The following is a 70,920-nucleotide window of genomic DNA, read 5'->3' as shown; positions in this document are numbered from 1 at the left end:
TGCCTTCCTGATCACCCTTACCACTCGCTTGCCTGCCTGATCCCCCCTAACCACTCTGCCTGCCTGCCTGATCACCCCAACACTTCTGCCTGTCTGCCTGATTGCCCCTAACTGCCTTTGCCTCAGCCCCTGCCTTGGAGGCTTAGTCTGGAAGGATGTCTGGAATGACGTCTGGAAGGTTGTTCAGCTGTCCAGTCTAATTAGCATATTATGCTTTTATTATTATAGATAAGCAATGTTGGGAAATAATGAAAAAAACAACAACAGTCAAATCAAACACACTAATGTTAGGTGGCAACGTTGATCAGCATTCTTCAAAAGTATTTTACATGCATGGGCTAAGTCTGCCCTCTCAGTAATGGAAGGGCCAGGTGCACCCCTCCCTTCCCCCTCCTCCCATGTGTCTAGTCCAGGGGTGGGCAAACTTTTTGACTCGAGGGCCACAATGGGTTCTTAAACTGGACCGGAGGGCCGGAACAAAAGCATGGATGGAGTGTTTGTGTGAACTAATATAAATTGAAAGTAAACATCATTACATAAAAGGGTACGGTCTTTTTTTTTTTAGTTTTATTCATTTCAAACGGGCCGGATCCGGCCCGCGGGCCGTAGTTTGCCCACGGCTGGTCTAGTCATTAAGATCAAGCCACTGGTAGATAGTGTGGCTGGAGTCTCAGGATGAGGCCTCATTCCAAGGGATGGTGTTCTACTCAGGGAGCCTGTCCAAGAAGCACAGGCAGCACTGGGTGGGGGCAGAGGTTATTCAAACAGAAATAGGCACATGAGTTGCAGAGAGGCGAGCTTTGCCACCAGTAAATTCAGTGATGCAGCTGAGAGAATTCATACAAGCCAAAGACGCCTTGGCCACGAAGCCCTCTCCGGTTTCCATAGTTTTCTTCTTCAATCTATTCAAGTGCCAAAGTCAGGGCACGCTGAAACTCATGTTGTTACCCCATGAATGTGGCTTGTTATTGGGCTTCTGAATGGTGTGAGGCAGATTATTAATGATAATAAGAAGACATCACCTGTGTTCATAGATGTGACAGGGACTTAGATTTTTGGTGTTGAATCAGGTGAAGCAGACGCTCCAGACACAACAAATCTGCAGGGTATAAAGAATTATGATTCTAGCCCTGGCCAGGTGTCTCAGTTGGTTGGAGGGTCAGCAAAAGGTTGTGGGTTCGATTGGTGTCAGGGCACATACTTATAGGCTGCGGATGTGATCCTCAGTTTGGACGTGTATGGGAGGCAACTGAGGAATGTTTCTCTGTCTCTCCCTCCCTCTCTTCTTCTCTGTCTAAAAATCAATAAAAACATATGCTAGGGCAGTGCTTGGCAAACTGCAGCTCTTGAGCCAAATGCGGCTCTTTGGCCCCTTGAGTGTGGCTCTTCTACAAAATACCGACTTCTGCGCATGGGCCACGAAGTTTCAATCGCACTGAATGTGCGCGCCCACACCTGGTATTTTGTGGAAGAGCCACACTCGATGGACCAAAGAGCCACATGTGGCTCACGAGCCGCAGTTTGCCAACCACTGCCTAGGTTAAGGATGAAAAGAAATTATAATCACAAATCAGGCTGCTTTCTCGTCTGGCAAGCTTCTCTGTCTCTTGGAACTCCAATGCCCACAAGAAATAAATGTCTCTGGGTAAATAATGTTACAGGACCTTACAACTGTCACAGACAAGCACCAGGCCATCTGGATCTGGACACCCCTGGTGCTTAGCAGGGGGCTCTGGATGCGCAGGCGCTTTGTTGGGGTGGGCTGGCTTGAACAGAAACGTCGCCAGAATCACTGCAGAACTCATGATGCCTAAGAGCTGTGAGGAGAACAATGCCTGCTTCATTTTTTAGTGGCATCCTGTGTTTTCCCATTTACCTATCAAGACAAGAAGTATTTTGATTGCACTCTCCATGGCTCTGCATACAATTGGTGTTCTCTAGAAGAAAAATATACAGGGAAATGGAAATATTGCACAAAGGATGGTAAGCATGCTGATTTTCCTCATGTGAGGAGCATGTGGGGGATTTCCATAATTGACTCTCAGGTGGGAGCCTCAATCAGCTCCTCACCCAGCCCCTGGTGTTCCATTCACATCCCCTTTCTCTTGCTAAGACTAATATAACCTCACCACAGCTAATTTTCACACTTTTGTTCTGCTTTTCAGACTTTGCCCCATGTTTCTTCCCCTTTACCTATGACCACAAATTGTATGACAGCTGCACAACTGCTGGGAGTTTCATTAAAAAGTCATGGTGCTCAGTCACTGCAAACTACGACAAGGATGGAGCTTGGAAGCACTGCTTTGACTAGTAACACAGGGTAAGTGCGTCTGTGGAGGAGGACAAAAGACAGGGATGAGTAGGGAAGGACGGAGCTGGATAGAGAGATGGAGTCAGGTGATGTGGAGAGGACAGAGGAGACATGAAGGGGTGTGGGGAGGAGAGAGGGGACAGGAGGAAGGGCGAGGAGCCTAGGTTTGGACAAGAAAGAAAAGGGAGCAAAAATGAAAAGAGTAAAAGACAAAGACAGAATGCAAACAATGGAGAGAGGAGATTTAGAAAAGGAAGAAGAAACAGAGTTTGCAGATAAGACATGGAAGGAAGGATTGGGGAGGATTAGGGGTAAGAGAAGGTAGAGGGAGAGGAGGCAGGAGAGGAAGAGAGTGCAATGCACAGTCTTTTGAGGGAGTGTGAGAGAGCCAGGGTAGCGCTGGGGGAGAGCAGGGAGAAATGGAGAAGAGAAATACTCCAGGGGGCTGATTGGAGGAAATCAATAGAACTCATTCATGTTGACAGCAAGACCATGTTTCATGTCTGTAGAGTGACCCTACCCACAGCCATGGATTCAGTCAAGCCTTTGAACCCAAAGCACAGCAAACCAAGACATCGCAAGCATGGAGCGCATACTCTGAGTGACAGAGGTGACATCCTTTCCCTGCAAGTCGAGTCCCCCTCACCTGGCAATAAACCGCTTTCTCTGCAGGTGTGACTTTGTTGTCCTTTCCCGAGAGAACCATCTTTCAGGTGGGAGGCAGACTGCTTGACCACCTGGATCACACAGGATCTTCACATACAGCCCTCTCCTCCTACAAACCCTGTAGCAACAGCACACATCATAGCTGTCTTTTCTGTGGGCTTGATTGAATGACAAAGGTGTGGGGAGGCCGCTAGGGCAGGAGGGGTCCTGAGGCCAGAGAGGGCTGGTGCCTGCCATAGACAGTTTGTCTTTCCTGACTTCACTAAAATGTTATTTCTTTCTGGAGATATTCTCTGACTCCTCAAGTAGAAGGATCTCTGGTCAATGTCTCCCAGCCTTTCACTCTCTACTTGCAACTCAGCTGCCCATTTCCCTGGGGGACTCTAATCTTTGGGAAGACAAGCTGGACTGTGTTGTTTGTCCTGGCATTGGTCCAAAGTGCAGAACCTGACACATACTTGGCCCCCAGACACTTTTCAAAAGGCATATGTTGTAGAAAAAGTCTTTCAGTGAATAGTTGGGTGTGAATGAGTCACAAATTCACAGGTGCCAGAAATAAAGGGCCTGGAAGCCAGAGCCTAACCTGTGTTCTGGGGCCTGAGCAGCCCAGGGAGAGATGTAACAGTGGCTGTGGGAGATTTTAGTCAGCTGTGAGGTCACCACTCATGTCCTATATAATGTTGGGGTCAGTAACTGAGACTATAACTTAAAACAGAGTCATCGTAAGGGCTATCCAGTTAAGGAACTTAGAAAATCTCTTGTGTTCCCAGAGAAGCAAGCAAGAAGTTTGTCACTGTAAATGGATTATAACAGCCGTGGGCAAACTACGGCCCGCGGGCTGGATCCGTCCAGTTTGAAATGAATAAAACTAAAAAAAAAAAAAAGACCGTACCCTTTTATGTAATGATGTTTACTTTGAATTTATATTAGTTCACACAAACACTCCATCCATGCTTTTGTTCCAGCCCTCCGGTCCGGTCCAGTTTAAGAACCCATTGTGGCCCTCTAGTCAAAAAGTTTGCCCACCCCTGGATTATAAGGAAACATTCATTCAAGAACATATACTAAGTATCAGTAAGAACAGCAGATCTGTGCCATCTGACCTACGCCCCCCACCCCCCATGCCCATCACCCACCCCAGCTCTGTATGAGGAAAGTAACTATGCGTGGGCGGAGCCAAAAAGATAGGTTTCCCTTCTTCCATCTCCCAGTCAAGGACTACAGGTAGCATCACTTCCAGGGGGAAAGGCTGCCATTCTTACTGCACCCCGCAGGTCCAGGTGTCAGAGGGTAATTTCAGGGAGGTGTGATTGACAGGTTAGGGACTTTCCCTCCACTCAGATGTCACTCATTGTTTCCAGGCTCCACCCAGTGATAACAGGCTCAGAATACTGGGCTCTCTGTCACTTTGGCCCCAGCTTGTTTGTAGTGAAGATTTTCCATGTTGGAAGAAGCAAGCCATGAAGGCCAGGGTCTACTAACCCCTGCCCAGTGCCCTGTGTGTACAGCAGAGGGGGCCTTCTGAGAAAAGCCCTCCACTGTCCTTGCCTCCAGTTCTCAAGCTGTGGCTCTGAGACACAGGTAAGAGCAGAGCTTTGCCTGGCTGGTATGGCTCAGAGGTTGAGTGTTGACTCATGCACCAGGAGGTCACCGGGTCCATTCCCAGTCAGGGCACATGCCTGGGTTTGAGGCTCTATCCCCAGCAGAGGGCGTGGAGGAGGCAGCTGATCGATGTTGATGTTTCTCATCAATGTTCTATCTCTCTCCTTCTCCCTTCCTCTCTCTCTAAAAATATATCAATAGAAACACATTAAGAAGTTTGGTGGGGGGAGAGGGGGAGAAGGGGTCCTAGTATAAGGTGACGAGATTTAACTTTGGATGATGGGCTCATGGTGCAATACACAGATCTTGTAACATAGGAACCCACACCTAAAACCTATATGTCATGTTGACCAATGTCACCCAAATCAATTTAATAAATTAATATAAAAATATTTAAAAAAAGGACAGAGAGCTTCAACATTCTTCTCTAGAAAGTGACTTTATTTGGAACAGAATGTATGGAGGGAGTTCATGGAAAAGGGCAGTGTTGTTAACAACGGAGTTGGTGGTGGTCACCAATGCAGAGGAGCCGGGTGGCTCCATGACAAGCTAACCCCCAGGCTGGCTGTTGAACTTGGGAGAACTAGGGAAAGCGACAGCTAATAGGAGTCCTCCTGGGGTCAGAACTAACCTCCAAGCCAGCCTCAGAAACAACCCCTGAGTGAATTAAAAGTAAGTATATCTTTATTGTTTAAGGTATTACAGATGTCTCTTTTCCGCCCCCCGCCCCCATTATCACCCCCTCCTCCAAGCTCCTGTCCCCCGGTCTTCACCCCCCTATTGTCTGTGTCCATGGGTTATACATATGTAGTTATAAGTTCTTTGGTTGATCTTTTTCCTCCTTCCTTTCCCTCTGAGGATCGTCCATTACTCTGGATCTATTTTTTCAGTTTATTTTGTTTATTAGATTCCACATATGAGTGAGCTTATGTGATACTTGTTGTTCTTTGACTGACTTATTTCATTTAGTATACTACTCTCCAGGTTCCTCTATGCTGTTCCAAAGGGTAAGAGATTTTTCTTTTTTGTAGTTGCATAGTATTCCATGGTATAAATATACCACGGCTTTTTTATCCACTCATCTACTGATGGGCACTTGGGCTGTTTTCTCATCTTAACTATTATAAATTGTGCTGCTATGAACATAGGGGTGGTGCATACATTCTTTCTGATTGGTGTTTTGGGTTTCCTTGGATATATTCCTTGAAGTGGGATCACTGGGCCAAGTGGGAGTTCCATTTTTAATTTTTTTGGGAAAATCCATACTGCTTTCCACAGTGGCTGCACCAGTCTGTATTCCCACCAGCAGTGTACTAGGGTTCTCTTCTCTCCACATCCTCGCCAGCACTTATCATTTATTGATATGTTGTTGGTAGCCATTCTGATAGGTGTGAGATGATACCTCATTGTCATTTTACTTTGTTGTTTTGAGAAGAAATAGAAACATAGTCATACAGAATTAAAATGGCAATAAATGAGTACTTATCAATGGTAACCTTAAATGTAAATGGATTAAATACTGCAATCAAAAGACAGAGAGTAGCTGAATGGATACAAAATCATGACCCAACTATATGTAGTTTACAAGAGACCCACATAAAATGAGAGGGAGAGAGAGAGAAACATTGATGTGAGAAACATTTATTCCCTCCTATACACACCCCTATTGGGCATCAAACCCACCACCTGCGTAGGTGCCCTGTGACCTTTTAGTGTATGGGATGATGCTCCACCAACTGAGCCACACTAAGCAAAGCAAGAATTTTCTGTTTTTTTTTCAATCCTCACCTGTGGAGTGATGATATTTTTACAATTGATTTTTAGAGAGAGTGGATGATAGTGGCTGAGGGGAAAAGAGAGAGAAAGAAACATTGATGTGAGAGCGACACAATTGGTTGCCTCCTATGTGTGCCTCAACTGGGATCAAAACTGCCTGGTTATGTACCCTTGACTGGGAATCAAACCCTTGACTCTCTTGTGTGCAAAACAATGCTCTAACCACTGAACTACTGGCCAGGACAGAAATTTCTGTTTTTAAAAATATATATTTTTATTTCAGAGAGGAAGGGAGAGGGAGGTTAACATCAATGATGAGAATCATTCATTTGCTGCCTCTTTGCCTCCCCAACTGGGGATGGAGCCCACAGCCCTGGCATGTGCCCTGACTGGGAATGGAACCTGGTTCATAGGTCGACACTCAACCACTGAGCCACACAATTTGGGCTGGTTTTAACAAGAGAACCATTCTCCTGAATAATGACATTGATCAGGAAGTGAGCATACACAGACCTCATCCTACATAATAAAGAGGTGCTATGCTGATTGACCTTCATGCCCTCAAACATGGCTGCCAATGACCAGGCCACCAGGGGGGTTAATGAGGGACGACCAAATGACTGAACAAGCAGACTGTGTGGGGCAACCAGGTTGGCAGGGAGGCCATGAGGGGCGACCAGGCTGGTGGGGAGGGGGCAGTTAGGGGTGACTAGGCTGGTGGGGGGGCAGTTGGGGGTAACCAGGCTGGCAGAGGGGGACAGTTCAGGGCAACCATGCCAGCAGGGCAGGCAGTGAGGGGTGACCAGGCCGGCATGGAGGGGGCAGGTGGAGGTGACCTGGCCAGCAGCTGGAGGCAGTTAGGTATAACCAGGCTGGCAGGCGTGCCAGTTAGGGGTGATTAGGCCGGCACACAGAGGCAGTGAGGGGCAACCAGGCTGTTGGGGAGAGAAGTTAGGGGCAACTAGGCAGGCAGGCAGGTGAATGATTAGGAGCCAGTGGTCCAGGATTGTGAGAGGGATGTCCAACTGCTGGTTTATGCCGATCCCTGGGATTGGGCCTAAACCGGCACTCAGACATCCCCCAAGGGGTCCCAGATTGGAGAGGGTGTAGGCTTGACTGAGGGGACCCCCGTGCACGAATTTCATGCACTGGGCCTCTAGTCTTGTAATGCAAGCACAGTGTAAGACCCTTGATCATGTTCTGTACATGATGCAAATAGTATAAATGGTGGCAAATTCCTATATCCCCACCCTTTGTCAACCCAGAACCTCTTTTCTTTCCAGGGAGACTGAGTTCTACATTGATGTGCTTGAAGTCCATCTGCAGGGTGCGTCTGCACCCCTTTGGAGTGCTGTCAATATTTTCTGGATTTGCGATAGCCGGATTGCTGAGAATGATCTTATTCTTGCAGAAAATGCAGTAAAGAGCTCAAAGTCTTTTACAACAAGGTAGTTTATGTATTCTTGAGTAATCCTATATAATAAAATGGTAATATGTGGGGTGGGGCAGTTATGGGTGACCAGGTCAGCAAGGAGGGCAATTAGTGGCAATCAGGCCAGCACGCAGAAGAAGTGAGGGGTGATCAGGCCAGCAGTATAGGGGGGCAGTTATTGACCTAACCATGGAACGACTGGCCGCTATGACATTCACTGAGCAGGCAGGCAGGCTAGTGGTTGGGGCAATCAGGCAGCCAGGCAATGTGATTAGGGGTGATCAGGCAGGCAGGCAGGCAGGTGAGCAGTTAGGGGTGATCAGGCAGGCAGGCAAAGGGGTTAGTGGCGATCGGGCAGGCAGAGGGGTTAGGGGCAATCAGAGAGGCAGGCAGGCAGAGTGGTTAGTGGCAATCAGGCAGGCAGGCAGAGTGGTTAGGGGCAACCAGGCAGGCAAGAAGAGTGGTTAGGAGCAATCAAGCAGGCAGGCAGAGCGTTTATGGGCAATCAGACAGACAGGCAGGCAGGCAAGTGGTTAGGGACAATCAAGCAGGCAGGCAGGCAGGCAGAGTTTTATGGGCGAACAGCCAGGCAGGCAGAGTGGTTAGGGGGAATCAGGCAGGCAGTCAGAGTGATTAGGGGTGATCAGGCAGGCAGGTAGTCAGGCAGGCAAGTGGTTAAGAGCCAGCAGGCAGATGAGCGGTTAGGAGCCAGCAGTCCTGGATTGTGAGAGGGATGTCTGACTGCAGGCTTAGGATGACAGTTGGAAATCCCCTGAGGGATCCCAGATTGTGAGAGTGCACAGTCTGGGCCAAGAGCCCTCGACCCCCATGCATGAATTTTGTGCACCAGGCCTCTAGTAAGTAAATAAATTAATAAGCATGAGAATCTAAAAATATCATCCCCTCCCCAGAGCTTCAGGCCCAGCCGCCTCCTAAATTTCCTCTGTCCACTGAAGAGGTATGAAGTAGGTGGCAGATAAAGGATGGAATCATGTAAAGTGGCAAGGAACAGATAGGAAATAGGGAAATGGGGCCCATGATAATTGAAGAATTTGGAGTCTGGTTTTTCCTATTCTTCCATACCTCCCAGAAAAATACTAGAACCCCAAACAGCCTATTTTGGCATTAAGATTGGGCTGGCAGTGCTCCGGAGGAGATCAATGTTAGTCTTTTGTTCCGCTCCCAAGAGAAGGTACCCTATTAAGTGAAAGGAAAACCAGACTTAGGTAAAAATATCAAAGCTCTGGTCTTAGCTCTGCCCATAGCTATGTAATGTGAGAAACTCACTCAAGTTTTCCAGATCTGTGATTCCCTTTCTTCCAAAGTTGTGGGTTAGAGGAAACACATTTAAAAGGCCCTCTCAGCACTAAAATTCACTTTGAGTCTGGGGGCACATACAAAGCAGAGCAGAAACTTTATTAGAAATGTCAAACACATCCATAGGAACTCCCTGTTCTTCAAGTCTCCACCTGCTCATCATCTCATGACCAGCAGTAGGAGGCTTCCAGTCCAAGGAGGTGTTCTGTGACTTGAGACAGATGTCTCCACAGGAACACTGTCAAGTGATTATAGCAATAGCAGCAGCAACAGTCCAAACCTCCCAACTGAAATGGAAATCGAAGTGGTGGCCCCATTTCCAACCTTTCGGGATTGAATGAGAGATTGGTATGGACACATTTCCTTTACCCACATGGGTCCAATTGTGAATATCCCAGACATCAGCCCACAATGAGGTACAGATGTGCAGCCTTTGACCTCCAAAGTTGAGTCGATGTCTCCTATGGAACAAGGAAGGATGGGGAGACACACAGATGTTTTAGAAAACCAGAGAGGAATCCAGTCCCTCCTCATTCCTGGATCCCTGAATGTCAGAACCTCTTGGGATCCACTCAGATGTCTAGTTTTCCAGTCTCTGAAACCATCAGATGTTCAGTTTACCTCCAGCAACCCGAAGTTTTCCTTGATAGCATCGAGTTGTATCAATGGGACAGGGAAGAAAAGGCGCACTCGAACAGGCCCCAAGAGCTAAACAGGTTGGGCAGTGGAAGGCTGTTGACATATTGGGAGCTGGAGGGGGAAAGAGAGGAACAATTTAAGAGTATGTCCTGCTTTTGGAGTTCTCTCCTTGCTGCCTCGTCTTCCCCAAGTCTTTCGTGCTGATACCACTCTAACCAAGGCCTATTACTGCCACCTCCCCACTCTATCCCAACTGATTTTCTTGGCTGTTAGAACCCCATCCAACATGACTTTCAAACTCTGTGCTTAGTTCCATCTAGGATCATTGTCTAGAAGGAGAAAGACATGTAAATAATTCAATACAACTCAGTAGGCACTGTGTCTTAGGTATAAGAGCATTAAATTAAAGGAAGACTCAACTACCTAAAAGAATTTGGTGTTTTCAGGGAGCAGATATCTGAGTTGAGATGATGAATAGAGGTTAGCTTTGTGAAAATGGGGGTTTATGGGGTAGCAAAGGAAACAGTAAGGACAAAGTCCTGGATCTGTGAGCCAACTTGGTGAATATGGGGAATTGTAAGCAATTGCAGTGTTGATATTCAACTGTGAGGCACTGGTAGGGCTGGACTGGCTGTTATAACCGTGTCCATTCTGATTGGCCAGTACCACCTCCATTGTCAACTATTGTGAATACCAGCCTCTGGCAGAACACAATAGATAAGAGAGGAAGAGAAGGAAGTGAGCTGAAAAGATAGGCTGAAGGGGGGTAGCAGGCTATGATCAAGTGGCAGCCAGGAAAGGATAGTTTTTAGTTAACCCTTTGCGGTCGTTTGTCTACTCTCAGCCACCAAAGCTTTTTTTACCGTTCTGGTCGTCTGTCTGCTGTCAGCCACCATAGCAAGGAACCGTACGAATCTTAACTCTATTCATTCATGTATCAGTTCATAATTTCTCTGAAAGCTCTTAAGTGTCTAAGCGACCTTGCCCCGAACCAAAACACTGCCCTGACAAATCAGAGATATCGAAACTCAATATAAACAAACACGGTCGTTCCACACTCGCCATGCAAAACACCGTAGCGAGTCAGTCGCCCTTTGAGAGTGAAGAAATCGACAAGCTTCGAAGACACTTTGCAGAATTTCAAATAAAGCTTTACAAACTACGTTTAACTATAATTAGGCATTCTCGCTTGTTAAGATATTTCAAAATAACACTCCAAAATGGCAAAAAGAAAGTTACCGAAAGAAGTGTACTGCGAATCTGAAAGTAACTATGAAGAGTTTTATTTTGGCACCTTGAATACTGACTCTGACGTAGAAAGTGATAACGTTTGTAGTGATTCTACTAGTAGTGACGTAGTTCCAAAAAAGAATTAATAAATCTTGTTTATCCTTCATAATCTTGCATGTTATGTATCACTGCTCTTTCAATGGAAATTAATTCCGACCAGTATGACACCCATGTCCAAATTTAATATGACCGCAAAGGGTTAAAGCCGTCACCTTGTTCAGAGATCTTCATGGACATCTTGTTTAATGACACAAAACCCAAATGTATATCCCAGCCTTCACTGATATCCCTCTCTTCTGAGCAGCGTTGAGACCCCAAGGTAACAATTTAGAAAAAGAAAGACAAGCAGAAGGTCTGAGGCCCTTTTGTGTGTGGCCTGATTGGGCCTAAGCCACGTAGGAACACAAAAAGAGGTGTTGGGTGGGTGGGTGGGTACGTGAGATGCCAGGGGCACACTGTGGAGAGCATACAATCGTATAACCACTGCGCTTGACCCCGGAAACGAATACAAAACAACGCTGAATGCAAACCGCATTGGAAAATAATTGAAAGTTAACAAGCTGGAGGGAGAAGAGGACAAGAAGGAGCAAGACCTACACTGCCTTCCGGGTTGACCACCCCTCTCTCTCCCCTCCCGAGGTACCTGGGATCACCGCTGGATTCCATATCTCAGGGATGTTCTCTCTGCTGTTGCAGAAGGAGTGCTCACAGTAGCTGCTGTAGGAGACCACCATTATGCCGGGCGGTGGGGAGTGCTGGACCAACGTTATGGCGGGTATCCCATCGGAGTTGCAGCCCTTCGTGGCCAGAAGTGCCGTCTTGGCCCCTGTTAAGAGCGCAAAGAGAAGGAAGGGGTATGGCGGGCCTCACCTTTGGCCCCGGGGAGAGGGGAACAGCACTGACACGGATGCCATCACCTTCCTCCCACTCCACGGGGCCGCCCCTTCTCGTTTTACCGGATTTGACCATCATCAGGGATTCCTGGCACAGCGCCCCATTGTCACAAGTCTCAACTCTCTCCGTGGTCCAGTTGAATGCGCTTGGGTCCTCCTCCAGGCTCATGGACATGCCCTTGTGACAGTACAGATGCTGCGCCACTGGCGTGGGAACAGGGTACAGGTCAGCACCTGCCCTCCTCCGTGGGGCCCCCATCACACCTTTCCCGCCCAAACTCCCGCCCGTGACCCGGATGCGCTTTCCCCCTTGACCCCCACACGTACGAGTGGAGGAGGCTCTGAGGAGAACGAGCAGCAGCAAACCCTGGGCGTGACGGGCCCCCATGGCTCCGTGAAGAGAGGGTTGGAAGAAACGACCCGGTTCTGTGATTCGATGGAGGAGAGGAGACCTTTCAACCACCTTCGAATGAATGAAGCTAAATCTAGGTCCCACGAGCGTGGACATCAGGGCGGGGGTCACCGGTACGTAAAGTGCTGGCCCCCAAAGCCAGGCCGCCCCTGTCCATCCAGCTTGTGGGTTGGCGCCAGTTACCACGGTTCCTGGGCCTCAGTGTCCACCGCTGTGATGCTGAGGCCCAGCCACCGACTTCCTCAAGGCAAGGCGTGCAGCCACCAAAGCCTCTCCCCCCGCAGGCCCCAGGCGTCGGGCCCGAAGGCCCCTCCTCCCTCAGGCCCAGCAGCCCAGTCCCCACCTACGGTCGGCCCCTCAAGGCCCAGGTATCCCAGCCTCCAGCTCCTAGACCCATCAGAACCCGGGGTCTGGGATCCCCGCCCTGGCCTCGGAGGAGCTGGGGTTCAGCCTCCTGTTCCCGGAAGGCCCATCATGCCAGGCCCAGACCTCTCTCTCAGACCCGGGAGCCCAGGGCCCAGGCCCGCCCCCCTCAGACCCGGGAGTCCGCGGCCCCCTCCCGTCATCTCTTTCCTCAGGCCCCAGGAATCTCCGTCCCCAGTCTCCTCTGAGTCTTTAATGGGCCAAATTCCACCTGCTTCCAGAGAATTTCCACAGAAATCGAACGGTTCTAAAGGTGCAGCTCCGAACGGCCTCTGGCCCAGCCCGGCCGTCTCTGCTCCTCTCTCCGCGAGGCTCTGAAGGCGGGGCCAGCCTCGCCCCCCAGGTCACTCGAAGCCCCATTGGTCAACATGAAAGCATCTGATGCGCTCATTGGATGAGCCTGGAGGAACCGCCCGGGAGAAGCCTATTCCTGGCCATCTTGGAAGGCAGGCGCATGCGCCAAATGGCGAGTGGCGGTTAAGCGGCTGCGCGAAGCAGGTGGGTGGGGACGCAGGTGCCGTGAACGGTTTTCGCAGCTCCTGGCGTGCAGCGCAGGACGAGGTGGCGCGCCTCGGAGGACATGGCTGATTCTTTTCGCTCTCTGGGCAATGGCGGCTCAGCTGCTCCCGCCATGCTGTATAGAAGCTTTCTGGATGTATCATGAAGTGAAGATGCCTTTTGTGTACGTTCAGACTTGGAACTGTTTCTGTGAGTTGTACGGTATAAATGACTATTTTTTTAATACAGAAAATGCTCTAAGATGATAGTAAAGCTCTTAATTTTAGGTGAAAATATACAAAGAACTCGGAAATGGTTAATAACACTCTAAAGACAGTGAATACAAATATTAAGAGATAGCAATTTAGCTAGGTTAGGAAGAATATCATATTCTTTTAGAATACCCAACCAACTGAGCCAGGGCTTCTCTGCCAATTTTTAAATTGGATTGTTTGTATTTTGGGTGTTGAGCTGTATAAGTTCTTTATAAATTTTGGATTTTAACTTATTATTGACAGATAGATATCTTCTTACATCTAAAAGGTTGTCTTCTCATTTTTGTTGATGATTGCCTATGCTGTGCAAAATCTTTTTTGTGTGATGTAGATCCATTTGTTTATTTTTTCTTTTGTTTCTTTTGACTGAGGAGATATGTCAGAACAAATATTGCTAAGGAAAATGTCCAAGATTTTACTGCCTAAGAGTTTTATGGTTTCAAGTCTTGTATTTAATTCTTTAATCAATTTTGAGTTTATTCTTGTCTATGGCGTAAGAAGGTGATAGTTTCACATTTTTTGCATATATCCAATATCATTTTAGATACATGGAAGTTAACTTTTCCAACACCACTATTGAATAGATTCTATTTACTTCATTGTATGTTTTCAGTCATTATATCTTCAAATAGGTTCTAAATTTCTCTCTCTCTCTAATCTTCTTGTGATACCCCTATGATACAGATGTTGTTACTCATTTTTAATTATTTTTTCTTTGCTGTTATTATTATAAAACTAGAGGCCCAGTGCATGAAATTCATGCAAGAGTAGGCCTTCCTTCCCCCGACTGCTGGCACTGGCTTCCCTCTGGCACCTGGGACCCAGGCTTCCCTCACAGCCCTGGCTTCATCCGGAAGGTTGTCCAGAAGGACATCCAGGCTAATTAGCATATTGCACTTTTATTATTATAGATAGATTTTTTAAAAAATATATTTTATTGATTATTCACAGAGAGGAAGGGACTGGGATAGAGAGTTAGAAACATCGATGAAAGAGAAACATCGATCAGCTGCCTCCTGCATACCCCCAACTGGGGATGTGACTGCAACCAAGGTACATGCCCTTGACCGGAATCGAACCTGGGACCTTTCAGTTCACAGGCCGACGCTCTATCCACTGAGCCAAACTGGTTAGGGCTATAGATAGATTTTTATTGATTTCAGAAAGGAAGGAGAGGGAGAGAGAGGTAGAAACATCAATGATGAGAGAGAATCATTGGCTGCCTCTTCCACACCCACACTGGGGATCGAGCCTGCAACCTGGGCATGTGCCCTGACTGGGAATTGAACTGTGACCTCCTGGTTCATAGGTTGACACTTAACCACTGAGCCATGCTGGCTGGGCATCTTTGTTGTTGTTAAGTGTTTTCTGTTATCTTGTCTTTCAAATCACTGATTCAATCCTCTGCTTCCTCTAGTCTGACTTTGATTCCTTCTATTACATTCTTGATTTCAGATATAGTATTTTTCATTTCTGATGGGCTCTTTTAAAATAAATTTTACGTCTTTTTTGTTGTTGTTGTTAATTCTCACTGGAGGATATTTTTTCCATACATATATTTTTTAGAGAGAGTGTGGGGAGAGGGAAGGAGGGAAAAAGAAAGAGAGAAACATTAATATGAGAGAGACACATCGATTGGTTGCATCCCCCATGCACCCTAACTGGGGCTTGGGATTGAACCTGCAACCCAATATGTGCCACTGACAGGGAATCGAACTTGTGATCCTTTGGTGCATGGGCCGATGCTCTAACCAGTTAATAGCACAGGCCAGAGTAACATTTATGTCTTTTTTTTTAAAGTTCAAAAATTATTTTACATTGAAGGAGTTTTGTAGTTACATGTAAAGTGGTGCTTAGGGAGTTATGAATATGCAAAACATTTTAAAAATTTTATTTTATCTTTATTTACTTTTATTAATTTTATTATTTTTAAAATCTTTATTGTTGAAAGTATTACATAGGTACACCTTTTCCCCCCACTAACTTCTTCCAGTCTGCTCCCATTCCCCCCTCTCAGGCCCTCACCACCTCATTGTCTGTGTCCTCAGATTATGCATATACTTATACAAGTTCATTGGTTGATCTCTTCCCACCCACCCTCCCCTGCCTTCCTTGTGAGATTCAATAATCTATTCATGCTTCTATGTCTCTGGGTCTATTTTTGTTCATCAGTTTATTTGGTTCATTAGATTCCACATATGAGTGAGATCATGTGATACTTACCTTTCTCTGACTGGCTTATTTTAGCATAATATTCTCCAGGTCCATCCATGCTGTTGCAAATGGCAAGACTTCTTTCTTTTGTATTGCCGCATGGTATTCCATTGTGTAAATGTACTATGGCTTTTTTATCCACTCATCGGCTGATGGGCACTTAGGCTGTTTTCAAATCTTAGCTATTGTAAATTTTGTTGCTATGAACATAAGGGTGCATATATTCTTTCTGATTGGTGTTTTGGATTTCTTAGGATATATTCCTAGAAGTGGGATCACTGGTCAAATTGGAGTTCCATTTTTAATTTTTTGAGGAAACTCCATACTGTTTTCCATAATGGCTGCACCAGTCTGAATTCTCACCAGCAGTGTAATAGGGTTCTCTTTTCTCCACAACACTTCTGGTTTGTTTATTTACTGATAATAGCCATTCTGACAGCTGTAAAGTGATATCTTATTGTCATTTTAATTTGCATCTCTCAGATGATGAGTGACTTAGAGCATTTTTTCATATGTCTCTTGACCATCTGTATGTCCACTTTGGAGAAGGGTTTATTTAGGTCTTTTGCCCATTTTTAAATTGGGTTGTTTGTCTTCCTTTTGTTAAGTTGTATGAGTTCCCTATATATTTTGGAGATTAACCCTTTATTGAATGTATCATTGGCAAATATAGTGGATTCTCTTGTTATTTTGTTGATGGTTTCTTTTGCATTGCAGAAGCTTTCTATTTTAATGTAGTCCCATTTGTTTATTTCTCATTAGTTTTCATTGTCCTAAGAGATGTATTGGTAAACAGAGATATCTGAGATTTTAGTGCCAATGGTTTCTTCTAGGACTTTTATGGTTTCACATATTACATTTAAGTCTTTTATCCATTTTGAGTTTATTATTTTGTATGGTGTAAGTTGGTAGTCTAATTTCATTTTTGCATGTACCTGTCCAATTTTCCCAACACCACTTATTAAAGAGACTATTTCTGCTCCAATGTATGTTCTTGCCTCCTTTGTCAAATATTAATTGAGCATAGTGGTTTGGGTGGATTTCTGGGGTCTCTGTTCTATTCCATTGATCTATATGCCTATTCTTGTGCCAGTACCAGGCTAGTTTGAACACAGTGGCTTTGTAGTATAACTTGATATCTGGTATTGTGATTACTCCAACTTTGTTCTTCTTCCTCAAGATTGCTGCGGCTATTCGGGATAATTTCTGGTTTTACAATACAAATTTTTGGAATGTTTGTTCTAGGTCTGTGAAATATGCTATTGGTATTTTAATAGGGATTGCATTGAATCTATAGATTGCTTTGGGTAGTATGGACATTTTAATGATGTAGAGTCTACCAATCCATGAACATGGTGTATTTTTCCACTTGTTTATATCTTCCTCTATCTCTTTTTTCAATGTTTTGTAGTTTTCTGAACACAGGTCTTTTACCTTCTTGCTTAAGTTTATTTCTAAGTATCTTATTTTTGTTGTTGCAATAGTAAATGGGATTTTTTTTAAAAGTCTCTCTTTCTGAGAGTTCATTATTGGGGTATAAAATGCTATGGATTTTTTGGGTGTTAATTTTGTATCCTGCTATGTTTCTGAATTCATTTATTATATCTATTAGTTTTTTTTTAATGGAGTCTTTAGGTTTTTCTATGTGCAAATAATGAGAGTTTTACTATCCCCTTTCCAATTTGGATACCTTTTATTTCTTCTTCTTGTCTGATTGCTATGGTCAGGACTTCCAGTACTATGTTAAACAATTGTGGTGAAAGAGGGCATCCATGTCTTGTTCCTGTTTTTAGGGGAAATGGTTTTAGTTTTTTCCCATTGAGTATGATGTTGGCTGTAGGTTTGTCACATATGGCTTTTATTACTATTCCCACTCTGCTGAGAGTTTTTATAAAAAATGCATATTGGAGTTTGTCAAATGATTTTTTCTGCATCAATTGATATCATCCTGTGATTTTTGTCTTTCAATTAGTTTATGTGCTGTATCACATTTATTGATTTTTGAATATTGTACCAGCCTTGCATCTCCATAATAAATCCCACTTGATCATGGTGTATGATTTTTTTCATGTATTGAGGGATCTGATTTGCTAAAATTTTGTTGAGGATTTTAGCATCTATGTTCATCAGGGATATTGGCTTGTAGTTCTCTTTCTTTATTGTGTCTTTATCTGATTTTGGAATTAGGATAATGCTGACCTCACAGAAAGAGCTTGGAATTGTTTCTTCCTTTTGAATTTTTTTGAATAGTTTGAGGAGGGTAGGTGTTAGTTCTTCTTTGAATATTTGATAAAACTCCCCCGTGAAAGCATTGGACCATGGCTTTTTTTTTTTTGCTGAGAGTTTTTTGATTACTGCTTCAATTTCATCAGTAGTTATCAGCCTATTCAGGTTTCTGATTATTCCTGATTGATTTTTGGAAGATTGTATTTCTAGGAATATGTCCATTTCATCCAGGGTGTCCTGTTTGTTGGAATAAAGTCATCCATAGTATTTTTTTTTATGATCCTTTGTATATTTTGGTGGGGTCAGTTGTTACTCAACCTCTTTCATTTCTGGTTTTATTTGGGTCTGCTTTTTTTGTTTCTTGATGAGTCTGGTTAGAAGTTCATCAGTCTTGTTAATTTTTTTGAAGAACCAGCTTTTGGTTTTATTGATCTTTTGTACTTTTTTGTTTGTACTCTATGTTATTTATTTCCTCTCTGATCTTTATTATTTCCTTTCTTCTACTTACTCTAGGCTTTTCATGTTGTTCTCTTTCTAATTCATTGAGTTGTAGTGTTAGATAACTTACTACCAGTTTTTCTTGTTTGTTTGTTTTTTTTTTTGAGGTAGCCTGTAGTGCTATGAACTTCCCTCTCAGGACTGTGTCCCATAGATTTTGGATTGTTGTGTGTTAATTTTCATTTGTTTCCAGGATGCTTTTTTTTATTGTCTAAAGTTTTACATATGTCTCCTTTTTTTTCCAATTGACCCCCCCCTCCCCAGCCATTCCCACCCCAGGCAAGCCCCCACCGCTCCAGTGTCTGTGTCCATTGGTTGTGCTAATATGCATGCATACAAATCCTTTGGTTGCTCTCTACTCCCCCTCCCCTCCCCTTTGACTCTGGATCTATTCTTGTTCATCAAATTATGTTGATCATTATATCCCACATATGAGTGAGATCATGTGATATTTATCTTTCTCTGACTGGCTTATTTTGCTTAGCATAATGTTCTCCAGTTCTGTCCATGTTGTTGCAAGTGTTAAAAGTTCCTTCTTTATTATAGCGGCATAGTATTCCATTGTGTAGATGTACCACAGTTTTTTAATCCACTCATCTGCTGATGGGCATTTAGGCTGTTTCCAAATCTTAGCTATTGTAAATTGTGCTGCTATGAACATAGGGGTGCATACATCCTTTCTGATTGGTGTTTCTGGTTTCTTGGGATATAGTCCTAGGAGTAGGATTACTGGGTCAATTAGGAATTCCATTTTTAACTTTTTGAGGAAACTCCATACTGTTCTCCACAGTGGCTGCACCAGTCTGCATTCCCACCAGCAGTGCAAGAGGGTTCCTTTTTCTCCACCTCCTCGCCAGCACTTGTTGTTTGTTGATTTTTTGATGATCGCCATTCTGATAGGTGTGAGATGGTATCTCATTGTTGTTTTGATTTGCATCTCTCAGATGATTATTGACTTTGAGCATGTTTTCATATGTCTCTTGGCCTTCTGTATGTCCTCTTTTGAAAAGTGTCTATTTACATCCTTTGACCATTTTTTGATTGGATCATTTATCTTCCTTTTGTTAAGTTGTATGAATTCTCTGTAAATTTTGGAGATTAAGCCCTTATTGGAATTATCATTGGCAGATATGTTCTCCTATGCAGTGGGCTTTCTTGTTGTTTTGTTGATGGTTTCTTTTGCTGTGCAGAAGCTTTTTATTTTGATGTAGTCCCATTTGTTTATTTTCTCTTTAGTCTCCATTGCCCTAGGAGCTGTGTCTGTAACGATATTGCTGTGACATATGTCTGCTATTTTGCTGCCTATGGAATCTTGTAGGATTTTTATGGTTTCCTTGTCTTACATTCTAATATGTTTTTTTATTTCTTCTTTGATATCTTTGGTAACCCATTCATTGTTTAATAGCATGCTATTTAGCCTCTATGTGTTTGATTGTTTCTGAGCATTTCTACTGTAGTTAATTCCACTTTCATGCCATTGTGGTCTGAGAAGATACTTGATATGATTTCAATCTGAACTTGTAGAGACTTGTTTTGTGTCCTGACATGAGGTCTATATTTGAAAATGTCCCATATGCACTTGAGAAGGATGTATATTCTATAGCTTTGGGGTGAAATATTCTGAAGATGTCAGTCAGTTCCATCTGATTTAGAGTGTCATTTAGGATTGCTGTTTCTTTGTTGATTTTTTTTTGTCTAGAAGATTTATCCATTGATGTCAGTAGGGTGTTAAAGTCCCCTACTATGATTGTATTGCTGTTGATCTCTTCCTTGATATCCTCCAGAAGTTTTCCTGTGTATTTGAATGCTCCTATATTGGGTACATATATGTTTACCAGACTTACAGCTTCTTGTTGAATCAATCCTTTTAGTATTATGAAGTAGCCTTCCTTATTTTTTGTTATGGCCTTCACTTTGAGGTCTGTTTTGTCAGATATAACCATTGCTACCCCAGATTTGTTTTCTTCATTTGCATTTGCCTGAAAATTTTTTTTCCATCTCTTCATTTTCAGTCTATGTGAATCCTTTGTTTTGAGGTGGGTCTCTGTAGACAGTACATATATGGGTCATGTTTTCTTATCCATTCAGCTACACTATGTCTTTTGATTGAGCATTTAACCCATTTACATTTAAGGTTATTATTGATAGGTACTTGTTTGTTGCCATTTTTATTCTTTATTCATGTGTTCCTTGTTTCCTTCTTTTTACAGCAGCCTCTTTAGCATTTCTTGCATTGCTGGCCTGGTGGTGATAAACTCCCTTAGCCTCTTTTTGTCTGAGAAGCTTCTGATTTCACCTTCAATTTTGAATGATAGCCTTGTTGGATAGAGTATTCTCAGATTCAGTTCCTTGCTTTTGAATATGTTGTATACTTCATGTCGTTCTCTACTGGCCTGATATGTTTCTGTTGAGAAATCAGTTGATAGTCTAATGGGAGATCCTTGTAGGTAACTTTCTGTCTCTCTCTTGCAGACTTTAAGATTCGTTCTTTGTCTATAATGTTTGCCACTTTAATTATGATATGTCTTGTTTTGGTTTTTGGGGGTTCATCTTAATTGTGACTCTGTTCTTCTTGGACTTGTATGACTCTTTTCTTCCCAAAGTGAGGAAGTTTTCTGTCATTATTTCTTCAAACAGGTTTTTTATTACTTGCTTAGCTTCTTTGCCTTCTGGCACCCCTATTATATAGATGTTTTGTTTCATGTTGTCCCAAAGCTCCCTTATACTCTCCTCCTGCTTTTTAATTTGTGTGTGTGTGTGTTTTTTTTCCAGTTGCTGCTTTGTTTGGATGTTATTTTTCTACCTTGTTTTCTAACTTGCTGATTTGGTCCTCAGCTTCTTCTAGTCTAATGTGGAAACCTTCCATTGTGTTCTTTATTGCAGCTATGTCGTTCTTCATTTCCCTCTTGATTCTTACTCATGTTGGTGTATTTCTCATTCCACTCCTTATAATTTTCATGTATTTGCATGTAATTCTGATCTGGACATTTGAGCGTCCTTATGACCATTACTCTGAATTATTTCTCTGACAAATTACTTGCCTCCATTTAATTTAGTTGCTTTTCTGGTGATTCCTCCTTTTCTTTCATTTGGGGGTGTTTCTTTGTCTCCCCATTTTTGCTGTTCCACTGTAATTGTTTCTATGAATTACATCAAATGGTGATGCCATCCAGATTTTTTGGGTTGGTCTCATGTAGTAGATGTTTTGTGAGACCCAGTGTTGCAGTCTCTCAGGTCTCCTAGGCTGTGTTCTAGGGAGGCCCCTACTTGAGATATTTAGGTTCTCCTGTTGTAGTTGGGTCTTGAATGTTATTGTCCCATTTGTGGATGGAATCTCCTCTCAGGGTTTCTGATTATGTGGTTCATTCCCTACCACGTTGTGCCAGCCATTGTGGAGGTGCTTACTGAACAGCACAAAATACAGGGCATGACACAGAAGGAACAGAACACGAAAGTACACAAGGCCCTTATAGCCCCAACAAAAGTGACCACCACTAGAGAAAACAGTACTAGGCAAGAGAAAAGAGAGTAAGAATGATAGGAAAAAAAGAAAGAACAAATATGGTGAGAAAACACAACAAAAACAAACAAACCAATCAAGCACAAACAAAAAACCACCCAGAAAAATGGGGGAGGCAGAATCTGATGCAGACCTTAAGTAAAGAAAATAACGTTAAAGAATTAGAGGAGTAGGGGAAGGACCACGGTTTAGAATAATGGAGGGAGAAAAGGAAGAAGACAAGAAAGGAAAAAAATTGAAAAGAGAACAGAGGAGAGAGCAGATGGCCCAAATTTAGGAAGTGAAATAAGAAATTAGGAGAAGAAGGAAAGAGAAAGAGGAGAAATAAAAATAATTGAGTAGTGAAAACAAGGAAAAGAGAAAGGGAAATTGAGTAAGAGCAGGGAAAAGGAAATTAAGTATATGAATAAAACAACAGAGACTAGAATAGTGACAAATCAATAAAGCAGATAGATAAGGAAGATCAATGTAAAAATAGGGGAAAAAAGAAAGGAAAGAAAAATGAAAAAGGAAGAAGGGGAATAGGAATGGGAGAAGAAAAGGAGAAGGGAGCAAGAAAAAGGTGCAAAAAATTAAAATAAAAAAGTAATAAATAAAAAAATTAAGTGCAGTGTCATTCGCTTCAGCCGAGTTTTAATGCCTCATGGGAGCTGGTTTAGGACTCCACTTTCCTGTCTGCCAATTTTGGGCTTCCTGTTAGTTACTTAAGGTGCTAACCACTGTCAGGCACTGTCGTTTTAGCCCCCTGCTTGAAGCTCCAAGCGATCCACCAGTCCACTGCTTATGTCTGTCTCCACAGGAGGGGTCAATCTGCCCTTTTTGCCTGTCCACCAGCTGTCAACCTCAATCAATCAAGTATCTGTTTCTGACAGGGCTTAAAGTGGGGTCAGTGCTGTTTCGCTTACAGGGACCATGATGAGGGTTTTTTCCTGTCCCAGAGCTATTCCTCCTCGAGTGGCCCAAAATATTACTCTGCTCTTGGCTGGACAGAGATCCTTGTATGGAGACTGATGGGGTTAGCTGAGACACTGGAGTTTTTATCATTCTGGTTCCTAGAATAGTGGGGCAGATGGTCCCTCCTCCACTCTGATCACTGAGGGCTCCTTGAGACTATTTCACCTGTAAGCTTGGCCTCTGCCTTTGTTTCCTTAGTAAAGCTCAAAATGCAGGGTGTGGCAGGCTGTAGCACTTGCCCTGAGGCTATTGGGAGGAGTCTCCTCTCAGGGAAAATGGCAGTTTTGGTTTGGAAGCATATGAACGACTCAATGCAGGACTCCTGGCCACCACTTTTCCAAAGTCTCCCTGTCCTCTTTCCCATCCCTGCCTCTCCTCAGGAACCTCAGGTCCATGCCTCCTTCCCCGTACCAATTCCTTGGGTGTGTAGTTGCAAATGAAAACTCCTGTGGTCTGGGTTTAGAGATTTAAAAAAAAGGCAATTGAAACTGGCTCTCTTCCCACTGGCTCTGGTCTGCCTGGTCTAAACTCTGCTGTCACCAGCAGTCTTGCTACCTTTTGTAGCTTCTTGAATGATATGGGTGCTGCAGGTTGTGCCACCCCAGGTCTGGAGGTACCGCCAGTCAGGTAGCTTCTGTGGGAGTGTGTGTGCTTCTGAAACAGTTCTCGTAGCTCAAGTCTCTCCTCTCTGGGCAACCCCCCTCTCATTATCTTGCTGATCTTACCAGTCTCCTGGTGCCTTCTGTTCTTCCTTGTTATAAGTCACCTCCCTAGCTGGACCACAGTAGGAAATTCCAGGTGAATGTTCTCCAATTTAGTTGTATTTTAAGCCTGGTCTTAGGACAAAGTGCCCAACAGGTCTGCCTATTCAGCAGCCATTTTTCTTTTTTATGTCTTTTTTTTTTTAATGTTTGCTATCTCTTTGTTGAAGTTCTCACTTAGTTCCTTGAGCATCTTTATTATCTATTATTGTTTTGAACTCTGTGTTTGGTAGCTTGCTTGCCTCCATTTCATTTAGATCTTTTTCTGGGGATTTATCCTATTTTTAAATTTGGGGCCTGCTTCATTATCTCCCCATTTTGGCTGCCTCTCTATATTTGTTTCTGTGTATTAGGCAGATGTTCTATGTCTCCCAGTCTTGGTAGGGGGGTCTTATGAAGTAGGTGTCCTGGGGGGTAGAGGGGAGCTCAGTGGTGCAGTCTCCCTCATCACCTGAGCTAGGTGTTTCAGGAATGTCTCTTGTGTGGGTTATGTGAGCCCTCTTGTAACTTAGTTTTGATTGCTGTTGGCACATCTATGGGTGGGACTGGCCCTCAGGTTGGCTGTGAGGATTGACCTTGACCGCAACAGGGGTGGGCAGACTTTTTGACTCAAGGGCCACATGGGTTCTTAAACTGGACCGGAGGGCTGGAACAAAAGCATGGATGGAGTGTTTGTGTGAACTAATATAAATTCAAAGTAAACATCATTACATAAAAGGGTATGGTCTTTTTTTTTTTTTTTTTTAGTTTTATTCATTTCAAATGGGCCGGATCCGGCCCGCTGGCCGTAGTTTGCCCACGGCTGGTGTAGGAGCTGCATTGTGGGGGCTCACCTCACGAAGCTGAATTTGCCCCAGCAGGGTTTGGGTGCCTGCTGAGATATCCCTTTGGATGTGCCATTTGTGGAGCTAATGGGATCATGCTCTGATGTGATTTGAAGCCAGTCACCAGGTGTGTTGGTTCTGGGGCCTCTTGGGAAAAACTTCATTGTAGGTCAATATCAGACACTGCCTATGACTGGTCCTGGGCTCCCTGTTAGGAGCTACAGAGTGCTACACGGTTGGTGGCTGCCTCTGCTGGGCCTGGGTGTACGTGGGAAGGGCTGACCCAGGTGACAATATGGGCAGGTAAGGACAGCAGGAGCGAGATGGGCTGATTGGAGCCTGGCCCAGCATCTCTGGGGTAGCAGGCTGCTTTAGAGGGGCTGTAGGTGTGACCTCAGAAACCTAAGTCTGAGATCAAGATTGTATAGGGAGAGCCTGGTAATGCCACCCCTAGAGTTCCCAGGTCCCTGCTTTCTCTGCCCATCCCTGCAAGTTTCCATCCCCCAGCTCCTTACAGCAGGCCTTCACCTCTCCTCCTGCTGCACAGACTCCCCTTCCCTGACAGCCTTTGCTCTATTAAAAGGACCCCTGTTGCTGTCTCCTGGGAAAGCTCACATGCCCCACTCATGAAGTATTGAGAGGTCAGGTGCTCACTGGTGGGTGCAACAGGTGCCTGGAAAAGTTTGCAGGAGGACTAAGGGAGAGAGAGGGATGGTGGGAAGTGGTGACTGGAGGCCATAGAAGGGCCAGAAGGCAGACTCGGGGCAATGAAAGAGTAAAGAACAGAGAGTCTAGGTGGACAGGGCAGAGGGAAGGAGGAGGGGATCCGCAGGTCAGGGGAGCAGGATAACCATAAGGCTGTGGATGGTGAATCCCAGGGAGGGCTTAGGAGGAGTGGGAAAGGCGGGTGGGGCTGCCCTTGCACCTAGAAGGGGTGCTGCCGCTCCACACCCACCCTTTTTAGTGGCTCCCTTTTCCTAAGTGCCCATCAGCAGATGAGTAGATTAAAAAACTGTGGCACATCTACACAATGGAATATTATGCTGCTGTAAAAAGAAAGAACTCTTACCATTCAGAACAGATGGATGGACCTGTAGAGCATTATGCTAAGTGAAATAAGCCAGTCAGAGAAAGCTAAATATCACATGATCTCATTTGTGGAATATAATGAACAACATAAACTGAAGAGCAAAAATAGATCCAGAGACATAGAATCATTAAACAAACCATCAAACACCAGAGGGAAGGCAGGAAAGGGTGAGGGGGGGGAATGGATAAGAGATCAACCAAAGGACTTGTATGCATGCATATAAGCATGACCAATGGACACAGACAGTAGGGGGGTGAGGGCATGTGCTGAGGGGTGGGAGTGGCCAGAGAGAGGTCAATGGAGGGAAAAGGAAACATGTACTACTTTAAACAATAAATAATTTAAATAAAAAACAAAAACAAAAAACAAACAAACAAACAAATCCTGTTTCAGTTCACTAATAAAAATCATTTACTGAGGACCTGCTATGTGCACAGCTTTTGGGATGCAAAGATGAACAAGACATTCTTTATATTTCTTGGAGGAGAGGCTGCCTGGACTGAGGGTAGAGGAGGAAATGCTGATTCCAGGAGTGATTAGGAGGAAACCTTTCGTAGACCTAAAGAAGATTCCTCAACCATGGAGATACAGGGCGGGGAGACATCAGTGGAAGGACAGTGGAGGAAGCTTGTGGATTTGTAGGAAACAATGCACAGTGTGAGAAAATAACCAAGGAACTAAACCTGGGAAAGAGCACTTTAAAAAGGGTTGGCAGAAATGCTGGAGCCATGATATGGCTGGGAGCTGTCAGAGGCAGAACAACTACAAGTCACAAAAGCCAAAGGAAGATCATGCCAATCTGTGAGGGTGCATTGAAGATGAGCCAGTGGCCAGGACCGAGTCTTGGAAAGGGACACCAAGAACACCCTATGGACAGCAGTGATGCCCGGAGAGTAGCTACTTGCAGGAGCGAAGCAGAGGACCAGGAGCCCATCAAAGTGGTGGATCTCAGCTCATGGAATCTAAGCATCTATAAAAAAGTGTCTATAAAAAGTCTAGGGTGATCCCCACAGATGAATTTCTTATTAGAAATTGCTGGACTCTTATTGAGTTATCACTCAAGGTATCATGGGCTTATTAAAGTTTGGTTGGAGGTTAATGGGCAAGTAATCAATATTTATGATTTCTTTTACACTTCTATGAAAAGGATTAGAAGTTGTGACTCTTTTGGTCTAAATTGAGCTAGCTCTCCTTTGCCAAGAAGTGTTTCCCAATTCTTCCTTTTGTCTTCCTAGTCTTCTAAATTTATTAATCAACTAGTAGCCCGGTGCACGAAATTCGAGGGGGGGGAGGGGCCCCTCAGTCTAGCCTTCACCCTCTCCAATCTGAGACCCCTCAGGGAATGTCCAATTACCTGTTTGTGCCCACACTTTTAACAGATAACAGCTCCATTGTTTCTTTCTTATGCTTAAAACCATTGGAATTAGTAGGTTTTCAAAGTGTGTATACATTTTGGGGGGACACCCTGTATATCTCTAGTCAGTGGTGAAAGAAACCAAGAGCAGATTTGGAACCTTGCTCACTCCCCACGTCTCCCCACTTCACTTTCCACCTTTGTGGGCAGCAGGAGAATCAACGTTTTCTCTCATTAATTCGGAAAAGCATGTCCTGTCACCCGCTGCCCGGCAGGAGTGCTCTAGGCCCCAAGCAAGCAAGGCTCAGTCAGGGCAGCCTTCGCTCATGGGTGCTGGCACCCAAAGTGCACATTGCTCCTCTACAGTTCCCCCGACTATCCCACTGTTTCACTGAGAGGACGGAATTCCTCTCCGCCTCTGGGTTCTTGATCTTGAATGCTGACCGAAGGCACCTCAGTGAGGGCCACCCGCACCCACCAGGTGTGTCTATCTGCACCTGCTCCTGCCTCAGCACCTGCATTAACCCCCCAGAGGTGATCTCGTAGCTGCACTGGCCTCCATGGGAACAGGGCATCACCACTCCGCCCTCTCACTGTCATCTCACAGGCGCCCACCCTCAGCACCCAGAACACCTAGACACTCTACAAAGGATGTGAACGCATCAGAGGGGATGTGTGAACATCCTGTTGGGGTGTTAGGCATGCTGGGATGATGGAAGTGCGGTGGAGAGGCGGGGGGAACTTGTGCACGCCTTGGTTTGCAACTGTTGTAGGCATGGGAGGGTGACAGTGTGCTGGGGGATGTTCACACGCCAGGGGGGGGGGATGTGCACACCGGAGGCCTCTGGCTTTGCAGATCCGCAAACCCCCGTGGTGTGGCCAGGAGGACGTCAGTCTGGCCCGCCACGGTGGCTGTCCCTGCGATCCTGCACCTTCTGGGCCAGGAGGCGGATCTTGCACAGCCACTCCTGAGCGCTGATGGCCTGCAGGCGCTACTTCAGCTCAGCCTGCAGGCTCCGCTTGGCGTGCTCACAGCTGTCACCACCACCATGTGGGGAGTACAGGCCGCCCTCCGCCGGCCTGCCTCCCCTGTCCAGAGGCTCTCTGTGCTGCTCACCTGCCCAGAGTGACTGGGGCTGGGAGGAAGCCAGGTGTCCTGCCCTGCCCAACCCCGGCTGATTCGCCCCTGTGTGAGCTGCTGTCCCGCCAGGAAGGGTCACGGATCCGGGTCCCAGGACCACGGAGAGCCTCAAGCACTGCCCCCCACCCACCAGGTCACAGATCCAGGTCCCAGGACCACGGACAGCCTCAAGCACTGCTGCCCCACCCACCAGGACATGGATCTGGGTCCCAGACTGCAGACAGCCTCTAGCTCTTCCTGCCGCCTGGCAGGGTCACAGATCTGGTCCCGGACCACGGACAGCCTCAAGCGCTGCACCCCGCCTGCCAGGTCACGGATCTGGGTCCCAGGACCACGGAGAGCCTCAAGCGCTGCCCCCCACCCACCAGGTCACAGATCCAGGTCCCAGGACCACGGACAGCCTCAAGCACTGCCGCCCTGCCCACCAGGACATGGATCTGGGTCCCAGACTGCAGACAGCCTCTAGCTCTGCAGGGTCACAGATCCGGGTCCTGGGACCGCAGACAGCCTTGCCCGCTGCCTCCCGCCTTCAGTATGCAAATTAGCCGCCATCTAGTTCCTTCAGGGTGGGGGTCCCCACTGGGGTGCCTGGCCAGCCTGGATGAGGGGATGATGGCTGTTTGCAGTTGGTCACACCCCCTTCAGGGTGGGCGTCCCCGCTGGGGTACCTGGCCAGTCTGGGTGAGGGGTTGAGGGCCGTTTTCAGGCTGGCGGGCGACTGAAGCTCCTGACTTCTCCCTTTTTTATTTTTATTCTTTTATTCTGGGATTTATTTACCTTCTATGGCTGTCACTGGAGCTGAGAGCTAGCTTTAGCTCTGAGAGCCGGCTGCAGCGCTGAGACCTCGGCTGCTGAAAGCAGGGATCTGGGTTTGTTTGGATTCTACAATTGAAACAATGTTGCGGTCCTGCTGGCTGAAGCCCAGCTGGCCGAAAGCAGGTTTCTGGGTTTTGTTTAACTTCTATAATTGCAACATTGTTTCTTAGAGTGCAAGCTCAGAGGCCAGCCGCGGCAGGCGGGGAACCTTGGCTTCCTCCATCACTGGAGCAAGCAAGCCTCCTGTTCGCCTCAGCTGCCTGGCTGACAGCCGCCATCTTGGTTGGCAGTTAATTTGCATATCACCCTGATTAGCCAATGGGAAGCGTGTTGGAGCTACGGTTAATTACCATGTTTTCTATTATTATATAGGATGTTAAAGCATGTGCTAACAAATTAACAAATTTAATAATATTTTAAATTGCTTTCCTTGAATGAGATAACCCTGATTTTAGGTTGGGCCTTATGACTTAACATTAAATAAAAATACAGTATATGATAATTAGCAACTACCTAGTGTGTGGATTCTGGGTAAAAATGTCAGCCATTAAAAAAAGTCTTGTCCTGAATCATTCAGAAAAAAATCACATGGTAAAGGCCAAATCTAGGAGAAGGTTAATGCTAATTTCTCAAAATCTGTAAACTATGCAGCACAGATGCTGTTGAAATCATGAAGTAGAATAGAGAAAATGTACCAGGGAGAGCAAGATGCTTGAATCCGTTGATATTTGGTTAGTCATTCTCATATTTATGGTTGGGTGGTCATGTAAAACCTCAGGCAAGGGCCTTCTGAATGGCCACTTGAGGAAGTGAAGCTGTCAGGATGGACTTCATACAGAATTAATTTTCTTTACAAAAGACAACTTACTGGCATTTTTTTTATTATAAGATAAATAGGAAGGACAATCAAGTTATATTTCTGTAACGTGATGACCCAAAACTGGTTGAGCCAGCCCTCCCTGCATTTTGGCCTGTGTTTCTGTGAAATGGTTTTAACATATTTTCTATCACTGTAAGAAATATGTGCTGCTTCCTGATGGCATCTCAGTTGAAGGACAGACGAAGGGAGGTTGACTAGTGCTGGGACACTGGAGTGAGGAGAAGGTCAGTGAAGATTGCCGGTCATCTTAATTCTACCAGCTCTGGAAAATATGAATCTCTCGGGGGCCCCAAGCAGCAGGCTGAGGGAAGGGCTCCTAGGGGGCTCTGGGCCCTCGCACCAGCCCCCTTCCTCCGAGGCCCTGGGGCAGTCAGAAGCTCTCCATGAGGTCCCATGACCTTGCCTCTGTTCATTTCCCTTGGGAAATTGAAGGACGCCCTTCTGGGTGGGAAGAAATAAAACCTCCAAGTCCCACAGTGTGTTCATGGGAACCTGACTCCAGCTGCATCTTCTCCAGGTCTCAGTCAACAGCTTCCAGGATCAGTAGAAGGGCCTGGCCTTTCTGAAGAGCTGCTTAAACGCTTCCCCAGGTAGCACTTGGGAAAGAAAATAGGCTACCATCATGGATCCCACCTCCCTACCTAGGGGTCAGACGCGTCTTCTAAGAGGGCAAGTTGGCAAGATGGAGAGGAGAGCGATGGGACTAGCCAACTGTGAACCTGAACCACAGGCTTCCTCCCCAGGTCTCTCCATTGCCCTGCCTCTTGGGGTCTGGGTTGAGCCTCAGAGAACCCAGTCTTACCTTTGCCCTGGGTAGAGGGCTGGGGAGCTCTAGGGAAAAGGACTGCTGTCCCGTGGCCCCAACGAGCTGGGTCATTGGTTTCCTTCCTTGGGTGGACATTGCACAGCTCTGTCCTTGGTCAGTCCTGTCTGAGATGCAGATACCTGGGGGGCCATAGGTTGTGGAGAGGTCAGGCTCCTCTTGGGGTAGGACCTAACCCTCCCCAAAGCAGAGAAAGGGATGGAGGATGGGGGCTAAGTGCTGAGGAAGGATCTTGTGGTGAGGTTCCTCAAAGTCTGCTAGGCTCTCCACCTGTTCTTGACATTAGAAATCAGAGCTTAAGCCAGGCTGGTGTGACTCAGTGGTTGAGTGTTGACCTATGAACCAGGAGGTCATGGTTTAATTCCTAGTCAGGGCACATGCTGGGTTTTGGGCTCAATCCCCAGTGTGGGGTGTTGCAGGTGGCAGCCAATCAATGATTCTCTTCATCATTGATGTTTCTCTCCCTCTCTCTCTCTCTCTCTCTCTCTCTTCCACTCTGAAATTATTAATAAAAATATATTTCTAAAAAAGAAATAAGAGCTCAAGGTTGGGGTGTCTGGCAGACTGCATTTACTTCACAATCATTGGCAAACTCAAGGCCATCAGCAGGAGGGATTGGTCTCCCCTGGTCGGCCAATGCTGTGCCATCCTAGAGAAGGGTTGCCAGTTGTGCCAGTCACAGGTGTGTCTTCAGAGCATGACTTCGCTCACAGAAAGGAAGTTATCAAGACTAAGACGTTGGCAAGGGCTAAAAGAAAGTACAATCCTGGACCCTGAACATCCCAGGCTGTGGTCAGGAAGGCCACCCCTGGAGGGGCAGGCAGCCAGTGCGGTATGTGAGTTTTCAGGGGTCCCCCTCCCCACAGCCAGTCAACATTCCCAAGACTCACCTTTCGGAGGGGTAGAAGGGGACGTGCTGCTGATTTTTGGCGGTCCAATCTGGAGCTGTCTGGCCCAGCTGGGCAGACAGAAGAGTTTAAATGTGGGTTCCCCCATTTCGGGCCAGTCTGGCCATGTCTTGCTTGTTTCACAGGTGGGAAGCGGGAGTAGCCCTGGCTGCCCTGGGGCCTGCAGGGAAGGGTGTGAAGGAAGGTGTGGAGGCCCCGAAGCCTCAGAGAGACCCCTCCAGACAGCTCTCACCTCCAGATGCAACTTTCTCCCACACCCCCAGAAGCCTAAGGCTGTCCCCAAGGAAGCTCCGGAAACACAGTCTAGTCTGAGCTAAGTTGATGACCAGCAACTGCCCAGGATCACAGTGAACAGGGCGCTTTGCTCCAGAGGGGTCCTAGGCTTCTCTCATCAGGGATTCACCTCTCCTCCCACTGCCATTGTGCCCCATCCCAGGCAGTCTTTGCTTAGCCAGAAGGCTCCTAGTCATGGTTTCTTAGGAAGGCTGGTTGGGGGGTGGGGTATGTACCAGGCACATGACACAGTCACTCCTTCTGAATGAGGGGACTGTGCTTGGCCACATGGAGGGGAAGGGCCAGCAGGGAAAGATGCCCTGAGTCCAAGCCCCGCCACCCACTTCTAATGGCAGCTCTGAGAGCCTGGTGGGGCCCACGTGTGGATACCCAGGAGCTTGTTACATTTTCTTTGGCCTGAGGACCAATCCACAGGTGGGATATCCACCTGGAGACTCAGGCCAGGTGGACTAGAGGGCTGATAACTCTCTGTGGAGATGGTTCTTTCTGGAGTGCTGGAGGGCCCGCCAGTTTTACCTGTAGCTGCTGCCCACCATGTCTTGCTCCCTGTGCCCAGTAGGTGCCTGACTCCTGAAGCATTGAGAGGTCTGGGTTCCCATTGGCAGGGACTCCTGGCTCAGGGGACAGTTTGCAGAATGGCCCAACAGAGGGGAGATTGTGGGAGGAGGTGACTGGGAAGGAGGGGAGGATGGGCAGGTGAGCTTCCTGCCCAGGTGTCTGCGGGCCAGTGAAGGTCCAGAAGGGGGGTGTGGGGCAAAGGAAAAGTGAAGAGCAGAGGAGGAGGCCAGCTGGACAGGGTGGAGGGAAGGAGGAGAAGGGGGACTGGCTGGGTAGTGGGAGCGGGGGACCCCAGGGGACCTGTGGAGGCTGCAAGCCTTTTGGGCCACCAAGCGAGGAGGGTGCCCATTGGTGAGAGATGGCAATTTGGTTTGGCGAGGTGGGGGAACAAGGGGAGGGCCAGGCCGAGGGCCCTGAGTGGGGGCCTGCCAAAGGCAGTGTGGGAAACCAGGTGAGGAGGAAGAGGCAGGGGAAGTGGGAGGGGGCGAGGGTGGGCTGGGGACAGTAGGAAAACAGAAGGGCTTTTTCCTCATCGCTGCCAATGCGCAGAGTGAGAGCTGGACCCAACTGCAGGATTCTGGAATCTGCCTGTCATTGTGACCTCAGGAGCTGAAAATTCTAGAGAGAGACCTGGAAGCCCTGCCTGAAGCACAACTGTGTGCTCTGTAGAGATGAGCAAACCAAGGTCTTTCTTTTTCAATGCAGTTTACTTTCATCATTACTGTGTTATTTTCAGTGTACAGCATTGTGGTCAGACAACCTAGTACTTTACAAAGTGACCCTCCAGATATTTCTAATACCCACTGTTATGGGTTGACTCAGCGAGATAGACCACCGACTCAGAATTTAAATTTAGGAACCTTTATTAAGCTGGCCAGCTGTCTGCAGTCCCAGCACCCCGCCAAAGCAAAGGCTGAACTGCAGCCCTGACTGCAAGAGTTACAGCATATTTATTTGCAAAAACTACAAAGTTACAAAGCCTTGTTTATGCAATTTGTTCCTGACACAGTATAGCATTATCACCTTCCTATCTATGTTTTCCGGGAACAGAGAGCACAGTATATTGAGGAGGGACCATGAGACCATATCTCAAGGCCTGACCCGATGTCAATACCTTCCTATCTGTCTGTTCCAGGAACAGACAGTACAGCGCGCCCCGATATGCAGCCCAGTACAGTTTGTCATATAAGGTTTTTATTATGTTGAGGTATGATCTCTCTATTCCCCTCAGGGGAATGTCCGCCTAAGCCGACAGGTAGACATCCTTCTCTCAGTCTGGGACCCTTTGCTCCTTACTGCCTGCATGCTTGCGGATCCTTAGGAATACCGTGGGGGTGGGAGAGGCTCCTGCCACTTCCACTGCACTTGCCAGCCATGAACCCGGCTTCTGGATGAGCGGTGTTCCTCCTGTGGGAGCGTACTGATCACCAGGGGGCAGCTCCTGCATTGAGCATCTGCCCCCTGGTGGTCAGTGTGCATCATAGCCACTGGTAGCTCTGGTCGTTCCACTGTAAGGGTCACTTAGGCTTTTCTTATATAGACTAGAGGCCCGGTGCACAAAAATTTGTGCACTCGGGGGGAAGAGGGGGTCCCTCAGCCTGGCCTGTGCCCTCTCGCAGTCTGGGACCCCTCGGGAGATAACGACCTGCTGGCTTAGGCCTGCTCCCGAGTGGCAGAGGGCAGGCCCAATCCCTAGGTGCAGCCCCTGGTCAGGCTCAGAGCAGGGCCGATTGGGGAGTTGGGGCACCGCCCCCTGTCATGCACAGAGCAGGGTGGATCAGGAGGTTGCGATGCCACCCCCAGTCATGCTCAGGGTAGGGCTGATTGGGGGGTTGGGGCACCGCCCCCTGTCACACTCAAGGCAGGGTCGATGGGGAGGTTGCGGCGCCACCCCGTGTCACGCACAGAGCAGGGCCAATCCGGGGATTGGGGCGCTGCCCCCTGTCACACACAGAGCAGGGCCCATCAGGGGGTTGAGGAGCTCCCCCCTGTCACTCAGAGAGTAGGGCAGATAGGGGAGTTGGGGCACCGCCCCCTGTCACACACAGAGCAGGGCGGATCAGGGGGTTGGGGCGCTGCCCTCTATCACCCACAGAGCAGGGCTGATCAGGGGATTGGGATGCCACCACTCTCACACTCAGGGCAGGGCTGATGGGGAGGTTATGGCTTTACCCTGTCACACACAGAGCAGGGCCCGTGAGGGGGGGTGGGACGTTGGGGCGCCGCACCCTGTCACACACAGAGCCGCAGGGCGATCAGAGGTTGGGGAGCGCCCCCGTATCAGGCACAGAGCAGGGTTGATCAGGAGGTTGGGGCGCCTTCCCCTGTCACGAACAGAGCAGGCCGGATAGGGAGGTTGTGGCCCCACCCCCTGTCACACACACAGCCGCAGGGCGATCAGGGGGCTTGGGCGCTGCCCCCTGTCACGCTGATCCCGGTGCCGGGAGGCCTCTCGGCTCTGCTGATCCCGGTGCTGGGAGGCATATTACCCTTTTCCTATATAGGGTAGAGGCCTGGCGCATGGGTGGGGCTGGCTGGTTTGCCCTGAAGGGTGTCCTGCATCAGGGTGGGGGTCCCCATTGGGGTGCCTGGCCAGCCTGGGTGAGGGGATGATGGCTGTTTGCATCTGGTCACACACCATTCAGGGTGGGGGTCCCCACTGGGGTGCTTGGCCAGCCTGGGTGAGGGGATGATGGCTGTTTGCAGCTGGTCACACACTTTTCAGGGTTGGGGTCCCCACTGGGGTGCCTGGCCAGTCTGGGTGAGGGGCTGAGGGCTGTTTTCAGGCTGGCGGGTGATGGAAGCTCCCAACCGCTCCTTTTTTTCTTTTTGCTTTTTTTAAAATTCTGGGCCAGCTTTAGCTCTGAGTCTCCAGCTCTTAGGCCTCCTCTGCTGAAAGTAGGTAATCGAAACAATGTATAACTCCAGCTCTGACTCCAGCTCTGAGATCCCAGCTTGCTGAAAGCTGGTTTCTGGGTGTTTTTCTTTTAGCTTCTATGTTTGTTAAAATGTTTCAAACTGCAGGCTCAGAGGCCTGCAAGGCAGGCAGGGAACGTTGGTTTCCTCCGTCACTGAAGCGAGCAAGCCTCATGTTAGTTTTAAGCTGCCTGGCTGCCGGCCGCCATCTTGGCTGACAGTTAATTTGCATATCTCCCTGATTAGCCAATGGGAAGGGTAGCAGTCGTACGCTAATTACCATGTTTCTCTTTTATTAGATTGGACTAGAGGCCTGATGCATGAAATTCATGCAAGAGTAGGCCTTCCTTCCCCCAGCTGCCGGCACCGGCTTCCCTCTGGACCCGGGACCCGGGCTTCCCTTGCAGCCCTGGTCTAATCAGCATATTACACTTTTATTATTATAGATTATTGACTATATTTCCTATGATGTACTTTACGTCCCCATAACTATTTTGTAAATACCAATGTGTCTTTTTCAATCCCATCATCTTTTCCCCCCCAGTCCCCTTAACTCTCTTCTGTCTGGCAACCCTCAGTGTGTTCTCTGTATCTATGAATCTGATTCTGTTTCATTTGTTTGCTTATATTGTTCTTTAAATTCAACATATGGTATTTGTTATTTTTTAAACTAAATTTTATTTTATTATTATTATTTTAAAAAATATTTTTATTGATTTTTTTTACAGAGAGGAAGGGAGAGGGATAGAGAGTTAGAAACACTGATGAGAGAGAAACATCAACCGGCTGCCTCCTGCACACCTCCTACTGGGGATGTGCCCGTAACCAAGGTAAATGCACTTGACCAGAATCGAACCTGGGACCTTTCAGTCTGCAGGCTGACACTCTATCCACTGAGCCAAACCAGTTAGGGCTATTATTATTTTTAAATATATTTTTATTGATTTCAGAGAAGAAGGGAGAGGGAGAGAGAGAGGTAGAAACATCAGTGATGAGAGAGAATCATTGATGGGCTGCCTCCTGCATGCCCCCTACTGGGAATAGAGCCTGCAACCTTGAGCATGTTCCCCTTGACTGGAATCAAACCCAGGACCCTTCAATTCCCAGGCCGACACTATCCATTGAGCTAAACCAGCTAGGGCTTAAATCTTCTTTTATTGTTGACAGTGTTACAGATATCTCCCATCATCCTTCCCCCCTTGCCTTCCTCCTCCCAGTCCCTGCCTACCATCCCAGGTGTCACTACACTATTGTTTGTGTCCATGGACTATACATATCTATATATATAAAAGGCTAAGTGACCAGCTGACTGGCCGACTGGCCCGTAGGTATGACGTGCACTGACCACCACGGGGAAGACGCTCAATGCAGGAGCTGCTGAGCGACAGCAACTTTGCAGAGTGCTCTCTTGCACTCTGGGATCCCTCTGGGGATATCGGACTGCCGGTTTTGGCCCCATCCCGCAGGCCAGGCCAAGGGACCTCACCTGCCAGAGGGACTCTGCTCACTCTGCAGATGCCCATTGAACCCCGGTGCTGCCCCAGGGGTGGCCAGCTGGGGTGGGACTGCGGAAGGTTGGCTCCAGGGTGTGTTCCCTCATAGGGATCAAGCCTATAAATGGGAGGCAAACTATGACCTCTTGGTTCATAGGTCAATGTTCAACCATTGGCTGCCTCCTGCATGCCCCTTACTGGGGATTGAACCTGCAACCTGAGCATGTGCCCTTGACTGGAATTGAACCTGGGACCCTTCAGCCTGCAGGTGGATGCTCTATCCACTGAGCCAAACCAGCTAGGGCTCAATGTCCTATAGTTTTCCAAGTATAGGACTTTTACTTCTGTTAAGTTTATTCATAGGTATCATTTTTTGTTGTTCTTGAAATGGTAAATGGGATTGTTTTTTAGATTCTCTTTCTGAGAGTTCATTATTGCTGTATAAAATTGCCATCAAGCCCTAGCCAATTTGGCTCAGTGGATAGAGCGCTGGCCTGCAGACTAAAGAGTCCCAGGCTCGATTCTGGCCAAGGGCACATGCCTGGATTTCAGGCTTGATCCCCCGAGCCGCAAGGAGGGGGCGTGCAGGAGGCGCCAATCAATGATTCTCTCTCATCATTGATGTTTCTCTCTCTTTCTCTCTTCTCTCTGAAATCAATGAAAAAAACATATTGAAAAAAAAAAGAAAAAAGAATATGGTTCCCTAAATGTTAAAAAATAAAAATAAATAAAAATTAAAATGCCATCAATTTCTGGCTGTTGATTTTGTATCCTGTTACCTTGTTGAATTCATTTAAGTCTAATGGTTTCCTGGTGGTGTCTTTAGGGTTTCCTATGTACAAGATCATGTCGTCTGTGAATAATAAGAATTTTATTTTCTCCTTTCCAATATGGATGCCTTCTATCTCTTCTTCTTGTCTGATCTCCATGGCTAGGACTTTCAGTACTATATTAAATAAGAGTGGTGAACGTGGACATCCTTGTCTTATTCTTGTTCTTAAGGGAAACACTTTTAGTTTTGCCCATTGAGTATGATATTGGCTATAGGTTTGCTATATATGACCTTTATTATGTTGTGAGGTATGATTCCTTTATTCCCACTTCGCTGATAATATTAATCAAAAAAGGATTCTGGATTTTGTTGAATGCTTTTTCTTCATCTATTGATATGATCATGTGATTTTTTTTTTAAAATATATTTTATTGAGTTTTTACAGAGAGGAAAGGAGAGAGATAGAGAGTTAGAAACATCGATGAGAGAGAAACATCGACCAGCTGCCTCCTGCACACTCCCCACTGGGGATGTGCCCGCAACCCAGGTACATGCCCTTGACTGGAACCGAACCCGGGACCTTTCAGTCCGCAGGCCGACGCTCTATCCACTGAGCCAAACCGGTTTCGGCTGATCATGTGATTTTTATCTTTCATTTTGTTTATGTGATGTATCACATTTATTGATTTGTGAATATTGTACCAGTTCTGCATCTCTAGAATAAAACCCACTTGATGTATGATTTTTGAAAATATATTGCTGGATCTGATTTGCTAATATTTTGTTGAGGATTTTAGCATCTGTGTTCATCAGGGATATTTGCCTGTAATTTTCTTTCTTTCTTTGTTTTTATCTGATTTTGGAATTAGGATATTGCTGGCTTTGTAAAAAGAGCTTGGAAGTGCTCCTCCCTTTTGAACTCTTTGGAATAGTTTAAGGAGGATAGGTGTTAGTTCTTCTTTGAATGTTTGGTAAAATTCTGTAAATCCATTGGTCCAGGACTTTGGTTTGCTGGGAATTTTTAAATTACTGTTTCAATATCAGTTGTTATTGGCCTATTCAGGTTTTTTTTTTATTCTTCCTGATTGAGTGTTGGAAGATTGTCCATTTCACCCAGGTTGTCCAGTTTGTTGGCATATAGTTCAAAGTATTTGCTTATAATCCTTTGTATTTCTGTGTTGTCCATTGTTATATTGCCTCTTTCATTTCTAATTTTATACATTTGGGTCCTGTTTGTTTCTTGATGAATCTGGATAAGGGTTTATCAATTTTATTTATCTTTTCAAAGAACCAGCTTTTGGATTCATTGATCTTTTGTAGTATTTGTGTGGTTTTTTTTAGTCTCTGTTCTTTATTTCTGCTCTGTTCTTTATTATTTCCTTCCTTCTACTTCTCTGTTATATTCTTGCTGTTCTCTTTCCAATTAGTTTAGTTGTAGGGTTAGTTTATTAGTGCTCTTTCTTGTTTTTTGAGGTAGGCCTGTAATGCTCTCAACTTCCCTTTCAGGACTGCTTTCACTGTGTTGCATAGGTTTTAGTTGGTTGTGTGTTCATTTTCATTTGTGGTTTCTACTATGACTGTATTGCTGTCAATATCTCTCTTAAAGCCCATCAAGAGGTTTTTTTTCTTTTAAAATATATTTGGGTCTTCCTGTATTGGGTGCATATATGTTTACAAGGGTTATATTTTCTTGTTGATCATTCCCTTTAGTATTATGTAGTGGCCTTCTTTGTCTCTTGTTATGGCCTTTGTTTTGAAGTCTATCTTGTCTGATATGAGTATTGCTACACCAGTGTTTTTTTTCCCTCATTTGCGTGGAATATTTTTTTCCATCCTTTAACTTTCAATTAATGTGTATCTTTTGTTCTGAGGTGGGTCTCTTGAAGACCGCATATTTTCTTACCCATTCAGTCACGTTATGTCTTTTGATTGAACATTTAATCCATTTACATTTAAGGTTATTATTGATAGGTATTTACTTATTGCCATTTTAATTTTCCCCAGGCCTATGATCCTCTTTGAAGACTCTGATTTCTACCTGGACAAAGGAAGGGGTAGATGTGAGGAGAAGAAGAGTGGACTGTGCTGGACACTCTGTTTCCTTTTCCAGACTCACTCTCTCCCGTTTTTCCCAGGTTCTGCACTGTTGGGGGCAGATCCATGGGGACTATGTGATCTCCTGCTTTACAGCTGGGTGCAGTCAATGGGGAGCCCTGACAGGAGGCCAAAGGGCGGACACTGAGTGAGGCTGGGCCTCCAATTCCCCAGCTCCTTCCCTGTAATGTTTCTGTTGGCTGGAAGGATTACTTGGTTTGAGATCTGAGCTCTTGCCAGGCAGCCGTCTCTAAACCTCCCGCCCCCTCTCTCAGGATTCTATTAATGGTAATAACTTCTCCTCAGTCTTCATAGAATGGTAGCAGACCCTGTGATGCAGCCTCAGGAAACTGTGCACAATCACTTGTTTCTCTACTTTACACAAAACCGTATGTCAAGTGATTTGAGTGGGATGAAGCCCCTGTTTGTGTAGGGAACCTGACTCCTAAGGAGATGCTTCATTAGTCACAGTGCACATTTACCTCCCAGGTCACAGAGATGCCCAAATACCCTGAAGGCTCTACTAATACCCAAGCTGGAACAGAAATGTTCACCAGACCAGAGAAGGACAGGCCTGGGACGGCGAATCACTCACAGGGTTACTCTCCTCTGCCATGCCAGATGGCTGTGTGTGCTGCCCTCCGCTCCCATAGAGAAACCCCAGCACTGGAAAAAAAGATGATTTCTTTATTTATTAGATACATGAGGCTGTAAGAACAGTGCAGCTGCTCCCAGGCTCTTCCATGTCTTGTTATCAGGTCACAAAGTGTGTGTGTGTGTGTGTGGATGAGAATTCACAGAGAAGGTGAGAAAACAACTCGGTGTTTGGTTATGAGGTCGGAGGGAGGGCTGTATTTAGGGGGTAATCAGGGGAGAAAAATCATGGGTAAATGGAGTCAGTGGGAGGTTATCCCACACCAAAGGGCTAGGGATATCCCCAGCCCCACCACCCAAGCCAGGCAGCGAACAGGAACAGCCCCACTTTGGCGAACCTTATCTTCCTCATCTTCATTCTCAGGACCCTCACTTGCGATGAAATGCCCAATATTTTTGGTGTGGTTCAACAAGGAGCTGGAAGGTTGGGCCACGCAGCCCTGAATGTTAAATATAGCGGACGGCCCATCTAGAGAGTGAAGATTGACTCAGAGGGGTCTCAAAGTAATACACACTTAAATTCCTATGATCCAGAATCTCAGACCCTACCACTCACCCCTCAGACGAGGAGATCAGGCTCTTAGGCCTCTCCACCCTCAGATCTAGAAATCTGAGTCTCCAACCCCCTCCATACTCAAGTCCATGAGCCAGGGCCTCAAGTACCTTCCCACCGCAGCACCAGTGAATCCAAACCCATAACCCTTTCATCCTGGGACCTGGCCTTCAGCACTCACCTCCTTTGAGATTGAGATAGCCATTATAACAACGAGTGGTACCAGGAGGGCACATGACGTTTACAGTGTTTGAACAGGACCCACCGAATTGCACACAGGCAGGACACTGCAGGCCTCCTGAGGTAGGGGCAGGGGCAGGGGCAGCTGGAGAGCAAAGGGAAGGTTAGGGTGCACAGCTCTGCTCCCAGCTGCAGTCACCCTCCTTGAGCTGAGTCTCTGTATGTCTGGGGCCCCATCTCTCCATGGCCTCCCCTATCCCCCTGGGCTCCCATACCTGGAGGAGGGAGGGAGTTCAGCAGGACACTGCTACTTGTGGCCCTGTTGCACCCATTGGAGGAACAGAAATGTGCATAAGAGGCGACGAGCACTCCAGGAGGCGCCGAGTGGATGGAGATAGTCTTGGAATTCTGTGTCTTGGTCTTGCTGCAGCCTTTGCTCCCCGCTATGAGTGACGTAGGTCCTGCAGGGGAAGGGAATGACAGCTGGGCTGGGGTGGGGAGTTCCCAAAGGAGACAGGAGCTAGCGTTTTCTGGATGCTTAGCAGGCAGAGGGTGGAAGTAGGATGCCTGAGTCCAAGATCAGAGGTCGTTGCAAGTGGGGAGAAGATGGAGCCTGAGCCTGAGTCCTTCCATCAACTCTGTCACTTCTCAGTTCTTGCTCAAATGTCACCCTCTCAGTGGAGCCTTCCATTTTTCAAATTGCACCCGACATCCCACTCTCTCTTATCTCCTTTCCCTGATGGATTTTCTGCTTCCTCACTGGTGCAAAAAGAGGCAGGAAGACACCCAATGACATCTATAGAGGCTGGCACACACAGGTGCTCAATAAGGTTCAGACAAGGTCACCGATGTCACTGTACACCAGCTCTGTTCTCAGATCTTTGCAAGGGCCCTCAAATATATCCTCATGACTCCCCAGCACAATAAGTACTATTCCTGCCAGCACCTAGCCCCATTTTTCAGAAGGGGAAACCAAGGTCAGAAAGAGGAAGACTGAGGTGTAGAACTCCAGGCATGGTGGGAATCAGGCAGCAAGTTCAGGGGACAGAGTCCAGGGCAGGAGACCCAGGACGCCATGCAGCCATCCGACCCTGTTGCAGAGCCCACGCACCTACATCTATGAGCAGCAGTGTCTCCTGACACACCTCCTTCAAATCACATGTCACGGTCGAAAATGTGTTCCATTGCAGGGGGTTCTGAGCCAGGTTTTCTTTGATCTGAAGCATGATCCCCTTTTGACAGGTCAGAGGATCTGGGGAGAAGAAATCAGGGTCTGTGTAAGCCCGGGAACAAGCCATGTCTGTCCCTCCAGGTCCCGTGCTAGGCAAGGTGATTACGTTCTTGAGTCACACTCCAGGTAGCCTGGACACAGTCCCTTGATCTCAGGCTTAGAAGGGATCTTTGAAGTCTGAGACCCTCCCCTATTCTTCATACCACCACTTCTGCTCCAACAACTGCAGGGACGTTTCTCAACACCCCTTTAAGGCTGCTCCTTGCTTGGGGTGTTAGAAAGACGGATGGGTCGGCGTCCTCTAGCATCTCCATTAGACACTTTAGAATCCTGTGCAAACTCACCTCATGTGCTGAGCCAGCCCTTGTGTTGCCCCAGGCTAGAAACTTTTGTGTCAGTGACATCCAGGCTTTGTCCTCACTGCTCCCAGTCTAGGATAATGAAGAGTGTAGACTGACACCTTATATTCTTTTAACTGAGAAACCCCAAGTTCCAAACAGAATTATTGCAGTGCCTAGTGTGTACTGAGCATTTACTATATGCCCGGCTGTTGTGATTGCTTTCTATGGATTAGCCTGTTTTAAGTTTCCCAAGGAGCTCCCTCATCTGGGTTACCTCATTTTCTCACAATGACCCCCAAAGTAGGTGGTACTATCCTTCTCCTCCCCATTTTCAAGATGGAAAACAGAAGCAGAAGAATTGTGAAGCAGCTTTCCCAGTGCCCCCCGCTAGCAATTAGAAGAGATTGGGCTCCTTGAGTTGAGTGAAGGGGAAGACAGTGATTGATGACTATCCTCAGCTACCTTGGCCTCTGGGGCCCTCAGGAGTCCACTCTGAAAACCAGGAGCCTTCACTTAAGGCCATCACATCACCAGCAGGGATGTGTCCCATGATGCAGAAACTCCTGGGCTGACGATATAGCATCCACCTACATGGGTAACCTTCAAAACAGCCCCAGGAAGTAGGACCGCTCACTTCTCCACTTAACAGACCATAGTATCATGGCTCCTACTGCCCTCCTCCCATCCTGGCCCCACTCTCCCTGCCACCACCTTTCGTGTCTTGGTCAATAGCAGCTCCTGTCTTATAATTGCTCAAGTTGAGAACATTGCTGTCATTCTTAACAATTCTCTATGTCTTACACCCCATGTTGCACCCAATAGGATATCCTGTTGCCTTAAACTGCACAATACTGCCAGACCCTGACCACTTTTCGTCACCTCTGCTGCTTCCACTGGAGTCCAAGACCCCACTGGCTCTCACCTGCTTCCTTCTGAGTCTCTCTGGAGGTCCCCTCCTCCACTCCCACCTTCCCCTTACTGTAGTTTTCACACAACAGTTAGAAGGATCCTCATAACAGGTAAGTTAATTCATGTCACCTTCTGCTCAGAACATATAATAGGTTCCCACCCCACTCTGAAAAAAATTTAAGTCCTTAAAATGGCCCCAAAGGCCCTGCCTCTCCAACCACATGTCCTGCTCTGATATCTTTTTAATACACTGCTTGGAGTTGCATGGGCCTCTGGGCTCTTTTTTGAACAAGTGGCAGGTACCCACCCACCCCAGGGCCTTTGCATAAACTCTTTACTCCTGACTGTAATCACCCCTTTCTCCTTGAATTTGGTGAAAGGGAGTCAAAAAAGTAGTAATCCTCCAAAGCTGGTTCAGTGGCAGAACCCAGACAGGAGCCTACATCTCTCAGATTCAGACACTAAGTAGACTATTAACTGTTATGCTCTCCTTGACTGTGTAGACTCATAGCCTTCGATAAGACCACTGCTCAGCTCCTTGGTGGGGCAGTCAAGGCCATTCACATTCGAGCCCTTTGGTTCTACTTCAGTGGGCTCCTGCCATGGCCTGTTTGGGCAATCTGTCCCCTTGCACCCAGCTGTCTTTCAGCCCCAGGTCTTCACAGGAGCTGTCTGTCACCCTGCAATGGCCTTCTCTCTCCATGCCGTATCATTGTACCCCAGCTTCTGACACCTGATCTTGCCGTTGCTCAATAAATACTTGTTAAACTGCTCAACTGAACTGAATTAGGGAAAGCAAATGCAACCCTCAAGCTCTGACTCCAAAGTTGAAAGCGAACAGAATGACCCCCTTTTGACAGGTGAGAGGAGCTGGGGAGAAGTCAGGGTCTGCGTAAGCCTGGGAACAAGCCAAGTTTATTTACTAGGAGAATTCATTTGTGGTGAAGTAGCTGTGTTCCATGTGGCATTTGTGTTGTGTGTGTGTATGGTATATGGGTGTAAGTGTATGTGTGTAGGTATATTATATGATACTAGGGGCCCGGTGCATGAAATTCGTGCACTGGGTGTGGGGCGGGGGGAGAGTGTCCCTCAGCCCAGCCTGCCCCCTCTCACATATTGGGAGCCCTCAGGCGTTGACCCCCATCACCCTCCGATTGCCTGATCGGCCCCTTGCGCAGGCCTGACGCCTCTGCCAGAGGTGTCAGGCTTGGACAGAGGACCCCCATCTCCCCCCGATCACTGGCTCTGGCCCCCGCCCAGGCCTGAGGCCTCTGGCCCAGGAATCATGCCTGGGCAGGGGATCCCCATCTCCCTCTGATCGCTTGCTCCACCCCCCGCCCAAGCCTGACGCCTCTGACCCAGGCTTCAGGCCTGGGCAAGGGGACCATCATATCTCCCCAATCCCCGGCTCCGCCCCCCACCCAGGCCTGATGCCTCGGCCAGAGGAGTTGACTCTCATCACCCTCCGATCACCAATCACCGGGTCGGCCCCTTGACCAGGCCTGAGGCCTCTGGCAGAGGTGTCAGGCCTGGGCAGGGGACCCCCAGCTCCCCGCGGTTGCAGGCTCCGCCCCTGCCCAGGCCTAACGCCTCTGGCCTAGGCGTCCGGCCCAGGCAGCGGGGACCTGCAGTGGCAGCGGGGGGCGCCGCGATCATGGGCTTCGCTTTAGGCCCAGGCAAGGGACCCCTAGCTCCTGGGACTGCCAGCTTCAACCGTGCCCAGTTCCCATCGCTGGCTCCACCCCTACTTCCTGCTATCACTGGCCAGGGCGGAAAAGGCGCCTGATTCTCCGATCATGGCTCGGGGGCAGGGCAGAGGCGGCCCCAGGGCCGCCTCTGCCCTGCCCCCCAGCTCTTAGCTCCCCCCTGGGTTTCAGATCACTGTCAGTGGTAGGGGGCTTCTTCCTGCTTTCCCTTTCGCCTCCCTGCATTGTGCCTACATATGCAAATTAGCCGCCATCTTGTTGGCAGTTAACTGCCAATCTTAGTTGGCAGTTAACTGCCAATCTTAGTTGGCAGTTAATTTGCATATAGCCCTGATTAGCCAATGAAAAGGGTATCGCTGTACGCCAATTACCATTTTTCTCTTTTATTAGTGTAGATGATATGTTTGTTTGGTGTGTATAGTATGTATGGTATGAGATGTGAGGTATGAGTGTATAATGTATGTATTTTGTGTTTATTGTGAAGGCATAACATGGTATGAGTTCTGTGTATCTGTGTTTTCCTCATCTGTGATATATGGAATGTTTTGGGTTGTGTGTGGTATGTGGTGTATGAGGTTAGTGGTGTGTGTCAGGCGTAAGGAGACATGTGGTGTGTGGTGTGCATTTGGCATGGTGAGTGCGGTTATGTCTGTTGTGTGGATTGTGTACTGCGTGTCTGTGTGGTCTGGGTTACATAAGATTTGTTTCAGGAATGCCTTCTGGAAAATGAATGTTACCTAGTCCCAGAGATGAGGGCCAAACAGTTTAAACAGAAATAATCAAGAGGAGAGACTCAGACAGTTCTTCCATGTTCAACACCCTTCCCTGGCTCCTGTGCCTCAGGAGAAAGACTAACCCCTCAGTCTGGCTTTGTGGCTACTTGACCCACTACCAGGCCCCCCAACCTCCCTCTTTACTCCCCCACAATATCCATTCCACATACACGCCAGGTCATTTCCTGCCTCCTGACCTTGCACCACTGTTCCTTCCGCTTGGAATAGCAGAAGTCACCCACATCCACCTTGTCTACCTGAAAAACTGGCAATCACCCCCAGTTCCAGCCACACCCCATCCTCTTGATGTGACCTTCTCAGGTAGAGCTAAGGAGCCCTTCTAAAAAATAGCAGGTTTATTCCCACAGCTTGGCCTTTGCACATGCTGTTTCCTCTGCCTATTAATGTCCTTTTCCTCTTCTACTAATAGACTGCAGCTAGTCTTTAAGGTCACTTCCTCTGTGAAGCCCTTCTTGACATCCACCTGCAGGACATTAGTATCTTCCTCCTCAAAGCTCCCCTGTGACCATCTGCATCAGTAATGTTTCTCCTCCTTGTCCTGGAGGCCCTTTAGGTCAGGGTTAGGGTCTCAGTCCTCTGCAGTCTCCCCCAGAGACTTTGGAGACCTGTACAAGCTCACTTCCCATCCTGACCCAGCCCTTGTGGTGCCTCAGGCTAGAAACCTTGGTGTCAGTGACATCCAGGCCCTGTCCTCAAGGTTCCCAGTCTAGTCAGAGAGATCCAAGCACACACAGGATGTTGCTGCATTCACTGAACTTTCACCTTGAGGCTTTAAGGACTGGGTGCCATGGGTGGATGAGGAAACTGAGTCTCAGACAGGTAAGGCCCTCTTCCCACTCTCCTCCCTGCCATTGGTGCTTCTCATTGAGATACTCCAGGCCAGACTCAGTCTACCGGTGTACTGGTAAGGACTGGGCTTGTGTGGGTGACTGGGGACCCTCCCAGTGAACCTGCTTGGCTCTTGCAAGAGGGGAGGGAACTAGGTCTGCCCAAGGTCAAGAGTGTGGGGAAATAGAACTGAAGACAACGAATCACTGCCAGCATGAGAAACATGCACTGTGCATTCGCTTCCACACACAATGGATAAAGTGAAAGGCAACACAGCCAGCCCAGCCACCCTGTCCTATATCTGTCCCCTGGCCCTCTCTCTCTCCTGCAGGTGGACACCACTTACTGGCATGTTTACCCCAGAGCACCTACCAGGAAAATCCCTCATCTTATGCATGACTGAATGAGTAATAAACTTCTAAATTATTTGTGGGTGCTGGTGTTCGTGCGATGTGTTTGCACGTCTGACATTCACAGGGTCACCATACCTGAAGACTGCAAGGTGGGTACAGCTTCACGTTCAGGATGTGGGACTCACCGTCAGAAGCACACTTTTCACTCACAGATAAGGCCCCAATTTCTTGAGTCTCATTCAGCAGGTTGCAGGCTGCTTGGGACAGGCATCCCTGGACTTTCAGATTGCCGAGGATGCCAACTGTGGAAAGGGGCCAGGCAGAGCGGAAGAGAGTGAGATGCTACCACTGGGACCTTCCAACCCTGAGGAACCAGGCCCACCCACTTCTGAGCCCCAGCCCTCAGCTTCCCTCAGGACAGGCAGGGACCCCGATGTCCCAGCTTACTTCCTCTGAGATCCAGGGTCCCATTGTAGCAGTGCGTGTGCCCAACGGGGCAGGTCAGCTCTGTTGCAGACTTACAGCCATCCTCAGTAAAGCAGACTGGGCACTGCACTGACCCTGGCACTGGGAGGGGAGAGGTAAGAAGGGAGGATTGAGTGGGCTGTGCATTCGTATCCAGTACCTTCTAATCTCTTCTCTTTTGTGGCCCCATTATCAACCTCCTCAGTGTCATGTAGACCTGGGGAGCCAGAAATTTGAGTGGAGTTGTTGGTGAGAGAGCAAGGCATGCGGCATGAGACCTGGGAGAAGCAGCGGTGACTGAGACAGGAGGCGGGTCCTTGGAGGAACCAGGGTAGCTTTCACCCACAACTTCCACTACACAATCCAAGCAGACAAGATGCTCCAAAGAGTAGAGAAACACAAAGTACCCTCCCCTCCAAAGCATTTTATGATATAGACAAGGACAGTGGAATGTTATAGTCTAATTTCACTTTAAGAGGATATACCCAAACCCTAAGTGAAACAGGAGTGAGCCATGCTCAACAGTATGGAGAAAGGAGCTTCACTCAGGACTGTTAGAAGAAGCTGTGCCAGGGGAGGCAGTCCGAGGGAGTGTGGACAGGCTGGTAGGAGGGAGGGGTTCTAAATGAACAGCCCTTCAGTGCTCGCCTCCTCCTCTAGCTCCTGTCCTCTCCTCCTCCTCCTCTCCTTCCTTGTTCTCACCTGCAGGGGTGGGCAGGGTCCAGACAGGGCGGGTGGTGGAGAGGTCATTGCAGAGGTTCTTGTGGCGACACACACGGGTGTAGGAGATGACAGAGAGGCCAGGGCCTTTCCTGTGCTGGGTGACACGGGCCTCATGATCCTCTTTCTGGGTACAGCCCTTGCTGAGCGCTAGGAACACTTCGGGTCCTAGAAGAAGAAGGAGACAGGCCAGGTGAGGAGCAGGACTCTGTGGTGCTAGAGGGAGAGTCTTCATCGTGGCTGGGGGAGAGGTGGAGAGGAGGCAACTGGACCCCTGAGGGCTTGCTCCTGCTGGGGAGGAGACAGCTCTTGGCATGAGGGGAGCTGAGTCTTTGGAGACTACTGGTCAGGAGGGGGGATAGCCCTGTGCAGGTGAAGGTCAGGCTTGGGGCCTTTGGGGCCTTTCTCACCATTCTCAATGAGCATCAGAGAATCTTGGCAACCCCAGCCATCCATGCAGAATTCCTCGCCTGTTTTCCACTCCAAGGGCAGTTCTGATGTTTTCCTCCAAATTGTCAGTGTTCCTGACTGACAGGTCAGGGCCTGCACTCCTGAGGTGGGAACAGCAAATCCATCTTAGCCCATCCTCCCAGGAAATGCCCTCCCACTTTGGGGTTTTTACTCACGGGGCAGCATGAGGGTGAGGGCTAGGAGGACTGGCAGTAGGATGAAGCTCATGGTCAGGGCAGCTAGAATTCTCTTGCTCCTCTTCTTCCCCCAGGAAAGGGAGCCCTTTTATGTCTCTCTTCACCCAGGGTAGCCAGGAAAGGGTGGGGAGTGGAGGGCTTTGCTAAAGAAGGCCTGGGCCCACACTCTGAGTCTCACCAACTTTAAAGGACCATAAACCCAAGTCCTTCCTCCATCTGACCCAGGAGTCAAGGCCTCTCTCCTCTCTCTGACCCAGTTGTGCAGTCTCCCAGGCCCCCCTACAGTTAAAACTGAGGCATCCTGACCCCAGCCACAGCTGGTCTGGATACTCATCCCCACACTGTTTCAGGGTAGTTTTGGAAGGTAGTTCCCTCATTTGTCCTGGCAACCTGGCCCCTTCTGGCCCCAGGTGGGAAAGGGCTCAACTGCCTGTGAGGACAATGTGTGATGGGTCTTGTCTGGTCTCTATGTTTTTTTCTAGCCTAACCTCTGCCCCATCACAGATTCCTCTTCTCTTTTCTCCTGTGGTGTGTGATGTGCATGTGGTATGACGAGTGACGTTATGTCTGTTGTTTGTATTGTGTGCTGTGTCTGTGTGGTATGGATTACATTTGATTATTTTCAGGAATGCCTTCTGGAAAATGAATGTTACCTAGTCCAAGAGATGAGGGCCAGACAATTAAACAGAACTAATCAAAAGGAGAGACTCAGACTGTTCTACCCTGTTGAACTCCCTTCCCTGGCTCCTGTGCCTCAGGAGAAAGACTAACCCCTCAGTCTGGCTTTGTGGCTACTTGACCCATGGCCATGCCCCCCAACCTCCCTCTTTACTCCCCCACCAATATCTATTCCAAAGTCACGCCAGGCCATTTCCTGCCTCCTTGGACTTGCACCAATGTTCCTTCTGCTTGGAATAGCAGAGGTCAACCACATCCACCTTGTTTACCTGAAAACCTTGCAATCACCCCCAGTTCCAGCCACGCCCCATCCTCTTGATGTGACCTGCTTGGGTAGAGCCAAGGAGCCCTTCTATAAAATAGCAGGTTTATTCTCACCACAGGGCCTTTGCACATGCTGTTTCCTCTGCCTATTGATGTCCTTTCCTCTTCTACTAATAGACTGCAGCTAGCCTTTAAGGTCACGTCCTCTGTGAAGCCCTCTTTGACATCCCAACCACAGGACATTAGTATCTTCCTCCTCAGACCTCCCCTAGACCCATTTCACTGCAGCCCTGTGACTATCTGCATCAATAATGTCTCCCCTCCTCATCCTGGAGGCACTTTAGGGCAGGGTTAGGGTCTCAGTCCTCTGCAGTCTCCACCAGAGACCTTGGAGTCCTGTACAAGCTCACTTCCCATCCTGAGCCAGCCCTTGTGTTGCCTCAGGCTAGAAACCATGGTGTCAGTGACATCCTGCCCTGTCCTCAAGGTTCCCAGTCTAGTCAGAGAGATCCAAGCACACAGAGGAATGTTGCTGCATTCACTGAACTCTCACCTTGAGGCTTTAAGGACTGGGTGCTGTGGGTGGATGAGGAAACTGAGTCTCAGACAGGGAAGGCCCTCTTCCCACTCTCCTCCCTGCCATTGGTGCTTCTCATTGAGATCCTCCAGGCCAGGCTCTGTCTCAGTCTCAGTCGGGTGTGCTGGTAAGGGCGGGGCTTGTGTGGGTGAATGGGGACCCTCCCAGTGTCCCTGCTAGTATTTTGCTGACCTATTACACCTGAAACACCCTGTTTTCTCTCTGACATTCTTTCCTATGCAGCAGGGCTGCTAGGGTGCTCTAGTATCATTGTGGGGAATGGATGAGGGTGGTGGGAGGTAAGGGAACTTGGGCTAGCCAAGGTCAAGAGTGTGGAGAAATAGATTGAAGGCAATGCAACACTCCCAGCATGAGAAGCATGTACTGTGCACTTCCAATGGATAAAGTGCAATGCAAAGCAGCCAAGCCACCCACAGTGTCCTATATCTGTCCCCCTGGGCCAGTCTTCCCCTCCAGCGGGGTACCTCTTATTGGCATGCTCACCCCATGGTACCTACCAAGATAATCCCTCACTCTGTGCATGTCCCAATGTGTAATAAACTTCTAAATTATTTGTCACTGTTGGTGTTGGTTGGATGTGTTTGCACGTCTGAAATTCACAGGAATCATTGGACCCCAAGGCTGAAGGGTGGGTACAGCCTCACCTTCCAGACAAGGGACTCACCATCAGAATCATACTTTTCACTCACAGACAAGGCCCCGATTTCCCGAGTCTTATTCAGCAGGTTGCAGTCTGGTTGGGACATGCATCCCTGGACTTTCAGATCGGTGAGGATGCCAACTGTGGAAAAGGGCCAGGCAAAGTGGGAGAGAGTGAGATGCCACCACTGGGGCTTTCCAACCCTGAGGATCCAGGCCCACCCTCCTCTAATTCCCAGCCCTCAGCTACCCTCAGGGCCAGCAGGGACCTCGATGTTGCAGCTTACCTCCCCTGAGCTGCAGGGTCCCATTGTAGCAGTGCGTGTGCCCAACGGGGCAGGTCATCTCTGTTGCAGATTCACAGTCTTCCTCAGAAAAGCAGACTGGGCACCGCACAGACCCTGGCACTGGGAGGGGAGGGGGAAGAAAGGAGGACTGACTGGGCTCTGCATTTGGATCCGGTGCCTTTTATCCTCTTTGCTTTTGTGGCCCCATCTTTAACCTCCTCAGTCTCATGTAGACTTGGGGTGCTGGAAATTGCAGTGGAGTGGTTGCTGAGAGATCAAAGGGGTGCAGGGGGAGACCTGGGAGAAGCAGTGATGACTGAGACAGGAGGCGGGCCCTTGGAGGAACTAGGGCAGCTTTCACCCACAACTTCCACTGCACAGTCCAAGCAAACAACATGCTCCAAAGAGTAGAGAAACACAAAGCATGTACCCTCACAAAGAGTTTATGACATAGACAAGGACAGTGGAGTGTTATAAGCCAATTTCACTTTAAGAGGATATACCCAAATTCTAAATGAAACATGAGTGAGCCAAGCTTAACAGTATAGAGAATGGAGCTTGTCCCAGGTTCAGGCCATCACTGGAGTTTGAGGAGGGGTTGAATCAGAAAAGTAGTCCCATTTGCTACTCCAGGACTGTTAGAAGAAACTGACGGGGGAGATAGTCTTGGGGAGTGTGGACAGGTAGGTGGGACAAAGGGGTTCTAAATGAACAGCCCTTCTGTGCTCCCCTCCTCCCCTAGCTCCTGTCATCTCCTGCTCCTCCTCCTCTCCCTCCTTGTACGCACCTGCAGAGGTGGGCAAGGACCAGACAGGGTCAGTGGAGGAGAGGTCATTGCAGTTCTTGTGGCGACACACATGGGTGTAGGAGATGACGGAGAGGCCAGAGCCTTCCCTGTGCTGGGTGACACGGGCCTCATGATCCTCCTTCTGGGTACAGCCCTTGCTGAGTGCTAGGAACACTAGGGGTCCTAGATGAAGAGGGAGGCAGACAGGGTGAGGATCAGCACTCTGTGGTGCTAGAGGGAGAGTCTTGGTTATGGCTGAGGGAGAGGCTGGAGAGGAGGCAACTGGGCACCCAAGGGCTTGCTCCTGCTGGGGAGGTGACAGTTCCTGACGGAAGGAGCAGCGGGGAGTCTTTGGAGTGTGCTGGTCAGGAGGAGCGATTTCCCTGTGCAGGGAAGGTTGGGGTCAGGCTTGGGACCTATGGGCCTTTCTCACCATTCTCAATGAGCATCAGCGAATCTTGGCAACCCCAGCCTTCCTTGCAGGTCTCCTTGTCAGCTGTCCATTTCAAGGGAAGTTCTGATGTATTCCTTACAATTGCCAGTCTTCCCAACTGACAGGACAGGGCCTTCACTCCTGAGGTGGGAACAGCAATCCATTAGGCCTACTAGGGTTGGCAGCAGGGCAGAGTACAGGGTCAGAGAAGCTAGAATTCTCTCTCTCCTGCTGTTCCTCCAGGAAATGGAACCCTTTTATGTCTCTCTTCATCCAGGGCAGCCAGGAAAGGGTGGGGAGTGGAGGGCCTTGCGAAAGAAGGCCGGGGCCCACACTCTTGAGTCTCACCAACTTTAAAGGCCCAGAAACCTGAGTCCTTCCTCCTCCCTCTGACCCAGGAGTCAAGGCCCCTCTCCTCCCTCTGACCCAGTTGTGCAGGCTCCCAGACCCCCCTACAGTTAAAAACTGAGACATCCTGACTCCAGCCTCCACTGGTCTGGATCCCCACCCCCACACTGTTTCAGCGTAGTTTGTGAAGGTCCTTTCCTCATTTCTCCTGGCAACCAGGCCACCTTCTGGCCCACGTGGGGAAATGGATCAACTGCCGGTGAGGACAATGTGTGATGGGCCTTGACTGGTCTCTATGTTTTTTCTATCCTAACATCTGCCCCACCACAGTTTTCTACTTCTCTTTTCTCATGTGGTGTTTGGTGTGCATTGGTATGATAAGTGAGGTTATGTCTGTTGTGTGATCGTGTGCTGTGTCTGTGTGGTATGGGTTACATTTGATTATTTTCAGGAATGCCTTCTGGAAAATGAATGTTACCTAGTCCCAGAGATGAGGGCCAGACAATTAAACAGAGCTAATCAAAAGGAGAGACTCAGACTGTTCTTCCCTGTTGAACACCCTTCCCTGGCTCCTGTGCCTCAGGAGAAAGACTAACCCCTCAGTCTGGCTTTGTGGCTACTTGACCCACCACCAGGCCCCCCAACTTCCCTCTTCACTCTCCCCCAGTATTTATTCCAAAAACACACCAGGTCATTTCCTGCCTCTTTGGACTTGCACCACTGTTCCTTCTGCTTGGAATAGCAGAGGTCACCCACATCCACCTTGTTTACCTGAAAAATTGGCAATCACCACCAGTTCCAGCCACACCCCATCCTCTTGATGTGACCTGCTCGGGTAGAGCCAAGGAGCCCTTCTATAAAATAGCAGGTTTATTCTCACCACAGGGCCTTTGCACATGCTGTTTCCTCTTCCTATTAATGACCTTTTCCTCTTCGACTAATACAGTGGTCGGCAAACTCATTAGTCAACAGAGCCAAATATTAACAATACAATGATTGAAATTTCTTTTGAGATCCAAATTTTTAAAACTTATACTGTATAGGTAGGTATATTGTTATTAACATAATTAGGGTACTCCTAAGCTGCCCTTGGCTAAAAAGGTCCTCAATCTGATTGAGGTACATTCGCTGAGGTCGACCCCTTCCAATTCCCCCATCCACACTCGCCTTGTATACTTTCTTCGTCTATCTCTTTTCTGAAAACCGACTTCTGTGCATGGGCCACGATGTTTCAATTGCACTGTACTTGCGTGCCCGCATGTGGTATTTTGTGGAAGAGCCACACTCAAGGGGCCAAAGAGCTGCATGTGGTTCGCGAGCCACAGTTTGCTGACCACTGTACTAATAGACTGCAACTAATCTTTAAAGTTACCACCTCTGTGAAGCCCTTCTTGACACCCACCTGCAGGACATTAGTACCTTCCACCTCAGACCTCCCCTAGACCCCTTTCACTGCAGCCCTGTGACCATCTGCATCAATAATGTCTCCCCTCCTCATCCTGGAGGCCCTTTAGGGCAGGGTTAGGGTCTCAGTCCTCTGCAGTCTCTACCAGAGACCTTGGAAGCCTGTGCAAGCTCACTTCCCATCCTGAGCCAGCCCTTGTGTTGCCTCAGGCTAGAAACCTTGGTGTCAGTGACATCCAGGCCCCAGTCTTGTCAGAGAGATCCAAGCACATATAGAAAGTTGCTGCATTCATTGAACGTTCACCTTGAGGCTTTAAGGACTGGGTGCCGTGGGTGGATGAGGAAACTGAGTCTCAGACAGGGAAGGCCCTCTTCCCACTCTCCTCCCTGCCATTGGTGCTTCTCATTGAGATACTCCAGGCCAGGCTCTGTCTCAGTCGGGTGTGCTGGTAAGGGTTGGGCATGTGTGGGTGAGTGGGGACCCCCCAGAGCCCCTGATTGGCTTTTGCAAGAGGGGAGGGGAAGGAACTAGGGCTACCCAAGGTCAAGAAAGTGGATAAATAGAACTGAAGGTAAGGAATAACTTCCAGCATGAGAAGCATGCACTCTGCACTCACTTCCACACACAATGGATAAAGTGAATGGCAACACAGCCAGCCAAGCCACCTTGTCCTATATGTGTCCCCTGGGCCTGTCTTTCCCTTCAGCTGGGCACCTCTTACTGGTATGCTCACCCCATGGCGCCCACCAGGACAATTTCTCACTTTTTGCATGACTGAATGAGTAATAAACTTCTAAATTATTTGTGGGTGTTGGTGTTGGTTGTATGTGTTTGCACCTCTGACTTTCACAAGGGTCATTGTACCCCAAGGCTGAAGGGTGGGTACAGTCTCATCTTCCAAACAAGGGACTCACCATCAGAATCACACTTTTCACTCACAGACAAGGCCCCGATTTTCCGAGTCTCATTCAGCAGGTTGCAGTCTGCTTGGGACATGCATCCCTGGACTTTCAGATCGGTGAAGATGTCAACTGTGGAAAGAGGCCAGGCAGAGTGGGAGAGAGTGAGATGCCATCAAGGGGACCTTCCAACTCTGAGGAGCCAGGCCCACCCTCCTCTGAGCCCCAGCCCTCAGCTACCCTCAGGGCCAGCAGGGACCCCGATGTCGCAGCTTACCTCCCCTGATGTGCAGGACCCCATTGTAGCAGTGCGTGTGCCCAACGGGGCAGGTCATCTCTGTTGCAGATTCACAGTCTTCCTCAGAAAAGCAGACTGGGCACTGCACAGACCCTGGCACTGGGAGGGGAGAGGGAAGAAGGGAGGACTGAGTGGGCTCTGCATTTGGATCTGGTGCCTTTTATCCCCTTCGCTTTTGTGTCCTCATCATCAATCTCCTCAGTCTCATGTAGACCTGGGGTGCTGGAAATTGCAGTGGAGTGGTTGCTGAGAGATCAAGGGGTGGGGGGCGGGGGGAATGATACCTGGGAAAGGCAGCAGTGACTGAGACAGGAGGGGACCCCTTGGAGGAACCAGGGTAGCTTTCATCCACAACTTTCACTACACAATCCAAGCAGACAAGATGCCTTAAAGAGCAGAAAATCACATTGCATCCCCCTCCCCCCTGCACCCTGCTCCAAAACAGTTTATGATATAGAAAAAGACAGTGCAGAGCTACAGGTCAATTTCACTTTAAGAGGATATACTCAAACCGTAAATGAAACATGAGTGAGCCAAGCATAACAGTATAGAGAAAGGAGCTTGGCCCAGGTTCAGGCCATCGCCAGAATTTGAGGTGGGGTTGAACTTAGAAAAGCAGTTCAGTTTCCTTCCCAGGATTGTAAGAAGAAGCAATTCCAGGGGTGGCATCCTGGGAAGTGTGGACAGGCCAGATTGGGGGGGGGGGGAGGTTCTAAATGAACAGCCCTTCTCTGCTCCCCTCCTCCCCTAACTCCTGTCTTCTCCTCCCCCCACCCCCTTGTTCGCACCTGCAGGGGTGGGCAGGGTCCAGACAGGGAGGGTGGTGGAGAGGTCATTGCAGAGGCTCTTGTGGCGACACACACGGGTGTAGGAGACGACAGAGAGGCCAGGGCCTTTCCTGTGCTGGGCGACACGGGCCTCATGATCCTCCTTCTGGGTACAGCCCTTGCTGAGCGCTAGGAACACTTCGGGTCCTAGAAGAAGAAGGAGGCAGGCCAGGTGAGGAGCAGGACTCTATGGTGCTAGAGGGAGAGTCTTCATTGTGGCTGGGGGAGAGGCTGGAGAGGAAGCAACTGGGCCCCTGAGGGCTTGCTCCTGCTGGGGAGGGGACAGCTCCTGGCATGAGGGGAGCTGAGTCTTTGGAGTCTGCTGGTCAGGAGGAGGGATAACCTTGTGCAGGTGAAGGTGGGGTCAGGATTGGGGCCTTTGGGGCCTTTCTCACCATTCTCAATGAGCATCAGAGAATCTTGGCAACCCCAGCCATTCATGCAGAATTCCTCGCCTGTTTTCCACTCCAAGGGCAGTTCTGATGTTTTCCTCCAAATTGTCAGTGTTCCTGACTGACAGGTCAGGGCCTGCACTCCTGAGGTGGGAACAGCAAATCCATCTTAGCCCATCCTCCCAGGAAATGCCCTCCCACTTTGGGGTTTTTACTCACGGGGCAGCATGAGGGTGAGGCCTAGGAGGGCTGGCAGCAGGATGGAGCTCATGGTTGGGGCAGCCAGAATTCTCTCGCTCCTGTTCTTCCTCCAGGAAACAGAGCCCTTTTATGTCTCTCTTCACCCAGGGCAGCCAGGAAAGGGTGGGGAGTGGAGGGTCTTGCTAAAGAAGGCCTGGGCCCACACTCTGAGTCTCACCAACTTTAAAGGACCAGAAACCTGAGTTCTTCCTCCTCCCTCTGACCCAGGAGTCAAGGCCTCTCTCCTCTCTCTGACCCAGTTGTGCAGGCTCCCAGACCCCCCTACAGTTAAAAACTGAGGCATCCTGACGCCAGCCTCAATTGGTCTGGATCCCACAAGCACACTGTTTCAGGGTAGTTTGGGAAGGTAGTTTCCTCATTTCTCCTGGCAACCTGGCCTCCTTCTGGCCCCAGGTGGGGAAATTTCTCAACCTCCTGTGAGGACATTGTTTGATGGGTCTTGACTGGTCTCTATGGTTTATCTACCCTAACCTCTGCCCCTCCACAGATGCCTACTTCTCTTTTCTTTCTCTTTCCTCCTAATACTGCTTTTTTTTTTTTTTTTAAAAAAATACCCTATTTCATGACCTTCTCTGATGCTTTCTCTCTCTCTCTCTCTCTCTCTCTCTCTCTCTCTCTCTCTCTTTTACTTATCTTTCATCTTCCTTTGTTCTCTCCCCTCCTTCCACAACACAGGCTTAGAGTCTCCAGTTCCTGCCACCCAGGAAGGGGTTGAGGTATGGCAGGTGGAATTGAACAGCTATGGAAGAGCTAGAATATTCTTTGACAAAGCAGCGTTTTTCTGCTAGAAACAGATGGGAACAGTGGTGTGCTATAAAACCAGCTTTTTGGAAAAACAGCATCAACAAACCCCATCTCATAATGTTGGCCCATTACTGTGGCGCAAAGGCTCCCACCACGTCTAATTTTGAAGCCATGCACAGTTTGACAACCAGCTTGTCAAATCCCTAAATATTTAATAATCAGCTTTTCAGGTGTCTACAAATCAGCTCTAGCCCACTGGGTAGGAGGGAGAGGGAAAAGGTATGGGGCATCCTTCAGTGACTGCAGAGGCTGCAAAGTTTGAAAAGAAAGGCTGAGAACAATAGTAGAGGAGAAAGAGAAATGAATGTGTAATTAATTCATAATGGTCTGCTTATTTGTGACATTTTTATTCTATTTTTCTTTGTTTGCAAGTTTCAAATTTGCCACACAGGCACAGAGGTGTTTCTCTTCTCTGCTACTGTGTCTGCACCACTAACTCTGCATATTGTGGGTGCTCAATAGATGTTTTCGATTGAGTGAATGAATGAATGAATGAATGGAGAGGAGGGAATGATAGCAACAGAGCCATCAGTACATTTATATGGGTTGTGCACTTTTGAAACACCGCCTCCTCCCTAATGATTCACATTGTTGCTGTGTGAATGGCGCCCTCTAAAGTTGTGCATGGCCTCAAGCAGGGTCCCTAGAGGAAGAGGGGATAGAAGGTGGGCAGAGAGGGACATAGGGTCACAGGTCATCCATTAAATGTCTTGTTTTAGTCAGCAAATATTTACTGAGGCTGAACTTACTGCCAGAACTTTGTCCTGGTTGCTTGGGATACAGAAAGACTACCGTATTTTTCTATGAATAATACGCTATTTTTTTGAAGGGTGTCTAATACACGGAAGTCAGCCGAGGAGGGAGCTACACAGGTGCACAGGTGCATAGCTGCCCATACCTTGTCAAACAGTCTTCCTCCGGTCATGAGCCTTATTGTTACTGACATCAGCTGATGCCATAATTGGAGGTGGAGCTGGAGAGTGTGCAGATGCAACAGGGACCAGAGCGTTCTGAGCCCATAAAGACGTCAAAAAATAAAAAGATAAATACTGTAAGCATTTATTATGCTCTGCTAAATTCAAACTGATTGTAATCAGCAATGCCAAAGAGCATGGAAATAGAGCTGCAGCGAGACAATTTGGACCTCTTCCCACTGAGTGTATGATCAGACAGTGGAACAACTCCTTAAGATGCCAAAAAAGAAGAAGGCCTTAAGAGAAAAACCAGCAAAATGTTTAAAATATTGATTTTTTAATTTTGGGTTTGCAAAGTGGGGAGTGTCTTATACATGGGGGTGTCTTATACCCCCAAAAATATGGTAATGAGAATGAGGACCTTGGTTTTGTTGAGCTCGCAGCCTAATGAGAGAGACAGACAGCACATACACGAGCACACAAAAAATCTCAGATATCACTGAGTGTCAGGCCCATGATCTGAAAGTAAGTGACTGAACTGGGATAGGGAGGGCCTTCCTGAGGAGGTGACCTTTGAGCTGAGAGCAGAGTGAAAAGAAAGAGCCTGCCATGCAAAGACAGGTGGGAAGAGTATTCCAGGCAGAGCGGAGAGCAGGAGTAAGGGCCCTGAGGTGGGATCAAGCTTAGCTTATGTGAGCATTAGAAAGAAAGCAGGGCTAGACTGTAGTGGCTAAGAGGGAGAGTGATAAAGAGAGGAGTGGAAAGGCTGTCAGGGGCCCAGCCAGGTAGACTAAGTCTGGAGATTAAAGCAACCTACCTGGGAGCCTGGCATCTTTCCAATGACAAATGCCAAGATTGGGTTCGGGGCTGTTTAGCAAAAATCCTGAGAGTCCTTGGTGTAAAATTATGTTGGCTACCTGGCCCGATTCTGTTGCTCCCTAATTGTAGAACCTCAGGTCAATCACTTCCCCTCTGTGAACTTCACCCTACTTCTCTGTAAGGCAGGTGTAATGATTATCTGCATATCATGGATGGTGGTGAGGATTATATATAACCCAAAGTGGATTCTCAACAAATAATAAAAATAGTTAATGTTCTGAGCCCTTATTCGGTCCAAGCCTTAGTCCAAGCACTTTGTATGTTTCAACTCATTGATTTATGACCACAACTATGAGGGGGATCCTGTTAATTGCGCAGTTTTATAGGTAAAGAAACTGAGTCTCAGAAAATTAAAATAACTTGCGCAAGGTCACACAGTGTGGCAGAGATAACTGCCCACCAAACATCCATGATCCTTTCAGGGTGTAGAGCTCTTACTAAGTGGTGACTGCCCAGGTAGGGACTACACTTCCCAGCCACCCTAGTCTGTATGTGGACCATGTGACTGCTTCCATCAATGGAATGTGGGCAGAAATGAATGGTGTCACTTTGAGCCTGAGTGATTTAGAAGCAAGAGTGCATTTCTCTCCCCCGCTTCTCCTCCGCCCAAATCCCTGTGGCCATCAAGGATGACCTTGGAGCCACACATAGAAGATGGCACAGCCTCCATTGGCCTCAGTGCCTGAAAGTGTGAGTAAAGCAGAGCACACCTCCCTCCCCGCAAATACTCTACCAAGTCGACAGGCTGCAAGTGGAGATATCGATTATGCTAAACCACAGAAGTTTAACTTGGCGATGTGTTTGCTGTAGTGATTAGAATGTCTAATACATCACACACAGCTAGAAAGTGCTTTCCTTGGGATGGAGGTCCTAGAAGCAGAACCTGAGACAGGACTTTTCAAGCCCTTTCCTGAAAGAGCATTCTCAAGAGAAGGGGCAGTGAGGGAAGCAGGTAGGGGAGAGCAGGGAGTCTAAAGAAGGAGGGGTCTAGGCTGGAATCGCACCTCAGTTCAATCCCACACATTGCACCACAGAGTTGGACCTGCTCTGAAAGAGCGCCACCCTTTGCACCTCCAATCCAGTCAGCCATTGGCCAAGGTCCACCCCTGAGTGGAGGGAGTGGAAGGTGTGTAGTTAGTGGCTCCCACTGGCTGAGGGCAATTCTCCAGAAAAGGGGCAGCTTTGAGATGCTGTTAGCCTACACCAGCTGGCCACGGGCATTGTGGCAGGACATAGCACACGCACTTCAAAGCTGGGGACAGATTTAACTCCCGGGGCCAGCACCTGACCACTACCTCTGCATGGGGTTCTTCTGTGAATTTCTAGGAAGACCAACTTCATAACAGAACAGAAAGAGTAACAGTGATAAACACTACTTTACATGATCAATGCTATACAGGGTGTCATAGTTAAGAACCTAGAGGCATTCGCCCAACACTGCCAGGACTGGTTTCTTTCTGTTCTCTTATTTCTTTTCTTTTCTCTCTCTCTCTTTTTTTCATTTCTTTTCATTGAGGGCGACAAAGGCAACAATTCCTCGTTCCTCTGTGGAAGAGGATCCAGACACTGACAGAAGGAAAGAAGCTTTCTAAGGCCTCCATGTCAGGCTGTGGCCGAGGGAGAGCCAGTTCTGGGGACCTCAGTCCACAGATTGGCTGACTCATTCTGCGTTTTTCTCCTTGACTGGCCACTGGGATCACCAGGTACAAGAAGCCTGTGTCATGCCAGAATCTGCTCTCAAGATTTACCTTTAACATTTTCGTGGGGCTGCCTTCATAGTTATCTCCAGCCAACACACTTCCCCACCCTCTTCTGACACTTCCTTAATGACTCAAGGAACAAGTACTTCCCCCTGGGATTTCCTCAGGTACAACCCCTATTGCTGCCACTGCCATAATATTTCTGGGCAGTGACTGTCCCCACCTGTCTTCTCATCTCTAAGTCCCGAGGGAGGCCCCACATAGCGCCCAGTCCACAGAGGAGGGTTATAGAGGGTCAAGAAGGCCCAAGTCCACCTGTCTTCAAAGGATTATTTCTTTTTGTGCCCTAATATTTTATTTTGAAAAATTTTCAACCTGCCAAAAACCTGCAGGAACACACATATATTCACCAATTGTTAATACTTTATTTTATTTTTTCACACACACAATTTTAAAATATTTTTAAATTTTAAAAATAAGTTGTAGATGTTGTAACTCTCACTGCTGAGAGCTTCAGCAAGTTCCCCATTAAGAATAAAAACCGTGTGCTACATAACCACAAGACCAGTATCATACTTCAGTAATTTACATTGGTATAATACTGCTGAATAACTGGCCCATTTTCAATTTTCCTCCACTGTTCCAAAAACATCCTTTACATTATTTTTGATCGGGGAGACAACCTGAGGTTATGCACTGACTTCGCTCGTCCTGTCTCTGAGGCCTCCTTCAATCTAGAAGTGTCCCCAGCCTTTTGATCCCTGTGAAATGTCCCACAACCTGGGTTTGTCTATGTCTATACGATGAGTCATTTAAATTGTTTTTGACAATATTCTACATGGGTGATGTTGTGTCTTTCCCGTGCATCGCATAGGGATTTTAATGCCACATTGTTGCATTTAGGACTAATTGATAAGTAATTTGTGGTGTGAACCATTGAGGCCAGGTGAATATCATAGTACCCCCCAATGAGGAGGACCCTAACATTTCCTTGCACATACTGTCCTAGCACCATTTTTAAAGAATTCATCTTTATCAACAGTGACTACGCAACCTTGGATCACTAGCTGACTGCCCTGGGGGCCTTAGGAGAGTCCAGAGAGAGGAGAAAAGATGCTCCTGGCAGCTCCTCATCCACCAGGGATTAGCCCAGGGGGTTCCTTCTTGGAGTTGATCAATAACAGATGCCTCCTATTTGAGCAGCTTCCCTATCCCAAGGTTTAGTCAGATGCTGTGAATATTTTACGGTGAACACACTGACAACCTGCAGCCAAGTATTCATCATACTTCATTGAGGGGAAGCCAAGGCACAGGGAGATACAGGCACTAAAGCAGAGTCCCTCAGACCATGAGCAGCTGATCAAAGTCACCTGAGGTCTGTCTGCAGCCAGAGCCCTGTCCTCTCCTCCACCCCAGGGCCCTGTTAGGTGTCTGTGGATCCCTAGACCAACCATTAGGCTTCCTCAGCTCATAGGTATATATTCTGGTCTGGGGAGTGAAAGCAAATGAAGAACTAATGAGACTTTCAAAATTGCATCAGAGTACGTGGATCTTTTTCACACCTCCTTCCAGTACCCAACTGGAATAAACCTAAATTGGGGGCACTTCCAGTCAAGATGGTAATGTAGGTAAACACAGTAATTGCCTCCTCTCTCAAACACATTAATATTACAACTAAACTACGGAATACGAGTGCAGCACCCAAGTATGGCTTTTTCTCAGTAAACACTCATTAAATGGATGAGGGAAACCACACAATGGAATCCTGTTACCCTGTGTGATACTTTTGGTTGGAGTATGTTCCTTATAGACATGAAGGCATTGGTGTCAGCCTGGGAGGAGGCCACCAAGTGCCCAGGGATGTCCCAGGATCAGTTCTTTACCCAACTTACAGCCAGGAGGGAGGACAGGAACCTGAATACAAGGGGTCAGCTCCACTTCATTCCCAGAAAATCACAGCCCTCCCCATTTCCACCTGTGAGTGACATTTCATATTCTTGGGGCCTGAGCAGCAGCCTGTGTTCTTTGTCTTCTCACAGAGCCCTGACCTGGCAGACACACTGGATCCTCTGCCCCTGGTAGAGATACTAGCTGGGGAAAAGGCAGCTCACCAGACCCCAGAATACCAGATGAGTCCCCATCCCAAAGGTCCCTGGTCTGATATAGCTGGCTGTGGTTCCTGAAGACATCTCACCAGCCCATGGTGTTTGGGGGAAGAAATGGCACTTCCTGTGCAGGATGGGACAGGAGAACCCAGGATCCATGGTTGCTTTAATTTCAGAGGGGCTGAGTGTCCCACAGGGGCCTCCCCTCCCCTAACAGAGGAACTCACAAGATGCCCTGGTTTAGTCTCCATGTGGAGCTGCTCCAGATCTTGGTCCCTTTGGAGAGGCCTAGAGCAGATGACTGACAGGGACACAGATGACATGGATGCAACATCTCAGAGCTGTGATGGGAAACACACACAGCTTTCTGGGGACCAGCCCCCGAGGTCGGCACCCGCTCCCAAAAGCCTCAGGAGAGCCCTCATCAGGACCTTTCTGTGAAACCTTGAGGGCAGAGAGCTCCTCCTGCCACAGTACATCCCCCTGGGAGACAGTTCTCCTGACACTCAACTCATAATACTCTGGACAATGCCTGTCTCTCACTGGGCTCACCCTGTCCTGGGATGGAGTCAGGAGGCTGGGAACCCACAGTGATTGGGTCCTAACTGACTGGTCTTTCAGCTTGCAGGTCAGAGCCCACCTCTGTCCAAGGCACAGCTTCAGCTCCCACCCCCTGGTGGCATCACTGGTGCAGCACCTGACATTGACTGCAGATCTCCTTCCGACCTCCAGGGGGTAACATTGAGATACTCAGCAGGGAATTCACACATGTACCTGGCTTTGGCTAAGGAGGTGGAGAAGGAGACTGATTTCTATCCGCTGGTCTAACAGGCCCTCTGGGCTTCTCTCCTATGTCTGCTGTGTCCCACCTGTCCTTTCTAGGGATTGTTAACAAAAAATAAAGCTGCACAGTAAACCTGACAAGCTTAGGTGGCCACGTTCAGGCCTAATAATCTCATTGGCCAGAAGTAACCACACAGAATGATCTGGTCACAAATGCTCAACTGGGCAGGTGATGGCAGGTAGTCATGTCCCAGGCCTACAGCTTCCTTAGCAAGATCAGATTTTATTTTAATTGAGCCCCGTTCCCTGTTTTAAAGCATGATAGATAACATACCTTTCACTTGTCAGAGTAATTTTCTTTGCTAGACCAATTGAAGGTGGAGCCTCTGGCATCAGAGTAGAAGACCTCAGAGCCCTCGTGTTCCGGGTTCCCTGAATTCCCTCTCTATATAATGTTATTTGTCCTGATCCACTCACGTACAAAAAGTGTTTCTTCATTCTGCCTTTTAGCCATCCCTAGAGATTTCCTTGCTATACTTTCTCTCACCTCCTAATGGATTTCAAGACACTTTTTTTCATCTTCTCCTTTGATTATAATTTATAAAATAAGCTTCAAAACTGCTGATCTTTGCAGGATTTGAGACATTGTTTCCAGGCATATGTTTTCAGTTTGGCTCAGATAAACTCATAAAAACTCTCCACAGCTTTGATCATTTCTTACTTTGACAGGGTCTAGGATAGGAGTAGGGCACGTATAGCCCATGGGCCATTTGAAACCCATGAAATCGTTTGGTCTGGTCCTGCCAAGGCATTAGGGGTGAGTTAATTAAAGGTTTGACCAAATACAGCAGGTTAATTTTTAACTTGATAACTGTATGGCCTGCGAATGATGTTATAAACATCCAAATGATCCTTGGCAGACAATCCCCACTCCTGGTCTAGGAGCACCTGTTGTCTTAGGGTTTTTGTGCTGCTCCCTACCCCATGCCTGGCACCACCCATGGGCAAAGCAGGGTGACCCCAGGAGAGTCCCCCAGGCAGAGGACAGAGGCTGCCCTAATAGTCAGGGAGCACATGGACAGGCTCAGCTAAATAGACATGGAGAGGGGAGGTCTCCCAGAAGCCTTTCCCTGAGGACCAGGGAGCCCACAGCCACCTGACCTTCCACCACAGTCCTCTCTTCCCAGACACACAAGACACCTTCCTCTTCACACCTGGGAACTGCAGGTGTTGGGTCTCTGTCCCTGGAAGCAAAAGTCAGGTTAGTGACCACCTGAGATAGAGGGAGGGTCCCCTCTGCAGTCATCACCCAGCTTGACCCCTTCTCACCCCCAGTCACCTCTGTGGCCTTCCTGCTGGGAGGAAATCCAACCTTCCCAGCGCATTTGAGAACACGGGGCAGACCCGGTGCCCAGCTGGGTTTCTGTGTCACAAGCAGAAATAGTCCCCAGGTTTGGGGCCCGTAGGGCTCTCTGTGTGGTGCTGACAGACCCAAGGCCAGGACACAGCAGAGGCCTTGCTACGGCATGTGGGCTCCAGAGGCCAGTAAGATCCACCTCCCCTGAGAGCTTGTCAGATGCAGACTCCCTGGTCCAGCGCACACCTGCTGAGTCAGAATCTGCATTTTAACAGGATGTGGAGACCCCCACTGTGCACAGGAGAGGAGCACGGGCATCCCACCCCGCATCATGGGATCTCATTCTGGTTGGGCACCCACCTTTGCTGAGCAGCCTTTCTAAAATGTCACCCGGGCATCGCAATCTTTACAAAGTTTCATAGGTGATTTGGTGTACAGTGGTGGTGACATCCCTGTGACAGGTTTTCCTGAGGTGGCTCCAGAATTCGCACTCTGAAGGGAAAAGTCAAATGTGAAAGAGAGAGGACTATGGGGGAGGCTACTGTGCACCTGACAGGGAGCTGTGGGGAATGACCAGGAACTGGAGGCCCCAGGCTAGTGCTTTTCCAAGCACGTGTGTGTGTGTGTGTGTGTGTGTGTTCAGAGACTTAGCAGTTCCCAGAGAACTGAAATTTAAAGAGACAATAAACTGAAAGGAGGAGTGTTGCGTCCGAGCCCCTCTGCCAGGGACTGGACCTTAAGGATGCCGGTTATTAGATGGAGGAGACCTATGAGCAGTTATGGGTATATAAGAGAGTCTTTATTGCAGTCCAAGTAGCCATTGTTAATATAGTAGCTCACAAAGCAGTCCTTGCTAATACAGTACCAAACACAGGAGCCATTGCTAACAAAACAGCCTGACCAAGCAGCCGCACACCGGCTGGTCAGTAATACATCTTCTCCATAATGCAGCCTCCGACATAGGAGCTATACAGGAGCCATCCTTAAAGCTACAGCCATACTAAGCAGCTGTCGCATACTGGCTGGTGAGTAACATACTTCTATACAAGTTCAAACAAGCTCAGACACAGGAGGCTTTTTGCCAAATAGTGACCTCAGTACTTGGGTTATATAGAAGGGCACACTTGCCCAGGGCATACAATGGCACTGCTGTGTCCTTGTTCCTTCTTATGGCAACTTGGCCTTGAACATCCAGATTAGGATTCCCACACTCAGAGTGGTCTTGAACATCTGGCACACTCTAGACAGGGCCCCCACAAAGGGAGAGGGGTGGCAGAAATGAGGGGAGGGAGAAAGAGGGTCCTGGGCACAGACCGTGCCCCTGCCCATGTGACCAGGGAAGTGATCTTGCCTCTGAGGAGGCTCAGCACACGGGGAGGAGGGACAGCAGATCCCACCTCTTATGACAGAGGTGCCTGGGAGCCTTACTGGAGCTCCAGCTCTTCTCACAGAGGAAGGGACAGAGCAGGGGCAGGAGCACGGAGTCCCCCTCAGCCCCTACCTGCAGAGGACTTGTCCCCGGCGGGGGATCCTGCTGGTGAGTAAGGAGGGGACAATCCCTGAGGATGGAAGACAGCATGGGAGCCAGAGACTGACTAAGAAGTTCTGGGGGGCGGGGAAGGGGGCAGTGCTCTGACAGTGGAGGGAGGGCTTCTGTGTGGACCTGAGGGGAGAAGACAAGGGAGCTGAGTAGGACAGGGGAGGAGGCTCAGCTACAAAAAAGTTTCATGATCTGCAAGTGGAAAGGGGAAAGGAAAACCTTAATTGCTGTTCATTCCCCGGGTTAATCATCACTGATTATTGAATTTTGAACACTGATGATAATAATAGCAATTTTTGTCAAGTGACAACAGAAAAAACGTAACCAGGGGTGCTAAACATTGTCCTTACCACCAACCTCAGAAGTGGGCACATGCACCTCCGGAGGTGCAGGACCCTGGGACCACATGATAATTCACTCACAGGCCTGGGCCCATCCCTTTGAAATTTAATTCTCCTGGAGTCCCCGTGTCCCAGTCTCTGAGGGGGGATAGGAGCCTAACCTGGGTGGGGGTCCTTTACAACCCAGAGGTAACCTCCTCTTAGGGTTTCATGAGAAGTTTTACTTTACTTTTGTGTAAATCCAATTAGCAAACACAGGAGCCTAGGCTTCCTTCTGCTGTTTTTAAAATCTCTCTAGGGTCTTGTCTCAGCGGAGTTGAGATCAGTCTCACTGCCCTATTGCATGGTTTTGAATAAAGTCTTTCTTGTTTCTTTAAATTTGTCTGGATTCTGATCCTGTCATCTTGCTCACAGTGTCAATCCTTACCTTATTTTCCAATTTTTCCCCGTATTTGGCTACAATCCTCCAAATAAACATTTCCAACTTTCCTCCCTTATTTCTGATGTGGCAGCCACAGCAGATGACCTGACTGCCCTTCTGGGTCTGAGTGTTACCTGGGAGCAGACTTGAAAAGGTGAACTTCAGCAGTGACCTGATCATCAATGGTGTTCTCGTTCTACATTCATTTTCACTTCACCTTCAAGGAACAAGATCACAGAGATTTTAAAAGCGATTCTTTCACGAAATTCAACAATTCCAGGAAACAGGCAGGTTTTTCTCACGTCCTCCACCCGCAGGCCTGCACTGGTCAGCCCTGTTTACCTGGAGCTCAGGGTAGATATCAGTGTCCTCATTCTTGTTTCTCTTTGTTGTTTTTACAAACTTCACATGCCTGTCCTTAGACGCAGTGGTTCTCAACCTTCCTAATGCTGCGACTCTTTAATACAGTTCCTCATGTTGTGGTGACCCCCAACCATAAAATTAATTTCATTGCTATTTCATAACTGTAATTTTGCTACTGTTATGAATCATAATGGAAATATTTGATATGCAGAATGTATTTAGTCAACCCCTGTGAAAGGGTCGTTCGACTCCCAAAGGGGTCGCGTCCGACAGGTTGAGAACCACTGTGAGAGTTCACAACCGGACCTGGGACATGGGAACAAATCTCTCCTCTGGTTCTGTTTCCTTTCCTGCTCCCTGTGGCCTCTGGGGTATTTGCTAAAATCCTTCAAGACCATGGCAGAGGTGAATTGTATGTAAGCAGAGGTGACCCTAGACAGAGGCTAGGAGCCGTGGAGGGGTAGGGGCTGCTAAGAATCAGGACGAGAAATTTTAAAACCTGAAGTGTTTTTGGGTGTTATATGAGCTCGAGGGAACCTAAGGGTGCCCTGCAGGAAGGCTCCTTGGTGACTGTCAAAATGGGGCTGAGGAATATGAGTGAGTGACTGACCTACCTGTTGAGGGAGAAGCAACTGGAGCTGGTGCAGTGAGGTGGGGTCCAATCTTGGATGGGCGTGAGTGCTGAGGCCCAAGTTTAAAAGAGAAAATAAGGTCTTGAAGACTTAGATTAGTGCCCTGACATTGGGACAAGAGGTAGCACCAGACGTACAGGCTGGCAGCAGACATGGGACAAGGGGGAGAAGGAGAGAGAATTCAGATTGGTAGTTTTCAGGGGTTAGGGCAGGGGTGGGCAAACTTTTTGACTCGAGGGCCACAATGGATTCTTAAACTGGACCAGAGGGCCAGAACAAAAGCATGGATGGAGTGTTTGTGTGAACTAATATAAATTCAAAGTAAACATCATTACATAAAAGGGTACGGTCTTCTTTCTTTTTAGTTTTATTCATTTCAAACACCGGATCCGGCCTGCGGGCCGTAGTTTGCCCATGGCTGGTTTAGGGGGTGGAGAAAGAGGTAGAAACCTCTCAGTGGGAACATGGTTATGTTTGAGGTGATGAAAATGTTTTAGTACAAGGTAGAGGTGGTGCTTGCACAACATTGTGACTATACTAACTGCCACTGAAGTGTTTACTTTTAAACTGATAAGAACAGAACAGATACTACACTTGATCTTAGCCCAAAGGCTGAGAAGTGATGAAGTGTTTACTTTTAATTGATAAAGTTTTTTGTTATATGAATTCCACTTCATAAAAATAATTATGCCGAATGAAAAAGTCAGACAAAAAAAGAGAATGTACTACGAAATTACATGTACTAGTATATATAATTCTGGAAAAGGTAAACTTAAGAAAGACAGAAATTGAGCGACTGACAGGACTGTTGGGGTGGGGTGGGATGTAGAGAGAGGGTTTACAAAGGCACATGAGAAACTTTTGGGTGGAATGGACACACATGGAGTGTGTATGCGTGTCAACACTCATCAGATTGTATACTTTATATATGTGTGGTTTATTGCCTGTCACTTATAACTCAGTCCAGCTGTAATCAAGGCTGATGTTATGAATTGCTCGTGTGGTTGGGGAGAGGAGAACGTTGTTTCTCTATCACTGCTGTTCCCAAGTGGCAAACTCTGGATGTGTGCCCACAGGAGTGCAATAATGACAACAGCTGGCCTTTCTCCAGCACACACTGTGTACTGGGGACTTCAGGTCTATTAGCTCATTTAACCACCCAAGTGAGTCAGTTTAACTCATTTACTTCCCTTGACTTTCCCACCTCCGGGCCTTTGCACCTGCTGTGCCCTCTGCCTGGACCTCTTACTCCTGCCCTCCATCAGCTCTAGCTTAGCCTGGGCTCTTGCTCTATTAGATGCCGCTCTTCAGGAAAGTCTTCCTGGTCCCTCAGTCTAGGTCAGAATCCCAGTTATGTGAGGTCATGACGCTCCATATTTCACCCTTTTAACCATGATCACATGTGTAACTTCTTTACTCACTTATCAAAGAAAACCAACCTACTGCTCACCATCTGCTGACACTGCTCTAAGCACTGGGGGTGCAGGTGTGAGACGGAACAGACAAAATCCCAGTCCTCATGGACATGGCATGCTGGTGGGGGAGTTGCCCAGTAACGCACACAGCAACAACAGTAATAATGTGATAGTACGTTAGAGTGAAATAAGGGATGTGCGGGGTGTTTTTATTTATTTCCATTTAAAATGTTTGAAGCAGCAAAATGGAGGCAAGCTGGTTGGAGCAGACAGAGATGGAGATGAGAGGAGATGGAGTCAGAGAGGGCGGGGCCATAGCCAGAAGTCTGGCTTCCCTCTGAGTGACCTGAGGAGCCTCTGGAGGGCTGAGAGCCCCAGTGGGCATGAGTGATCTGTGTTTAGTGAAGGCATCCAAAATTTAGCCTCTCTGAAGTTCCTATTTTAAGATATTGATTTCAGGCTTTTAAGAAACAAAACTCAGAAAGAACTTTTGACCCTC

The 70,920-nt window shown here is 47.9% G+C and overlaps 3 protein-coding genes across 3 annotated transcripts in view; all 3 read right to left on the bottom strand.

The window, feature by feature from the left end:
- Positions 1-12,314, bottom strand: part of LOC308530619 (testis-expressed protein 101-like) — a gene marked incomplete at both ends in the record, with an annotated part of 21,335 nt that extends 9,021 nt beyond the window's left edge. Inside the window, 5 exons of the mRNA XM_081107328.1 lie at positions 9,429-9,565; positions 9,726-9,854; positions 11,677-11,859; positions 11,990-12,130; positions 12,254-12,314. Of these exons, the coding sequence (XP_080963454.1) occupies positions 9,429-9,565; positions 9,726-9,854; positions 11,677-11,859; positions 11,990-12,130; positions 12,254-12,314 (651 nt within the window). The remainder of the gene's footprint in view (positions 1-9,428; positions 9,566-9,725; positions 9,855-11,676; positions 11,860-11,989; positions 12,131-12,253) is intronic.
- Positions 12,315-30,732: 18,418 nt separating this feature from the next.
- LOC308530618 (CD177 antigen-like) lies at positions 30,733-49,082 on the bottom strand (the record flags this gene model as incomplete). The annotated part of the gene is made up of 10 exons (XM_081107327.1): positions 30,733-30,757; positions 31,526-31,593; positions 40,663-40,793; positions 41,333-41,518; positions 42,169-42,309; positions 47,405-47,521; positions 47,845-47,901; positions 48,387-48,572; positions 48,815-48,955; positions 49,031-49,082. 10 exons carry the CDS (start codon positions 49,080-49,082, stop codon positions 30,733-30,735), a joined length of 1,104 nt encoding a protein of 367 aa, XP_080963453.1.
- Positions 49,083-50,555: 1,473 nt separating this feature from the next.
- On the bottom strand, positions 50,556-57,177 carry LOC308530617 (CD177 antigen-like; the record flags this gene model as incomplete). The annotated part of the gene is made up of 9 exons (XM_081107326.1): positions 50,556-50,569; positions 51,256-51,372; positions 51,518-51,637; positions 52,305-52,487; positions 52,738-52,878; positions 55,405-55,521; positions 55,667-55,786; positions 56,476-56,661; positions 57,126-57,177. 9 exons carry the CDS (start codon positions 57,175-57,177, stop codon positions 50,556-50,558), a joined length of 1,050 nt encoding a protein of 349 aa, XP_080963452.1.
- Positions 57,178-70,920: the final 13,743 nt, after the last annotated feature.

This window comes from Myotis nattereri, assembly GCF_964212035.1.
Source record: "Myotis nattereri genome assembly, chromosome: 15".
Lineage (NCBI taxonomy): Eukaryota > Metazoa > Chordata > Mammalia > Chiroptera > Vespertilionidae > Myotis > Myotis nattereri.
Note: the sequence above shows the minus strand (reverse complement) of the source record. Positions and strands in the feature narration are given on the sequence as shown.